This window comes from Artemia franciscana, chromosome 21 (genome assembly GCF_032884065.1).
Source record: "Artemia franciscana chromosome 21, ASM3288406v1, whole genome shotgun sequence".
NCBI classification, from domain to species: Eukaryota; Metazoa; Arthropoda; class Branchiopoda; order Anostraca; family Artemiidae; genus Artemia; species Artemia franciscana.
In genome coordinates, this window is record NC_088883.1 from 24,520,493 (window position 1) to 24,574,321 (window position 53,829).

At 33.6% G+C, this 53,829-nt stretch overlaps 2 protein-coding genes across 2 annotated transcripts; both read right to left on the minus strand.

Moving 5' to 3' along the window:
• Positions 1-27,412: 27,412 nt before the first annotated feature.
• Positions 27,413-36,186, minus strand: LOC136040713 (smad nuclear interacting protein 1-like). The gene is made up of 3 exons (XM_065725016.1): positions 36,183-36,186; positions 30,037-30,125; positions 27,413-28,123 (listed from the first exon to the last, which is right to left on the minus strand). Exons 1-3 carry the CDS (start codon positions 36,184-36,186, stop codon positions 27,413-27,415), a joined length of 804 nt encoding a protein of 267 aa, XP_065581088.1.
• A 2,277-nt stretch (positions 36,187-38,463) lies between these two features.
• LOC136040714 (smad nuclear interacting protein 1-like) lies at positions 38,464-43,736 on the minus strand (the record flags this gene model as incomplete). Its single annotated transcript, XM_065725017.1, has 3 exons — positions 43,725-43,736; positions 42,198-42,948; positions 38,464-38,492 (listed from the first exon to the last, which is right to left on the minus strand). Coding segments are annotated over exons 1-3 (792 nt in total), but the record flags the coding sequence as incomplete, so codon positions are not given.
• Between the last annotated feature and the right edge of the window lie 10,093 nt (positions 43,737-53,829).

The window sequence follows — 53,829 nt, forward strand, 5'->3', positions numbered from 1 at the left end:
TTTCTAACTGAAAGTAAGGAGCGACATTAAAACTTAAAACGAACAGAAATTACTCCGTATATGAAATGGGTTGTCCCCTCCGCAATCCCCCACTCTTTATGCTAAAGATTTTAATTATTTTAAAAAGCAAAATGGTGGTAAAGAGTCAAACTTTAGCGTAAAGAGCGAAGGATTGCGGAGGGGACAACCCATTTCATATACGGAGTAATTTCTGTTCGTTTTAAGTTTTAATGTCGCTCCTTACTTTCAGTTAGAAACACTAGTTTTTTTATGTAATTTCTGAACGTTTTGAATTAATTCATGTTTAATTTTGGCTCTCCACACATAAATTATTAAAATGAAATTTACATTTTAATTCCTTTTTTGGCTAAATGGCTTTCTCTTAGTTCTGATCAGACGATTTTGAGAAATATGGGATGGGGAAGGAGGCCTAGTTTCTGTGCAATTTTTCGGTTATACAAAAAGGCAACTATAAATTTTAATTTTTAACGAATTTTTTTATTAGTAAAAAATATACGTAACTTAAGAATTAACTTGCGTAACAAACTTTTATATTCTTAAATTTTTATTATGTATATGAGGGGGTTTGTACCCTCGTTAATACCTCGCTCTTTACACTAATGTGTCTAAGGTTATAATACGTGATGATTTTTGTTCGTGGAAATTTTGCGTGCTAATCTTTGTTCGCAAAACTTATTGCATGTGTGTTTTTCTGTTCGTGAAACTTTACATTGATTTCTGTTTGTGAAACTTATTGAATATTGATTTTTCTTATCGTGAAACTTATATATTTATTTTTCTTCTCGTGAAACTGATTTTGTTCATGGAACTTGTTTCGTGCTGATTTTTTTCGTGTAACTTGCTGCGCGCTGATTTTTTTGTTCGTGAAACCTGTTTGTGTTGATTTTTCACTTTGTTAAACTTATACATTAGTTTTTCTCCTCTTAAAACTGATTTTGTTCATGGAACTTGTTGCATCCTGATATTTGTTCGTGGAACAATATCTGATTTTTCTGCTAAATATCTTCTGATTTTTTATCCGCAGATACAATATCTGCTGATTTTTTTCGTGAAATTTTTTGCATGTTGATTTTTTCTGTTCGCGAAACTTGTAAATCAATTTTTCTCCTCATGCAATTATATTTGCTTATTTAACCTGTTGTGTGCCTATTTTTGTTCATGGAACTTCTTGCGTGCTAATTTTCGCTTATGAAATTTGTTGAATTTGGATTTTTCTCTTCGTGAAACTTTTACTTTGTAATTTTTTTCATCTTATGAAACTGAAGTAGTTACGCGATGATTTTTGCTCGTGGAAGTTGTTGCGTGCTGATTTTTTTTGTCAAACTTATCAGATGTTGGTTTTCTTTTCGTGAAGCATTACTTTGATTTTTCTTCTCGTGAAACGGGTAGTATTCATAGAACGTTTTGCGTAATTATTTTTGGTCGTGGAACTTGCTGTGTGCTGATTCCTGTTCTTGAAACTTGTTGAATGTTGATTTTTCTCTTTGTGAAACTTGTAGATTGATTTTTCTTCTCGTGGAACTGATTTTGTTCATGGAACTTGTAGCGTACTCATTTTGCCTGTGGAACGTGTTGCCTTCTGATTTTTGTCCATGAAACTTGTTGCATATTGATTTTTCTATTTGTGAAACTTGTAAATTGATTTTTCTCCTCGTTAAACTGATTTAGTTCATGGAACTTGCTGCGTGCATATTTTCATTCATGGTATTTGTTGCATGCTTATTTTTCGTCCGTAAAACTTGTTGCATGTTCGTTTTCTCGTCTTGAAACTTGTACATTGATTTTTCTCTTCGTGAAACTGATTTTATTCATGGATTTGTTGCAAGCTGATTTTTCGTCGTCATGAAACTGGTAGTTTGCTGTTTTTGTTCGTGAAACTTGTTACATGTTGGTTTTTATCTTCGTGAAACTTCTATATTTGTTTTCTCATCTTGAAACTTGTTTTGTTCATGAAACTTGTTGCATGTTGATTTTTCTCTTCGTGAAACTTATAAATTAATTTTTTCTCCTCCTGAAACTGATCTTGTTCATGGAAATTGTTGAGAGCTTATCTTTGTTCGTAGAACTCGTTTTGTGCTGATTTTGCTAATGAAACTTGTGCATGTGGATTTTTTCTCTTAGTGAAACTTATAAATTAATTTTTCTTCTCTTGAAATTGAATTGTTCTTGGAGCTTGTTGCTTGCTGTTTTTTGTTCATGAAACTTGTTACATGTTGATTTTTCTCCTCGTGAAAATTGTAAATAGATTTCTCTCTTTGTGAAACTTTCCATGAAGAAAATCAGTTTCTCGAGGAAAAACAAAACAAGTTTTGTTTTTCAAGTTTTAACTTGAACAGTTAGCAAGTTTTTTACAAGCAAAAATCAGCTCACAAAAAGTTCTGCGAACATAGACATAGACATAGACATTTTTTATTTTCATCCAAAACGTATAAATTAAACAAAGAATTTACCATTAACGGCCACTCTTAAGACAGAAGAGTCCTGACTGTGGCCGCAATTCTAACCACCATGATCTGCTAAATCATTTCCTCAAATGATTTTGAAGAAAAAAATCCTTGGGGGGGGGGGTAAAAAACTAAAGAATTAATGTTAAATACTAAATAAATAAATACTCTTTCCTCTTATCACACTTCTCTCCTTTTTAAAAAATGGAATTTAACCATTCTCTTGAATGATGCCAGACTTACTGCCGCTCTGACCAATTCTGGAAGGTCATTCCAGACGCTGACACCTATATTCCTGAGACCAAATCCTGCTCTCGTTGTATTTCTTCTCTCGTGAGTCAAATCCTCCGAATTTCGGGTAAAATAAGGGTGATAAAACGAGTTAGTTTTAAAAAAATCATGAAAGTACTCAGGGCTTACCTTATTTACACTTTGAAAAACAAAAATCGCTAGCTGGTAATCGCGTAACTCGCCTATGTTCAAAATATGGTTCTTTCTAAAACACTCCGCAGTATTCTGACAGTTTTAAAATTCTCCTATCAGTCGCAGTGCTTTGTTTTGCATTATTTGAGTTCTTTTATAATTCATCACGAAATTGCTAGCCCAAACAGAACAACCGTACGTGATGTAGGGGTGCACAATAGCACTGTATAACAATTTGACAACTGCTACCGGGAACACTTTTTTCAGCCTCCTCATCACTCCCAATCCTCTAGCTGCTTTTGCCGACACTATTTCACCATGCTTCTTTCAAGACAAATTACAATCAATATAAAATCCGAGATATTTACAAAAAAAACCTGTGTTATGCCAACACCGTTATAAAGCACATTTTCAAGAAGTTCAGGTACACCAGTTCTACTAAACACCATAAAATTTGTTTTTCTTGGATTTACTGAAAGTGATCTTAGAGCTGTAAAAACATGAAGCCGACTAAGGACGTGGTTCACTTTTTGCACAACCTCTTTTGAAGTCCGGGCAAACACTGTGATAGCTGTATCATCGGCGAAAGAGGTTAAAACTGAATCATTTAGATAAAATCGAAGAATATCCACATATACCAAGAAGAGTATCGGGCCAAGGACTGATCCTTGGGGAACACCACAATTTATAGGCATAGCTGCACTAGATATATCACTCATCACCACCTTCATTGATCTTCCACACAGATAAGACCGAAACCAACTTAATGCTGTATCTTTAATTCCAAGGTTCCGCAGTCTTTTCAGTAGAACTTCAAAATCCACAGTGTCAAACGCCTTCTTCAAATCAATAAAAATAGTTAGAGGGATCAAATTATTTTCTAACGCACTATTTACACAATCTAAAAGGTGATGAACGGCATGCACTGTAGAATGACCTTTTCTAAAACCAAACTGCGAATCTGACAAAAACCCAAGCGAATTCATGTACTCGTATCTTGCTTAAAGTTAAGGTGGGAGGTGTTAAAAGAATTTTCCAGAGGCGGGGGGAACTAAAATCTAACATTTAGTCAAAAAATGAGGCATTTTCATTAAGACGTCTCAGAAATAACTCTTAGTATGGTTTAAATTCATCTCTAATAACAATCCTCCCCCTCTGGAATTGCTTGCTATGGTTAGCCACGTATTGTCACGGTGGCGTGAATATGCATAGCATTGGCTCAAAGAAACGTTGCATTTCTAATAAAACTTCTCACAAATATCTTTTAATTTGGTTTAAATTTGTCTCTGATGACAAACCCTCTCTCTAGAATTGGTTGCTAGGGGGCCTCTGTTGCAATTGGATGTTAGGTGGTCCCCGCTCGAATTGCTCGCTAAGGTCCCATTGAAATTGGTTTCTAGGCTCTCAGTGGAATTGGATGTTCGGGGGACCCCCTGAAATTGCTTGTTAGGTGGTGGATTAGTCATTTAGTATAACGGGCTGGGATTTGACATGGAGCATCACACTCTAACAATAAAATTGGAGCTCTCCGCTGTTCAAATAAAATCAATGGTCATTTTTAGTTTAGAATTTTTTTTTAGAGAGAAAGGTTGAAAAACCCCTTAGGTGTGATAATAAGCTCCCTGATGTTGTCATCGAGGTTGTAAGTTGTGCGAGGATGTCCTCAATTGCTAGGAGTCATCAGAAGATAAGCTTCATTAAGTTTGAACGATCAATTCTAGTGTAAACGAATATTCTTGTATGAAAATGCTTGGAAAATGCCATATGTGTCATGCTAGAGGATGACGTGTGCCAGCCATTCAGTGTCACCGGCTGGAGTTACCATGGAACATCGCAATCTAGGAATCTAATGGCAAGATTCCACTGTTCATATAAAAACAATAGTCATTTTTGTTTATAAATTTATTTGTAAGAGAAAAAGAATGAAAAACCCATACAATCCTTGAAGGGGTGTCATTGTAGGGTGGTACATTGTGTCACGCTTGCATCAATTGCTAGGAGTCATCAGAAGAAACGCTAATGAAAGTTTTTCATGAAGTTTAAATGATCATTTCTAGCGTAAACGAATATTTTTGTAGAAAATGCCCGAAAAATGCTATCAGTGCCATAATGTCTGCTACAGGGTACCACACGCTAATCATTGAGTGTCACTGGCTGGGAATTCAGAAAAATAATACCAAGAAAAAATGAACAAAAAATTAAATGAAGTCACATCTCTTGTGCCACTATTTTCCTCTGTTTTGAGCAAATCTAGATCAATCTCTAAGAAAACATTTCTAAATATTTTAAGAAGTAATATTTTCCAATGTTTTGAACAAGTTTATATCATTCTCTAAGAAAATAATTCTGTAAATCTCTAAGAAGGACCCCCCCAAAAAAATAATAGGATAATATCGCTAAAAAGTGAAGAATCGCTTTGCCTGGGCTTACAATACCCTTCTAAAGAATTACTTAGCAAGCTAGCGTGCTTCAAATATAACCAAACTCTAGTAATCGATGTTCCCCTCTACGTGTCAATTATTGCAGTCATAGGAAACAGGCAATTCATTTAATTATTCTAGTATGCGCGAACAGGTATTTCTCCTTGAGTGCAATAGGTTATTTCGTATGCTAATAAAAAAAGATTACCAGCCGAATCAAAATATTAGAAAGGATTTCATAGTCCATCTGGTTAACACTCTATTCCATTGGATGGAAATGTCCTTTTGAATCCTAATGGGGACTGAAATCAGTAGAATTTCGAGGTTCCCCGAGAAAAACGCATTGAAAGAAAAATTTAATCTCAAAATGAAAATAAAACGCATTGAAAGAAAAAAAACGCATTGTAAGAAAAAATACATTGAAAGAAGAAGAAAAAGCGCTTTGACCATTGCGCAGCACCCAAGTTTGCACCATCATTACATAACAACCCACGTGTGCGCTGCCATTACTTAATATCTCATGTATGCGCCATCATTACGTAGTAACCCCATGTGCACCGCCATTACGTGACACCCAAGCGTAAGATTTCGTCATCTCCCACGGGTGCCCCCATCTTTACGTAACACTCACGTGTTTGCCGTGCTCAGTTAAAAGCGGGGGTTTTCACAGGCCTCTGAAGTCTAGCTTGTCACGCGGGATTGCGTCACCCTCAAGAAATCCATCAAGTAATTAAAGATTGCATGACTGTCAACTCCAATTACGTAATTACCACCTGCGTCTCTTAGAAAAATCACTATGACGTAACAAACACCTGCTGGCTGTCCTGGAATGATAGAATAGGGCTCTCATGGAATCCAGGAATAGGGATCTCATAAGAGTAATTATGCTCTCACTACTTTCATTTCCTTAGTGTTGCCGTGTCAAATCCAGGAAATAAATTAGCATAAGTGATTAATGAATTTTGAATACTCCTTTCGACCGTAAATATTTGAATATTACCGATCTACTGACTACCAAAGAAAACTACACTTTCGAAGAAAAGCTATTTTTTCTTGAAGTTTCTGATGCCGTATGTTCTTAACTTTTTTTTGGCTCGTTTTTACCTATTTTTCCAATTCTCAAATTTTATTCTCACTACTGCCCAAGACTACATGCTTCATACAACAGAAGCTTGCAACCGTGGAGCATTGTTTTCTATGCATAACTATATATATTTGTTTTAACTATATATATTTGGCAATGGAAGGCCTCGCCTAGTGTGTATCATATTACCCCTTGTGCTTGCCACCCAACGGTTCTATTTGCATTAGCCAAAAGGGTTAGTTTTTGGTCAGCAAAAGGCTAGCTTTTGGGCCTATGTTATTTGAGGTGAAGTTTCAAATATTGGTCATGCCAATCCTTTGATGTGGGGTGGGGTTTTACACTTTGACTGTGCAAGCTTAGCCACCGTGAGTCTGGGGAGCTTATTGTTAAGCAGTCGTCTACATAGTAACTGCACTTTTCCGAGCTTTTTTTTCCGATTCTGTGTCTTTTTTAAATTCTTTGTCCATTACTACGCACATTTATGTCTAGTTTATTGTGCTTTGGTCTATTAATGCATCTTTAATCCAAAGGAAATATATACTTCACATCTCTACTTTTTTGCAGTAAAAAAAAAAAAAAAAAAAAACCTGACAAGGTTGGATCCATAACCTTGACCTTGAGATTAAGAGTCTGGTGATACACTGACTCAGCTAGCCATTTTGTCGGCTTTACGCCTTTATTATATTTATGTGGTAAAATAAAACTGTTTCCAATAGAAATGTTTTCTTTGAAATATGTATAGACACAGTAAAAAATAATATGAGAGGTATAGGAAAAAGAAACAGGGACTGTTCCTGAAAAATAAGACAAGGATTTTGTGTTTTATCTCCCCTCCCCCTTTAAAAAGATCTTGGCCCAAAGTCCCTCTTACAGTAAAATCATTCTTTTTCTCTCTCACTTCCCATTTCCTCTCTTTTTCCCTTTCTTCCTCACTCTTTCTATAACTATTCATATCTCTCTCGCTTGCTCTGAAATTTATCAGGCTAGTAAGGGGAAGGGGGCAGGGGATAGTTATCCAGTCTCTGCAACCTCTGATTAAAGCTATACAAGAGAAATAGAGATATTCATGAAGTTAAGACGCTAAAATTAATTTTCTGCTTTTCTCACAAGGTTGGCTTTATGTGTGGATCTGATGTCCTCGATGAAATAGAAGTAACAATTTTCCCCTGGTTTTACATGATAGCTCTTCCTTTCGTATTAACAACTCTTGGTGTTCATCTTCTTTTGCCTGAACTACAAAATCTACAAGGACAGATTGTTATGAGTCACGTAACTTCACTCTTCTTACTGTTCCTTTTGTTGACGTTAAATAGATTTTTCAGTCCATGGACTCCAGACCTTTGTGTGACTATAGGTATATATTTGTTGCTTCTATTTTTCCTCTTATTTGAACCCCCCGCCCTCCAAAAATATTACCTTATGCATTATTAAATCCTCATTAAATAAATACTCAATCCAGTTTTACATAACTCAACTAAGCAGTGAAATCTATTTCATCCAGGATCTTGTTTATGCCTTTTTATTAAAGATATGCTCACCAATATTATAAAACTTACAATATTTAACCTTAAAATTGTTAGTTACATTTAATAACTAGAAACTCCCTCCCCTCTCGATGACTATTGATTTTCTTATATGCAACACTGGTAGTTCATCTCCTTCTACCTAATTAAACAAAAAAACAAGTTTTTGAACTGAAAAGAAGGAGCAATATTAAAACTTGAAAACGAATAGAAATTATTATGCAAGTGAGGGGGTTTTTCTCCATCGTCAATACCTTGCTCTTTATTCTAAAGTTTGAATTTTGCTTAATTCTTAACAATGACCCCTGAATCAAAAAGGCGGTTTAATTAGAATTAATTAAAAATAAAACTATCCAAAAGAGAAGTTTCCTTAAGAAAATCAGACCATATGAACTTAAGATCAGAAGAAATACAAACATACAAAAAGTCAAACTCAAAAGAACCAGAAATTACTATTAAACAATAAATGAAACCAAAAACGAACAGAAATAATATAAACAATCACAGAAAATTAAATATACAACATGTACTAATATAAATGAATAAATATATTTTTAAACGAGTAAAGCTTAAGTTGAATATGCAAATCAAACAGTTCGTGGTAACGAACTGTAGTAAGGAGCGACCCAGCTCAAAAGTAACCAAAACTCTAAAAAATGGAATTTTTATAACAATAGTTACATCAAAAGAATTGCATTTCAATGATAATTTTAAATATATAAGTTTATTTTTACCCATCAAAAGTTACGAGACTGAGAAAATTTGCCTTGTTTTGGAAAATAGGGGAAAACACCCCTTAAAAGTCGAAAATCACACCATCAGATTCAGCGTATCAGAGTATCCTACAGTAGAAGTTTCAAGCTCTTATCTACAAAAATGTGGAATTTTGTATTTTTTGCCACAAGACAGATCACGGATGCGTGTTTATTTGTTTTTTGTTTTTTTGTTTCTTTGTTTTTTTTTTCCCCAAGGATGATCGTATCGACCCAGTGAGCCTAGAATTTTGTGAGAGGGTTCTTTCTACCGGAAATTAAAAGTTCTAGTGCCCTTTTTGAGTGACCAAAAAATTGGAGGGCATCTAGGCCCCTCCCACGCTAATTTTTTCCCAAAGTCACTGGATCAAAATTCTGAGATAGCCATTTTATTCAGCATAGTCGAAAAATGTAATAACTATGTCTTTGGGAACGACTTACTACCCCACAGTTCCTGTGGGAGGGATTGTAAATTACAAACTTTGACAAGTGTTTACATATAGTAATGGTTATTGGGAAGTGTACAGACGCTTTCAGGGTGATTTTTTTTGGCTAGGGAAGTGGTTGAGGGGAGGGGGTTATGCGGGGGAATTTTCCATGGTGGAATTCGTCATTGGGAAAGAAAATTTCCATGAAGGGGGTGAAGGATTTTTTTAGCATTTTTTTCAAGAACAATGAAAAAATAAGTTTGGAAAAGTTTTTTTTTCAACTGAAAGTAAGGAACAGCATTAAAACTTAAAACAAACAGAAATTATTACGCATATGTGGGGTTCACGTCTTCCAAATACCTCGCTCTTTACGCTAAAGTGATTTTAGTAATGACAACTATTTATTCTACGGCCTTTGTGATTCATGGGCCATTCTTAAAGAATTGGGACAAAATTTAAGCTTTGCTGTAAAGAGCTAGGTATTGACGAGGGGGAACCTCCTTATATACGTGATAAAAACATACGAATATAAAAGTTCGTTACGTAAGTTATTTCGTAAGTTACGTATATTTTTACTAATAAAAATGTTTAAAAAATTAAAAGTTGTAGTTGCCTTTTAAATAACCAAGAAATTGGAGAGTAGCGAGACCTACTCCCTCGCTCCTTTTTTCTCAAATCGTCCGATCAAAACTATGAAAAAATATTTAGCCATAAAAAAGAATTAATACGCAAATTTCGTTTTAATTATTCATATGCGGAGAACCAAAATCAAAATATGCATTAATTCAAAAACGTTCAGAAATTAAATAAAAAAAAGAAGTTTTTTTAATTGAAAGTAAGGAGCGACATTAAAACTTAAAACGAACAAAAATTACTCCTTATGTGAAAGAGGCAATTCCCTCCTTAAATGCCTCGCTCTTTACGCTAAAGTTTTTGCTGTTTTAAACAGTAGACTTGAGAGGAAGAGTCAAACTTAAGCGTCAAGAGCGGGGCGGACTAGTTACTCTCTGATCACTTTTTATCATTAAGAACTGACAAATTACATAATTTACAATCTATATCCCGGGTGCTATGGAGAATATCTCAACCCCTAATTTATAGCAGTTTGAACTTTGGACTGTTTTGAGCAAAATTGCTATCTCAAAATTTTATCGGATGTATTTGGGGAAAAAGTCATGGGGGAGGGAGATACGCCCCGATCGCTTTTGATGACTCTTAAAAAGGTTACTAGAACCTTCAATTTCCAATCAAACCAACCATCTATGAAGTTTATACGACAACCCCTTTACATTTAACCTTATATGCTCACGGGGAACAGCTTACAACACTTGTCCCCGGGCTATGGGGGGATGTGTCGACCCCGGAGTTTCTGTTATTGGATTTTTGAACTATTTTGAACAAAATGGCTATCTCCAAATTTGTTTCGAACGGATTTGGGGAGAAAGAGGCTAAGGGGAGGGGAAGTTACGCTCGGATATATTTCGACTCTTAAAAAAGGAAACTAGAACTTTCAATTTGTAATCAAATGAGCTACCTTTGAAGTTTATACCACCACCCATTATATAAAAACCTTATATGCTTCTGGGGCATAACTTAAAACACATGCCCCGGGCTCTGGGGGGTTGTGTCAACTCCGGGGTTTCTGTTATCTGATGTTTCAACTATTTTGAAAAGTAGGTACCTCAAAATTTGTATCGGATTGGTTTAAGGAAAAAAGAGATAGTGGGGGGGGGGGCTAGTTGGCCTCTGATCTCTTTTGAATCTTAAAAAGTGAACTAGAACTTTCAATTTCCAATCAAATTAGGCCTTTTAAAGTTTATGCAAGTATCCCTTCCTTAAGACCCTTGCCTCAATGTCCTTGGGGCTTTTGTAGAAACCTTCTTAGATTTTCGGCTACTATTGAGCCACGTCGCTCCTTACTTACAGTTCGTTACCACGAACTGTTTGACCTGGATACAGTATAGCATTTTCGCAAGCAGGATGCACTTGAACTATTTTAGTTTCGTTCAGTATTTTTAGTTGTGGTATTAGAAGTAGCATTAGCATTTACAGTCGGAAGTAGTAGAAGTTGCTTATACAGGTTTTCGCATTCGCAAGGACTTGTAGTTACAGTCGCAAGTAGTTGCAGTCATAAGTAGTCACAGTTATAAGTAATCACTCCCTTGCTCTTAGCTCAGATCACTTCTTGCCCCAGGACTTTGGGGGGCTATGTCACCCCCAAACGTATTAGATACTCGACTTTTAGAAATTTGGACAAAAGGGCTGTCTTAAAATTTTGGTCCTATTTCTTTGGTGAGGACATCTAAAAAGGATATGGGAGGGTGAAGGGGCTGGTTACACTCTGATCAGTTTTTCATCTTCAACACGGCACTTGAGTTTTAATTTTCCAATCAATTGAATATACTCCGGAGCTTCTACGACCACTCCTTCCATGAAAGTGACTGTGAAAAAAAAAAATTCTTGGTAACGAACTGTAAGATGAGACGCGACTCAATAGTAATCGAAACTCTAAAAAACGGAATTTTGATACCGATAGAATTATCAAAAAAATCTGCTTATTATTCTGATTCCAAATTTATAAATAGCAAGTTTATTGTTACAAATCAAAGGCTACGAGCCGGGGAAAATTGGGTTGATTTTCCATTCAAAGAATTTCAGTGAAAATTACACCATTTTAATATCAATAAATAGATAAAAGGAATTAACTAATTATTATTCTCATTCAAAATATATAAGATTCATCAAATTTAGTGTTACCCATCAAAACCTAAGAGCCATAGAAAATTTGCCTGGTTTTCGAGAAAGGGGAGGAAACACCCTCCAAAAGTCGTGGAACCTTAATGAAAATCACACCGTCAGATTCATCGTATTGGAGAACCGTACTGTAGATGTTTCAAGCTCCTATATACAAAAATGCGAAATTTTGTATTTTTTCTTACAGAAGAGAGATCACGGATTGGTGTTTGTTATTATTTTTTATTTATTTTTCCCAAGGGGTGATCGTATCGAACCAATGGTCTTAGAAATTTGGGAGAGGACTCATTTACTGCGACATAAAGCATTCTAGTGCCTTTTTTAAGCGACCAAAAAGATTGGAGGGCAGCTAATCCCCTTCCCACGCCCCTCTTTTCTTCAAAGTCGTCCGATCAAAATTTTGATATAGCCCTTTTTTCAGTATAATTGAAAAGATCGATAATTACTTCTTTGGGAATAATATGATCCCTCAGAGCCCCTGGGGAGAGGGACATAAGTCGCAAAATCTACCCATTGTTTATGCAACATTTATTTTTCAATGACAATGGACTTGTCCGAAGGGAATTTTACAGGGGAGTAATTTTTTTCATGTTGAAGAAAGTTTCCACGAAGAGGTTTCTGGACAGGAGGAAATTTTTCATGGAATTCTCCTCCTCAATACCTTTCTTTATGCTAAATTTGAATGTTTGTCCCAATTTCTTATGTGACGACTCTAGAAACACAAGGGCCATTTAATTAGAATAAAAAGTTGAAAAAAACTTTAAAACTTTATTTTACTTAGTTAACATATAAAAAAGTGAATCTTTATTAACAGTGGTTCTTTGCTATGGGCAACACTAGAGCATTACATCTAAAATCCATATTCATCCTTTTTCTATATTTCTGTTTTCTTGGCCTTTTCTATGGAAAATCTGAAACTGGATAATAATGAAAGTACAATACCGAAGAATATGTTACAAAGGAGTGGTCATTTTACCCACTTTTTAAAAATATTTAACTTGTAACCGTATTTAAACCATCAATTAAAAGCAAGGCTAATTTTCAATTAATTTTTACACTATTCTTAAAGGAAACTGGATCTACGTTGCATGGGCAACGTGAGGTGTTGCGGCAACCTTTGTTCGGATTCGCCGAGTAAAGTGTGGCGAGAGAAACACTTTCGTTTTGTTTCCTCGCTTCGATTAAACGCTGAAGTTGTTAATCTGCAAGGATCTTGAAATAAATACTAGGTACACTAACTCGCAAAAGTTGCAAAATCCTCATTGCAACTAGCAAAAGTTACAAACCCGTCATTACTGAAAATGGTTGTAGCCTAACAGTCGGTTACTACTTACAAGTCCCCTAAATGTCTTACCACTGGAACCAAATTGGTCTTACCATCGAATACACCAGAAACAAATGATATATACACCAACTAGCAAAAGTTGCGAACCCCTCATTGCCGAAGATGATTTTGAGCTAACAGCTAACTTTTGCTTAAGACTCTCCTACATGTCTCACAATTGGTATCGGCCTGTTTTTGTTTTCAATGTGTACCATACTACTGAAGTTGTCAACCCCTATAAACTTTCACACTGGTATATCTATGAAGGAATTTTTCTACCAAAAAAATGGATTAAATATACTTTGATCAGCTCACCAAGAGACATCGACTGCCATCGAAAAAAAAATCCATCTGTCTTAGTTCAAAAGTTGCATTTTTGCCTTAGGCCAAGTTTCTAATGTCACCACTTAGAAAGAAGCAAAGTATAAACTCTAATTTCCTTAGCAATGAGATAGATTTTGAACTTTAAGAGGCACATGTGATACCATTTCTCTACCGCAATCCAAGTGCGAAAAACCGAATGATAAACTCAACTGAAATCACGAACAGAAATGGGTAGAAACAATAGATTTTTGGCCCCAGGCAAGAGTTCTACGAAACTTTCCAAAATGTAAAGTCATATTCATCAATCCGGCCAACGGTCCACATTTTCTGTAAAAACGGCTGAGGTTAGATCCTTACCACTTTTTAGGAATACGCTGAAGTCGTGTTGCTAGGAAAAAAAAAAACCTGACAAAACCAAAGTGTTGATCTCGCAACGCAACGATTATTCTTTAATTTTATCGATGAATTCTCTAATAAATAATTAGTTGTTTTATTTTTAATCAGTTCTGTAAAATCAAAGCATAATAGAATGAGTTTTTGATATGTTTTAATGAGAATTATTTTGTTTTAGGTTGCACAGTTTCTATACAAGCGATATCCAAGGTTCTTTCCCTATCTCAGTGGATTTGGTGCAAGAGCGAACCAGTTGCAGTGCAACACTGACCATAGAAAACTATCAAGCCATTCGAATACAAGCAACCTTGAACGATCTTCGCCTACAAATGAAAGAAGAGATTTTGAGGATAAATAACTTTGCAATTAACATAGCCACAAACAATGAGGCCGTTAAGGCCCGTAACCAGGGTCTGGGCCTACTTATCTCCTTTAAATCTCGTGACGTTTGGGAAGTGTCCCGTGATATTTACAATATTGTACTGTATAGTATACAAAGGTACTGTATTGTACTGTAAAATACAAAGGGGAAAAGAAAAAAAATCATGGAAAAAAGTTGGAAGAATCAAGTAAACGCTTGAATAATACAATTTTAACACGAAAAAACATACAAAAATCACTTATTTAAGCATAATCTCATAGAGCACTCTTTCAGTGGGCCCTACCCATTCAAATAAAACTGTGTCAGATTGCTAATGCTAAAAAACACCCATTCCCCAACATTTCTTCAACCCGCAATTCTTTCTCCTATTCCACTCCACAAATTGTGTTTCTCATGTCCCTTAATTTCACACTTCCCTAGAAAATGAGCCATATTTTCTTTCCACTCTCTACCTTTGGGATAATGTAAGGATCACTTTTTGCTCTAACCCTTCCGAACTATCTTCTACCTTCTCCAAGTTCTATAAGATTACATCTACAAGAAAGTACCCATTTAATATCATTTCTAAAGAGGCCGGCTCTAAAATATACCTCCTCCTCCCATTTCTGTTTCACCCTAGAGTGACTTAAAAAGCTTTTACCCCAAGATAAGCTTTTCAAAGAAAAATGAAGAACTAAATTATATTATAATATAACATTATAATATTATAATAAAGAATAAAAGAAGTGAGCGTAAATAAAGTCAAATAGTTTTTTAAGCGTAAGACTACCGCAATTTACCACCAATAACTAAATAAAACCCAAAAGGAATAAAAATTACAATAAATAACCAAGTGAAACTAAAAGCGGGGAGGAACTTAGATGAGTAGGGCTGTCGCCCCTCGTGTTTTCTGAACACCAGAATATAACTTTTGCTTTGTTGAAAACGATCCTTATTTTGAGCTGAATGTTTCTATTTCTCATAATATATATACATACACACACACACACATATATATATATATATATATATATATATATATATATATATATATATATATATATATATATATATATATATATATATATATATATATATATATATACAAATAATAGAAGAATTGGTCAAAAACACAAATCTTGTCAAAAATGTAAAACATATGTACCAAGAATGTAATGACTTTCTGTTTCATTTATACTTTTTAATCTATTTTCAATTTTCCTTTTTTTAACAGTTGGTAGGTAGCAAACTGTATTAAGGATGACCAGGCTCAATAGTAACTAAAACACTCAAAAGCAGAATTTTTATACCAATATATACATCAAAAAAATTTTGATTTTATGCTGATTTAATATATATATAAGTTTTGTCAAGTTTAGATCGAAAATTGGCCTTATTTTTCAAAAAAGGGGGAAAAATCTGCACCATCAGCTTTGGCGTATCAGAGAATACTACTGTAGAAGTTTCAAGCTCATATCTACAAAAATATGAAATTTTGTGTTTTTTGCCTGAAGAAAATCACTGGTGCGTGCCTATTTGTTTATTTGTTCTTTTTCCCCAGGGGTGATCATATCGACCCAGTGGTCTTAGAATTTCACTAGAGGGCTCACTTTAGTGGAGATTAAAATTCTAGTGCCCTTTTTTAGTGACCAAAAAAATTGAGGGAAACTAGGCCCGCTCCCACGCTCGTTTCCCCCAAAGTCACCGATCAATATTTTGAGATTGCTATTTAGTTCAGCATAGTCGAAAAGGCTAGTAACTATATCCTTGAGAACGACTTAATCCTCCATAGTCTCCAAGGAAATAGCTGCAAGTCATGAATTCCCTCCATTGTTTACAGATAGTAATAGTTATTGACAAGTATACTGACTTTTTCAGGGGGGATTTTTCTAGTGGCAGGAGGCGGGGATTGTTGGTTATTTGAGAGTATCTTTGATAGAGGAATTAATTTCGGAAAAAGAGAATTTCCCTGATTTTTTTTTCTCGATTTTTCAGTTTTATTTTTAAAAAACAACGAGAAATTAAATAAAAATACAATTTTTTTAACTTAAAGTAAGGAGCAGCATTGAAACTTAAAACTATTAGAAATTATTTAGTATATGATTGCCTCCTCAATGCCTTGGTCTTTACGCTAAAGTATTTTTAGTAATTTCAGAAGAGCTATTTATTCTAAATAAACAGCCTTTGTGATTAACGGGCCATTCTTAAAGAAATGGTACAAAATTCAAACAATAGTATAAAGAATGAGGTTTTAACAAGGGGATGAACCCCCTCATATATGTAATAAAATATATGAATATATAAGTTTATTACGTAAGTTATTTTGTAACTTACGTGCATTTATTAGTAATAAAAACGCTCGTAAATAAAATCAAACGTTCTAGTGGCCTTTTTAAGCAGCCAAAAAAGTTGAAGGGCACCTAGGGCCCCCTCCCCGCCCCATTTTTGTAAGAATCAGAAGCATTGACTCATGAAAATGTAGGAATATGAAGTTTTTCTTGCATTTTTTTCATTGAAAGTTTAATTTTGTAAATCTAAGGGATAGTTTTTTTATATATTCTTCTGTTCTTTTTCAGGCTAAAATAACAAAAATAAATTGTATTTTTCTACAATCTAAAAAGTTCTGTTTACATACCAGAACAGTTTTTTCCAGATATAAAAGTTATTTTTATTATACTTACTTTAAACCCCTCCTCTATTTGTCAAATGAAATCTAGTAAATTTAAACATTCATAAATGTCTGTAAAATCTCAAAATAAATTTTTGTGAATTTTTGTAGGGCTTTCCAATGCGGGTATAAATTTTACTTTTAAGTCTGGCCAAAAAAAAACAACAAAATGATTGTGTAGCACGCTAGTAAAGTTTATGGACGTAGAATGAGCGATGACGACGAAAAGACCTTGATAGAATTAAAAAAGGTCGAAAAAACAGGACAAAGAAACCACGCCCTCTGGTCGGAGATAGAATTCTTAGCAATTAAATAAAAAAATATTTTTTCAACTGAAAGTAAGGAACCAAATTAAAACCTAAAACAAACAGAAATTATACCATATATGAGGAGGTTTGCCTCTTGTTCAATGCCTCGTTCTTCGCGCTAAAGTGTTTTGATAACTTTTAAAAAGTTTTATACTCCATCAAAATGGCCATTGTGTTTCAGATGTAATTCTTTAATAATTGGGACACAGAGTTAAATTTTAGCGTAAAGAGCAAAGTGTTGAAAGGGGGTTAACCACCCTCATATACAAAATAACTTTTTTTCGTTTTAAGTTTCAATGTTGTTCCTCACTTTTAGTTGAAAAGTGTTATTTTAAATTCAATCTTTTCTCTTCAAATACTGCCGAAAAATCTGGCTTTCCTACTTCTAAAATGTCTTTCTACGCAAAAAATCTATCAAAGTAAAGTTTGTTCGACTTAAATTAATCCCCTCTCTCCACTGGAAAATTCTCCCTGGACAATTCGATCCTCGCTGAAAATTTCCCATGAAAATTTCTTACGGACAATTCCACCTAAAAATTTCTCTTTAGTATACTTTCATTGGAAAAAGACATTAATTTCTAGTGGTTTTTAAGTAATTTCAGATATCCCCCTCTGTAAAATTTGTTTTCTGGAAATCTCCTCACCTCCAATGGAAAGTATCTCCCACAGAAATTTTTTCCATCGAAAATTTCCTGAAAATTCCCCCCTCCCATAGGAAAACCTACAATCCCAACACCACTGAAAATTTTTCCTGCAACATCTGCACATCTTAAATTTAGTCGGCAAAGACAAAGTTTTTTATTTCGCGTTTGTGCTTCTGGATTCGCTTCTTAAAGGATTTTGGCAAAAATCTTGCTATAGCATCAAGACCTAGGTTTGACGAAATCACTCCCCACCTCATTGTCATAATAATTTTGCTCGTTTTAAGTTTAATCTTATTCCTTACTTTCAAGAAAATTTTGTGTGGATCGAACTTTTCTCAGAGGAGTTTACGGTGAGAGTAGGAAATTTTTTCATGGAGTGCCACATTTCCTGCATGGTTTGAAAAATAATCAAAAATTAAATGAAAAATAAATTATTTTCAGCTGAAGGTTAGGAGCAACATTAAATTTCGAAACCAACAGAAGTTCTTCTAATATGAATATGAAGAAAATATAGCTCCCCTCCTCGATTTCGCTTGTTTTGCGTTTGACTGTTGCTGCTTCCTCTCAGTTGAAATTTTTTTTTTTGAATTTAATCAACTGAGGCAAAGATACAGTGATTTCAGACTAAAGCATATTTTAAACATTCCAAGACTTGAGTGAAATGACCTCTTAGTATCAGAAGCCGAAGTTTCTGAAAAGCAGTAAACAAAAATTAACAAGAACTTGTTCTTGTTAAATTGAAAAATTAACAAAAATTGAAAAAATTAACAATTAACAAGAACTCTCTCAACTCTACTTTTTAAAACAGTGAAAACTTTAGCTTAAAGAGCAGGGCGTTGAAGAAGGAGCAGCCCCTTTCATATACGGGGTAATTTCTGTTTGTTTTAAGTCTTAATGTCGCTCCTTACTTTCAGTTAAAAAACTAGTTTTTTTTATTTAATCTCTGAACGTTTTTTAGTTAATCCATGTTTTGATTTCGGCTCTCCACAGATGAATAATTAAAGCAAAATTTGCATATTTATTTATTTGGCTAAATGGATTTCCCATAGTTTTGATCGAATGATTTTGCGAAAAAAGGAGGGGAAGGAGACCCAGTTGCTCTCCAAGTTTTTGGGTACTTAAAAAGGCAACTAGAGCTTTTAGTTTTTACGAGCGTTTTCATTAGTAAAAGATATACGTAACTTACGAATTAGCTTGCGTAACAAACTTATATGTTCGTATGTTTTTATTACGTATATGAGAAGGTTCGCCCTCTTGTCAATGCCTCGTCAATAACTCTATGCATTAAAGCTAAAATTTTGTCCCCTGAATCACAAAGGCCGTAGAATAAATAGTTGAAATTACTAAAAATCCTTTAGCGTAAAGAGTGAGGTATTAGGAGGAGGTGAACCCTTTATATGCGTAATATTTTCTGTTCGTTTCAAGTTTTAATGCTACTCCATACTTCCAGTTGAAAAAAACTTTTTCATATTTATTTTCTCATTGTTTTTTTAAATAATGCTAGAAAATGCTGCGCCCCCTTTATGGAAATCTTCTTCCCCCCATGACAAATTCCTCCATGGAAAATTTCCCCCACATAGCCCCCTCTTATCAACTCCCCCCTCCCATCCAAAAAATCACCCTGAATACGTCTCTACATTTCCCATTAACCGTTAATATATGCAAACACTGGTCAAAATTTGCAACTTGCAGCTCTTTCCACGGGGACTGTGGGGGAGGAAGTCGTCCCCAAAGACATTGTTATAAGGTTTTTATACTATGTTGAATAAAATGGCTATCTCAAAATTTTGATCCGACTACTTTGGGAAAAAATGAACGTGGGAGGGGACCTAGGTGACCTCCGATTTTTTTGGTCACTTAAAAAGGGCACTAGAACTTTTCATTTCCGTTCGAATGAGACCTCTCTCAAAATTCTAGGACCACTGGGTCGATACGATCGCCCCTGGGAAAAAAAAAACAAAAAAAAACAAGCAAATAAACGCGCATCCATGATTTGTCTTCTTGCAAAAAATACAAAATTCCACATTTTTGTAGATAGGATCTTGGAACTTGTACAAGAGGGTTCTCTGATACGCTGAATCTGATGGTGTGATCTTAATTAAGATTCTATGACTTTTAGAGGGTGTTTCACCCTATTTTCGAAAATAGGGCAAATTTTCTCAGGCTCGTAACTTTTGATGAAAAAGACTAAATTTAATAAAACTTATATTTAAAATCAGCATTAAAATTCGATTCTTTTGATGTAACTATTGGTATCAAAATTCTGTTTTTTAGAGTTTTGGTTACTATTGAGCCGGGTCATTCCTTACTACAGTTCGTTACCACGAACTGTTTGATACTTTAATCATTACCTCTGAAATACCCCTCCTTGCAAAGTAATGCTTGCTTCAATGGCTAGACAAAAATACATCTTACTCAGTTTGATAAACATGCCAAATTCAATGTATGCACTTCACAGTATCAAGGGAATATAAAAGCTGAAGAAAAAGGTCGCTGAAAGATCAAAACATGAAATAAAAGCATACATCTTTGAAAATCCAGGTGAAACGAGTTTGAATGGATCAATCTTTCTTTTGCTTCTTCTTTTTGCTCGTTCGAAAAATGTACTAGTCTGATTCAAGTTCTTGTGAAGTGAACATTAGGAAAAATAATCCCAATTGTATAGTAAGTCCTACTTCAGCCGATTTTTGTTCTGGGGCTCATAATAGGAGAGAATTAAGTCAGGGATAATAGATACCATTAGTTTTACTTCTGAATATAATTGTTAATATTGTCAAAAATCTTGCTGTTAAAAAGTGTAAAACCTTTTTTTTTTTTACAAAATCTGTTGATGATTTATTTTAGTAAATTACTAGTAAAGCTTTAGCACCAAGAGCTAATGATTGGAGGATGACAACAAACCCCCCACCTAAATCCCTACCCCAAAATAGTGAGGGATTCAAAAACGGTGATGCTAATTGTTAATTTTGATTTTTTTTTTGCTGTGTTATTCTTCATCAGTCCTACGCTTTTAAACTTTTACGCCTTTTTTTTATTTATTTATTTATTAATACCAAATACGGTAAGCTTTCAAGCTTGTCACAGTAAACATAATAAATAAAAGTTATGACAAAACTGACAACATAATACACACATACAAATCAATGAAAATAACGACTACAACAAACACTGACAAATAATACTATAAATTATTTAAAAGTATGATTTACTTTGAAAATTTGTTTGTGCTAGTTGTGTTTTGAATCTGTTTATGTCATCTGTTAGAAATGTTTTAGGTGGAAGGTCATTCCATGGCCTGGTTCAAACCTGGTAAACTCCTCCTCCTGGATATGACCTTGCCCATGCTTGTTCCCAGGAAAATATTTGCAATACATCACTCTCTTAGTTCACAGGTATAGAAGAAAAGAAAAAAAAATCATAGCTTCATCGGGAAATAATAAAAATAGCCAGGACAAGGGTTTTAATGCGAATACAGCAAAGCAAAGTACAGCTTGTATAATCGATAAGGCGCGTTCAACTTCAAGAAGAAGATATAGCTAAAATTTAAATTACAAAAATCATAAAAGTTGTCATAACTCGTATAGTTTTGTAAGGTTTTACTAAAATCGTAAAAGATAGGCAAATTCCTGTCTCTTGATACTCTGTCCTCGGCAGAATCTAGCAAGTTTGTCTTCCTATTTTAATTTTATTTAATAAGACCATTCCTAAATGACCATTACGCAAAAAAACGAGTTGTAAATTAAATATGAGCGCATATTCAGGGGCAGTGTAAAAGTATAAACTAGATTACTAAGTCTTTATTGAGGTTTAATCAAATTTCTGATGACTTGGCTTTGTTAAACAAGAAACGATATACATAAATCTGACTACAAAGGAGACGGGGAGGCAACTTTTATGCTCCTTTAACAATAGAGAAAAAAAATCTACCTTGTTACCTTTGGTTCAATTTTGTTTATAAATTCAATGTCACTTCACTCTGTTATTTTCTATACAAGTTGATTTTATATCTGATTATTAGCCTTTGGCCACCAAATGAACTAAACACTTATTTTATAAAGAACCAAGATCAAAATAGTATTTATGTGGATACAGAGAATAAATTAATGTGGATGATAGTTTTTGTTAAGCAAGAGAAAATGGAAATTCTTTTTTCATAAATTTTTTATTAATATACAAAATAAAGATTTTAATGGAAAATATTTCAGCCATATAATTGCAGTGTTAAAAAAAAAGGCGACTATTAGTTTTGTCAGTGTAACAATAATGGCTTTTTACTAAATTGAATTAGTAAGTTGTCATAACTCTAAGGCAATTGGTATTCTGATTAAAGTTATCTTTTACAACGGTATCTTAAGTTCTATCGCCTGAAGGCAAGTGAATATATTTCTCTTTAAAGCGATTGCAAGCAGACTAAAAGCTTCATTAAAGCGACATTTAAATTTTTCATTAAAGAGAATTTTGTAAATAGTTTTTAAGGGCACCGTGTTTCGCCTTATGACTTGAAAATCAAGATCAAATTCAGGATTTATTTAAAGCGAGGATAAGGCGAGGATTGTTTGAGGCGTTTGAGGATGTTTGATTGTTTGAGGATGTTTTGTGTATGAATGGTCACAAATGAAAGAAATATTTTTGGTACTTTATCATGGGAAAAGAGAATTTTCAGCGCTATTTTTCTTCAGCGCTATTTAAAAAAAAATCGACGAGAAATTTAATAAAAAAGCAATTTTTTAACTTCAAGGAAGGATCAAAACTTAAAACTAAAAGAAATTATTACGTATATGAGGGGGTTAATCCCCTGCTGAATACTTCGCTCTTTACGCTAAAGTGTTTTTTTAGTAATTTCAAAAGAGCTATTTATTCTAATTAAACGGCCTTTTTGATTCAGGGGCCATTCTTAAAAGAATTGGGACAAAATTCAAACTATAGTGTAAAGAACAAGGTTGTGACCAGGGGATGAACCCCCTCATGTAGGAAATCAAATTTACGTATATAGACGTCTGTTACATAAGTTAATTTGTAGATTACGTGTATTTATTAGTAATAAGAAACGTCCATGAATAAAATAGAAGTTCTAGTGGTTTTCTTAAGTAGCCAAAAAATTGGAGGCCAACTAGGCCCCCTCTCCGCCCTTTTTTCTCAAAATCCTCAGGTTTCAACTTTGAGAAAGCCAATAAACTATAAAAAAGCATACAAAAAGGAGCAACATTAAAAACTAAATATAACAGAAATTATTAGGTATATGAGGGGGTTTGCCTCCTCCTCAATACCCCGCTCTTTACGCTAAAGTTTTTTTTAGTAATTTCAAAAGAGCCATTTTTTGTAATTAAACGGCCTTTGTGATTCAGTGGTCATTCTTAATGAATTGGAACAAAATTTGGACTTTAATGTAAAAAGCCAGATATTGACGAAAGGACAAACCCCCGAATTTACGTAATAGAACTTTATGAAAATAGAAGTTAATTAAATTAATTTGTATGTTGCATTTAATTATTACTAATAAAACGTTTGTAAATAAAATTAAAAGTTCTAGCGGCCTTTTCAAGTAACAAAAAGATTTGAAGGCAACTAGGCCCCTCCCCAACCCTTTTTTTTTATCAAAATCGTCCGATTAAAATTTTGAAAAAGCCATTTAGCTAAGAACATTAAAATTATTATGCAAATTGTTGTTTTAATTATTGAATTTTACTGTTGATGATGAACACTGTATATGTGTTCGAAATATCCAGTTAAATAATTTTATATCTGTTCACTGTCAATTAAAAGGTTTCATCCCTATTTTGAACTGTTTTACTTTAATTATTCATGTACAGTGAATCAAAATCAAAACCTGTATTAATTCAAAAACGTTCAGAAATTGAACAAAAAAAAGTTTTTCTAATTGAAAGTAAGGAATGACATAAAACTTAAAACGAAAAGAAATTTTTATTTTTATTAACGAAAAGAAATATATATATATATATATATATATATATATATATATATATATATATATATATATATATATATATATATATATATATATATAATGGCAGAATTGGTCAAAAACACAAATCTTGTCAAAAATGTAAAACATATGTACCAAGAAGGTAATGACTTTCTTTTTCATTTATACTTTTTTAATCTATTTTCAATTTCCCTTTTTTTAACAGTTGGTAGGTAGGAAACTGTATTAAGGATGACCAGGCTCAATAGTAACTAAAACACTCAAAAGCAGAATTTTTTATACCGATATATACAACAAAAGAATTTTGATTTTATGCTGATTTAATATATATATATATATATATATATATATATATATATATATATATATATATATATATATATATATATATATATATATATATATATATATATATGTATATATATATATATAAGTTCCGTCAAGTTTAGTCTTACCCATCAAAAGTTAAGATCCTGTGAAAATTGGCCTTATTTTTTAAAAAAGGGGAAAAAATCCTCTAAAAGCTTATCTTAAAAGCTAATCTTATTGAAAATTGCACTATCAGATTTGGTGTATCAGAGAATACTACTGTAGAGGTTTCAAGCTCATATCTACAAAAATGTGGAATTTTGTGTTTTTTGCCAGAAGAAAATCACTGGTGCGTGCTTATTTGTTTATTTGTTCTTTTTCCCCAAAGGGGTGATCATATCGACACAGTGGTCTTAGATTTTCACTAGAGGGCTCACTTTAGCGGAGATTAAAATTCTAGTGCCCTTTTTTAGTGACCAAAAAATTGAGGGAAACTAGGCTTGCTCCCACGCTCGTTTCCCCCAAAGTCAACGATCAACATTTTGAGATTGCTATTTTGTTCAGCATAGTTGAAAAGGCTAGTAACTATATCCTTGAGAACGACTTAATCCTCCATAGTCTCCAAGGAAAGGGCTGCAAGTCATGAACTCCCTCCATTGTTTCCAGATAGTAATAGTTATTGAGAAGTATACTGACGTTTTCAGGGGGGATTTTTTAGTGGCAGGAGGCGGGGATTGTTGGTTATTTGAGAGTATCTTTGATAGTGGAATTAATTTCGGAAAAAGAGAATTTCCCTGATTTTTTTTTCTCGATTTTTCAGTTTTATTTTAAAAAAACAACGAGAAATTGAATAAAAATACAATTTTTTTAACTTAAAGTAAGGAGCAGCATTGAAACTTAAAACTATTAGAAATTATTTAGTATATGATTGTCTCCTCAATACCTTGGTCTTTACGCTAAAATATTTTTAGTAATTTCAGAAGAGCTATTTATTCTAAATAAACAGCCTTTGTGATTAACGGGCCATTCTTAAAGAAATGGTACAAAATTCAAACAATAGTATAAAGAATGAGGTTTTAACAAGGGGATGAACCCCCTCATATACGTAATAAAATATATGAATATATAAGTTTATTACGTAAGTTATTTTGTAAGTTACGTGCATTTATTAGTAATAAAAACGCTCGTAAATAAAATCAAACGTTCTAGTGGCCTTTTTAAGCAGCCAAAAAAGTTGAAGGGCGCCTAGGCCCCCTCCCCGCCCCATTTTTGTAAGAGGCAGAATCAGAAGCATTGACTCATGGAAATGTAGGAATATGAAGTTTTTCTTGTATTTTTTTCATTGAAAGTTTAATTTTGTAAATCTAAGGGATAGTTTTTTTTATAAATTCTTCTGTTCTTTTTCAGGCTAAAATAACAAAAATAAATTGTATTTTTCTACAATCTAAAAAGTTCTGTTTACATACCAGAACAGTTTTTTCCAGATATAAAAGTTATTGTTATTATACTTACTTTAAACCCCTCCTCTATTTGTCAAATGAAATCTAGTAAATTTAAACATTCATAAATGTCTGTAAAATATCAAAATAAATTTTTGTAAATTTTTGTAGGGCTTTCCTATGCGGGTATAAATTTTACTTTTAAGTCTGGCCAAAAAAAAAAAAAAAAAAATGATTGTGTAGCACGCTAGTAAAGTTTAAAGTTTATGGACGTAGAATGAGCGATGACGACGAAAAGACCTTGATAGAATTAAAAAAGGTCGAAGAAAAGGACAAAGAAACCACGCCCTCTGGTCGGAGATAGAATTCTTAGCAATTAAATAAAAAAATATTTTTTCAACTGAAAGTAAGGAACCAAATTAAAACCTAAAACAAGCAGAAATTATACCATATATGAGGGGGTTTGCCTCTTCTTCAATGCCTCGTTCTTCGCGCTAAAGTGTTTTGATAACTTTTAAAAAGTTTTATATTCCACCGAAACGGCCATTGTGTTTCAGATGTAATTCTTTAATAATTGGGACACAGAGTTAAATTTTAGCGTAAAGAGCAAAGTGTTGAAAGGGGGTTAACCACCCTCATATACAAAATAACTTTTTTTCGTTTTCAGTTTCAATGTTGTTCCTCACTTTTAGTTGAAAAGTGTTATTTTAAATTCAATCTTTTCTCTCCAAATACTGCCGAAAAATCTGGCTTTCCTACTTCTAAAATGTCTTTCTACGCAAAAAATCTATCAAAGTAAAGTTTGTTCGACTTGAATTAATCCCCTCTCTCCACTGGAAAATTCTCCCTGGACAATTCGATCCTCGCTGAAAATTTCTTACGGACAATTCCACCTAAAAATTTCTCTTTAGTATACTTTCATTGGAAAAAGACATTAATTTCTAGTGGTTTTTAAGTAATTTCAGATATCCCCCTCTGTAAAATTTGTTTTCTGGAAATCTCCTCACCTCCAATGGAAAGTATCTCCCACAGAAATTTTCCCCATTGAAAATTTCCTGAGCGGGAAATTCCCCCCTCCCATAGGAAAACCTACAATCCCAACATCACTGAAAATTTTTCCTGCAACATCTGCACATCTTAAATTTAGTCGGCAAAGACAAAGTTTTTTTTCGTGTTTGTGGTTCTGGATTCGCTTCTTAAAATATTGTGGCAAAAATCTTGCTATAGCATCAAGACCTAGGTTTGACGAAATCACTCCCCACCTCATTGTCATAATAATTCTGCTCGTTTTAAGTTTAATCTTATTCCTTACTTTCAAGAAAATTTTGTGTGGATCGAACTTTTCTCAGAGGAGTTTACGGTGAGAGTAGGAAATTTTTTCATGGAGGGTGTGCCACATTTCCTGCATTGTTTGAAAAATAATCAAAAATTAAATAAAAAATAAATTATTTTCACCTTTAAGGTTAGGAGCAACATTAAATTTCGAAACCAACAGAAGTTCTTCTAATATGAATATGAAGAATATATAGCTCCCCTCCTCGATTTCGCTTGTTTTGCGTTTGACCGTTGCTGCTTCCTCTCAGTGGAAAAATTTTTTTTTTTAATTTAATCAACTGAGGCAAAGATACAGCGATTTCAGACTAAAGCATATTTTAAACATTCCAAGACTTGAGTGAAATGACCTCTTAGTATCAGAAGCCGAAGTTTCTGAAAAGCAGTAAACAAAAATTAACAAGAACTTAACAATGTAATTCAATTTTCAAAAATAGAAATAAAAATGTATATATACAGAATCAAGATATAAACTAAATTATTTTTAAATCTGATTTAAAAAGACTCAGTCTTCTTGTTAATCATCATCAAGAATGTCATCTTTGCTTTCATCATGAAGCAGAACATATTCTCTAGAACTAAAGCCAAATTTAAGCACATCTTTTTCTCGTAATTCAACATATCTTAGAGGTTCAATTGGCTTATTATTCACGAAAGTTTCATTGGAAGAGCCCAAATCAATAATATATGGCCTTACGGCTCTTTCCCGTCGTCCATCAGCCTTTTCATAAGGGACGAGACGGTACTGTAAGGCGGCATGCTGTTTTGAACAGGAGGGATGGTCTACTACGAGGTCACATACTTTTCTGTCCCGGCCAATTAAATAAGCACTTTGTCTATGCATATAAAGAGTTGGCATATTTTCATTATCTTTAAACACATAAAATCTCCAGCGTTTTTTTGGAATACGGGCTTCGGGAGGCTCACTATATTTGATGACTACACCACGAAAGGTATTCGTCTCTTCTGCAAGTTTACCAGAAAGAGCAAAATTAGGTTTTTCCTTTTCTTTTGCCGCTTTTTTCTTACGGTCACCTCTTTCATGTTCCCTGCTTTTCCTTCGTTCTTTTCTTCCTGCTTCTCTTCTCTGAGGAGGCCGAAGTTCCTCAGAAAATCTTGCCGAATTTCTGTCCCTTGCTTTACCAATTGATGATTTAGAAAGCATATCTTTCACTTGCTTCTTCTCGACAAGAGATACGACACTTTCTTTCTTCTTTTTTGTATGTTTCTAAAAAAAATAATGATTAACTAGAAAAAAGGAGAATAAAATACAGAATGTACTATATTGATCATAACTCAGAAATAACCTGAGTTCGATCTCGATTCTTTTAAATTTGTCACACTATGTGTAAAAGATGTCTCTAATAAAATTATAATGCCCAAGGCAAACGATAGTTGACTAACCGATAAAAAAAAAAAAATTGTGGATGATCTGGGTTCTCCCTTGATTCTAATGTCACACTTTTGTTCAAGAGACGGAAAACTGAAAAGGTATGAATTGGCTTGAAAATTCTATATTAATATTCATGGGAAATTTTCAGTGAGGATCGAATTGTCCAGGGAGAATTTTCCAGTGGAGAGAGGGGATTAATTTAAGGCGAACAAACTTTACTTTGATAGATTTTTTGCGTAGAAAGACATTTTAGAAGTAGGAAAGCCAGATTTTTCGGCAGTATTTGAAGAGAAAAGATTGAATTTAAAATAACACTTTTCAACTAAAAGTGAGGAACAACATTGAAACTTAAAACGAAAAAAAGTTATTATATATATATGAGGGTGGTTAACCCCCTTTCAACACTTTGCTCTTTACGCTAAAATTTAACTCTGTGTCCCAATTATTACCTTTCAGCTGACCCTTTTCTTCACGGCTGGGGGGCATTTCTTCTGGGGGAAGTGTTTGTCTCGTTCATTAATACCATTGTTATGTCTAGGAAACTTTTCCTCATCTCTCCTATACTTATCTTCTCTCTTAGGAGGGCGACGTTCCCCAGAAGACCTAGTCGAGATATCTCTGTCAATTGACTCTAAAGAAGAGAAGGATCATGACAAAGAAAGAAGTGGCCATAAAAAAAAATTGGTCGCTCAGAATCAAGAGAAACATCTAGAAAAACGATGTTTGAAATGGAGCGAGAAAGAAAATATGGCAAGAGAAAGTCTGCTTTAGGTCGTGACCGTTCTTTGGAAAACAGTAATGATTTTGAAGACAAATCCCGAACTCAACCATCATCCAAACGTCGGAAAGCCGATGATTTACTGCAAAATAAGGGAATATAACCTCGACAAGAAAGAAGAATCTCTCGTTCACCTACTTTTAAAAAACACGATGAGGGGTCTTGTGCTGGGAGAAGTAGAGAAACAAGAATCGAAAGTTGTAAAGAGCGTTTTGACTCATCACCAAGAAGATCTGAGCATTTTCGTTCATCACGAGATAAACAAAAGCTAATTCGTAAGTTACGTATATCTTTTACTAATAAAATGTTCATAAAAAATTAAAAGTTCGAGTTGCTTTCCTAAGTAACCAAAAAATTAGAGGGCAACTAGGCCTCTTCCCCCCTCCTTTTTTCTTAAAATTTTTCGATCAAAACTATGAGAAAGCCATTTAGCCAAAAAAAAAATATGCAAATTTTGTTTTAATTATTCATCTGCGGGAAGCCAAAATCAAAACATTCATTAATTCAAAAACGTTCAAAAGTTAAACAAAAAAACGAGTTTTTTTAAAACTGAAAGTAAGGAGCGACATTAAAACTTAAAAAGAGCAGAAATTACTTCGTATATGAAAGGGGCTGCTCCCTCTTCAACGCCCCGCTCTTTACGCTAAATTTTTTACTGTTTTAAAAAGTAGAGTTGAGAGAAAGAGTCAAACTTTAGCGCAAAGAGCGAGGTATTGAGGAGGGAACAGCCCCTTTCATATACGGAGTAATTTCTGTTTGTTTTAAGTTTTAATGTCGATCCAAATAAAAAAAAACTTACAAATTACAAAAACTTTTTTTTATTTAACATTCAAAAGAATCGGGGATCCTGCTTCTTTGGAATCTGGGGACCAGAAGAGGAAACTGCTGGTTGGGCTGCTCGGGTAATGAATTGTTGTTGGAATAGCATTGTTGATTCAAATTGATTTCAGGTTCTTCAATTTTTACTGACGTAAATATTCTTCTTAAACTCCGCTTCAAGCTCAAATAGTTGCTTCTCTGTGTATTGGGTGCGAAACATTTTGGAAGGGATTTCCTTCCCTAAAAAAGTCAATAAAATAAATGTCATTTACCAATAATTCTGTGTTCAAAAATTAGCAAAAATTATTAATATATATATATATATATATATATATATATATATATATATATATATATATATATATATATATATATATATATATATATATATATATATATATATATATATCATGAAAAGAGAAATCACCAATGCAACGGCACAGACAAAAAAAAAAAAGAAAGAGGAACAGAAGGAGAAAAGGAAGACTGTTCCTAAATTAGTGATTAATATAGACCAGCACTTGAATGAGGCCTTAACCCTACTCATCCATACAATCACATAGGTCAAACAGCATAACCAAACACGATCAACCATAAAGAATAATCCATGGTGAGGCAGTCATGTCGTCAATAAGTATAAGTCGTCATTTACCAAACAACAGAAAAAATAATAAAGACAAATAATTCAGAGGCAACAACCCAACACAAGGGCTCATCAGGAGAATACACTGGCCTATAGGGTTTCGCCACTTTAAATTCTCTTCCCAGTCAAGTGTTGTGGCTACCACATCCATGGCATCCCCGTGTCAGGTATCACCCCCAAAATACATGCCTATTAAAAAAAACATTAAATGTAAAACAACCAAGTAACATCAAAACAAGCCTATCCTGTTAATATATCCCTCTTTTTAGCAACAATAGGTAAACTAAATATGATAAAATTTACCAAATCACAAATATTAACACATTGCAAAAAAAAAATTAATGAACTAAACAATTATAGAATTCATCTTTACCATGTGGCTATTTTTAAAAAAAAATCCGCTCTATTAGAAACACAATTCAAAATAAATGGCACTGCATCATCATTTGTCGAACCTCCGAAATTAGTTGAAAATTTCTTTAAGTATTTCCAGATAATTCTTTTGATATTTATTTAAAAGTTCGTTATAATGAAAACTAAATTTTTTAAATTGCCAAGTTAATTTATTTGCAGAAAAACCTCTTGACATCAATTTTTGGCTTAAGATTTTACATCTATTTTTAAAATCAATATAATTACTACAAATCCTTGCATAACGAAGAAACTGTGAGAAAAACGCAGAATATGTGATATTTGAGTGTATATTACTTTCAGGGAATGGGAAAACTAATCACAAATCAAACTCATCCGTTTTATTATACATTTTAAAACTTAATTTATTATTATCACAAATATTAACATTTAAATCTAAGAAATGATCCTCATGACTAGGTTCAAGAGTAAGCTCTGATGGATATATATTTTTAGAAATATAAATGAAATCCTTACAATTTAAGACCAAAATATCATCTAAATATCTTTTATTATTTGACAAAACATGTTTTAAATTATTTGGATTATTCTTATCCATCATATATTTATATTCTAGTTGACTTAAAAACAAGTCAGCAATAAATGGGCTGGTATCCCCCCCCCACGGGAATTCCCACGATTTGCTTGTACAAATCACCACCAAATTTTATATATATATATATATATATATTCCTGGACTCATTCGAACGGAAATTAAAAGTTTTAGTGCTCTTTTTTTACCAAAGTCACCGGATCAAAACTTTGAGATAGCCATGTTATTTAGCATAGTCAAAATATCTAATAGCCATTTCTTTGAGGACAACTTAATCCTCCAAAATCCTTGGTGAAAGGGCTAAAAATTATGATTTTTGCCCATTGTTTACACATGTTATTTTGTCATTGGTAATCATGCAGACGTTTTCCGGGGATTTTTTGGTGGGGGGGAGTCGGAGGAATAGGGTTACATCGGATTTTTTTCCATGGTGGATTTTATCGTGAGAATTTTTCTATGAAGGGCAAAAAACAGTTTTTCTATGAACAGCACAAAATAGATAAAAAACACGCAAATATGATTAACGAACGAAATTCTTGGAATCCTGCAAATTTGAAGATCTTATTCCCAAGTCTTTACGATTCAAAATTCTATGACTTTTAGGGGGTTTTTTCTCCTTTTTTGAAAAATAAGGCCAATTTTCGGAAGCTATTAACTTTTGATGGTAACACTAAACTTGATGAAACTTATATATTTAAAATCAGCATAAAATCCAAATTATGTTGATCTAAGTATTGATATTAAAATTCTGTTTTTGAGTGTTTTGGTTACTATTGAGCCTGTTAGCTCCTTAATATAGTTCGTTACTACGAATTGTTAGAAAAAAAGGAAAATTGAAAATAGACTATGTCAACTTTTCTTTGTCAACTCTATAGCATGTTTTTCTTTTTGTAGTATGTGCACCTTTTCTGCGTTTTTGACCTGGCCTTTGCCAATTCTGTCATCTGGAATAATCGTTCCACCCTCGTCCTTATCCCTTGAATATCTTCTACCTTTTTTGCCTCTTCATTTCTGATTTTAAATTTTTAGCTAAAAGAAAAGTTTTCTTTTCGTTATTCAGAATATAGACTGCGATTGCTGCTTATCAGTGTTGTCTAAAAGTATTTAAACAGCTCATGTCCTGCTTAATCTTTTCTGTAAGATTGAGAGGTAGCAAAGGTTTGTAAAAATCAAAACTGTGTCAGGTTGCCTCACTATAGCCATTGCAGCCATTATCCAATGGTAACGGTAAAAAAAAATCAGCCATTACCTAACGCAAAAAGCAAAAGAATGTGTAGAAATTCAAGCACTATGTTATAGACAACCCCTTCATTTTATGGTTTTCAATATGATCTATAGGAATGAAAGGTTATTACAGCCTGTCAAACAGAGCAATTTCTTAGACAATGACATGGATTCACTAATATCGTACCTTTGGAGGAGGGTGCCAGATGCTGCAAACTTCTAAGATCAGGCTCAAAAACATTAGTTTATTGTACCTGTATAAATGCGTTTTTTATGGGTAAATGTTGTATAGTTTATTCATATGTTTTTCTTGCGATTTATACCCACTACCAAGTCTCAGTTGATTTAATAAAAAAAAAAAAATTTCAACTGAGAAGAAGCAGCAACAGTCAAACGCAAAACAAACAAAATCAAGGAGAGGAGCTGTTTCTTCATATTCATATTAGAAGAACTTCTGTTGGTTTCGAAATTTAATGTTACTCCTAACTTTCAGCTGAAAATAGTTTGCTTTTTATTTATTTTTTGATTATTTTTTAAACAATGCAGGAAAATGTGGCACGCCCTCCATGCAAAAAATTTCCTAATCTCACGGTAAACTCCTCTGTGAAAATTTCGATCAACACAAAATAAGATCTCTAACCCCAACCCCAAAAAAAATTTCATCCAAACAATTTACTCCTTTCTGAAATTCCCCTTACGTAAAATTTCTTGCGAGCGATTCACACTAAAAAATATATTTTTCTAACAAACTTGATTTGAAAAAGCCTTATATTTCTAATCGTTTTTAGGTCACTCCAGAAATCTCCATTCCGTGAATTTTTTTTCTTGAAACTGAAACCTGCTGAAAATTTCACTGAGCTATTCGACCCCCCTCCAATATATCCACATGGAAAACTGAGTTAGTAGAGGTCCTTTCGAGTCCTCTCCCATTTTAAAATGCATACTTGTATTTTTACAGAGAAGATTATAGTCATGTTTGACAGCAGACAAATATACAAAACAGAAATCTAACCTTAGAAGTCCAGGATACTTTTCCACTTCAAGAACAAACCATAACTAATTCCTTTTCAATCACTTACTGACCAACTCTTTGAACGGTCGTTGCATTTTTTCCCTTATCACTGAATAATTATGATCCCAAAATTTCATTAATATTTATAAAGATTCATAATTAGGACAATTGTGTATATTATTATCCTAATAATCATAAGGCAACGATTTATTCAAAGTAACCAATTAAGAAGAAAACAAATGACATTTTCTGTGCACTCAAAACATACGTGAAAACGAAATAATTTTAAACTTTTTGCATTGGTGAGACGGAAAAGAGAATCTTTAAGAAAAAAAAAACTTACTAATTATGCAAAATTCTTAGATTTGCGGAAAAATTACCGAAAATGGTAAGATGTTTAGAATAAAGTATTAGTGCAATGCCCCCTCAATGTGTCCCTGCTGCTGATGGATTGAGTTCTACGAATTCGGGCAAAGACCAAAAGTGCTAAAACTTGGAAATTATCTTTGAAACGAAGAAAACTAAATGACCTGAGCCAATAAAATCATGACTATAAAGGAGAGAAGGTGCTCCTTCAACCTCTTTCAAGACCAGGCTCCAGTGCCTAACGAGTCTTTTGAATTTCTTATAGTGATAAAGCTAATAATGTAACTTGTATTCTTCAAAAATCTTGCCCACAAGGAAGCATACTCTCTTCTTTTTAAGGCCTATTAATGAGGAGGATTAGCCTCGTTCAGTTTCCTACAGGGTTCACAATACAAGCGTATGCTGATGGTATTTGTGTAAAAATGTCTTCTAAAGATACGAATTCCTTAGATCCTAAATATAAAAAAGGTATTTACGCTATTAGAAAATCGGCAGATAAAAATAAATCGAAACCTGATGTTAATAAATGTGAAGCTATCATCGTTATGGAGGAAAGAGAAATTTAACAAATTAATCTTCAGTTTTTAAGTCGCAATATACCAATAAGTGATAAAATAAGATACTTGGGCTGAATTTTGGAGAGGAAATTACTTTGGAATGAACATGTTGAAAGTAAAGTAAAAGTCGTCAGACAATATTCAATCAAATTGTTATGTGCCACCATAACCACTTTGGGTCTTAATCCATTTGTCATAAGAGAGTTATATAAAGCTGCTATTGAATCCACCATATTATAGGCAATACCTGTATGGTTGTCAGCACTGAAAAAAAATTGTAAAAAGGTCATGATCTGTTCAAAGAACTTCTATGGATTTAATTTCCAGCGTCTTTTTTATCTGCTAAAACTGATACAATAAGGGCTACAGCAGGATCCCATCCTATCGACTTTAGAGCCAAAGAGAAAACTCTCACCAGATATCAAAAGAGAGGAAGGCCTGAATAACCATAAATTAAATGTACATACATATTATACTGACTCACAAGCACATTATGTACTCGGTGATTCCTTTTTACCTCTAATACTATAAATAAAATTTGGAAAACTTTACACTAAAACCTTTATATTATATGGTATAAGTTATTCAGCCAAGCTGATAAGCCCTGAACCTTCAGTTTTTAATGATCATATTGACCTTCTTCAAGTTGCAAAACTTCTCCTAATTATTTTAAATTATAATATTATTATTTTAATATCAATGTTATTTGGTTTATTAAAGAGACTCGGTATTCCATTTTAGCCTACTCGAACCTATCAGAGACTAGATATTGTCTAGTTTTGTGTTTAAAAGGAGTAAGGCTAGCAGCCCCCATGTCTTCTCAAGACCAGATAATAATTTGCGGTTTAAACATGGATTGTCAGTTTTATATACAAATAAATTCTGATATTTATTTATTAAAGTCTTAACACTTCCTTATTTGTTAAAGTAAAAACGTGAAAATATTTAAAATGTATTTTGTTTAAGTCTGATTATGTTCTGGTCTGAGAAGGCGTGGGGGTTTTCAGGCCTACTCCTGTGAATTTTTGCCCATTTTGACTTTGAATCGGTTATTTTTTGTAATATTAGTTAGTATTGGGTTTAATTTATTTATTTATTTGTGGCAGTTTATGCTTAAGAAATTATTCAATTTCTTTTTTACTCATTTTAGCTTAATGGAGCTCTTTACTCTTCTTTGACAAGCTTGCTTTGTGAAAAAAGTTTTTAAAATCCATTTCTGTTTGTTTTTTATTAATATAGCCTTTTTGTGGGTAGAAATATTTAAATCTTTTTTTTCTTTTAGATTGCATAGTTTTTTTACTTGGAAGATAATTTGTCTTTATTTTGGTTTTATGAAGCCCTTTCCTTTAAAAAAAACAACATATTTTTTGGATAATTTTTTTTTTATTAATTTTTACCAAAAAAGTCCTACGTGAATGTCGTAAAGAATTTTATTTTTTGGGGTATGTCGTTGAGGAATTTTAGGTCCCCTATCCTTCATCTTCCATATTAATCCCTTAAAGAGAGGGAATAATGAGGCCACCATTCTTACCCATTTTTGCCTGGCTGCTTATTACTTAGGCAGCCCAATAGTGCTGCCTAAGTAATGAGCGATGTTTTTTTTTTTTTTTTTTTTTTTTTTTTTTTTTTTTTTTTTTTTTTTGTAGGACCAGGGAACTTCATAAAGAAGGAGCTGTCGTAGAAACTTTGAAAGGGGCTCGTTCAATTGGAAATTTTAAAGACTAGTGCCCCTTTTAATAGTCAAAAGTAATTGGAGAATATCCAGCCCCCTCTTAACAGAACCCCCATATATCTGGACCCCCGTGATGACCATCTTTTCCCGATCTGAAATATTTTAAATTTTAAAAATTTTAAAATATTTCTTTTTGTGGGTAGAAATATTTAAATCTTTTTTTTCTTTTAGATTGCATAGTTTTTTTACTTGGAAGATAATTTGTCTTTATTTTGGTTTTATGAAGCCCTTTCCTTTAAAAAAAACAACATATTTTTTGGATAATTTTTTTTTATTAATTTTAGCCCAATAGGGCTGCCTAAGTAATGAGCGATGTGTTTTTTTTTTTTTTTGTTTTTTTTTGTAGGACCAGGGAACTTCATAAAAAAGGAGCTGTCGTAGAAACTTTGAAAGGGGCTCGTTCAATTGGAAATTTTAAAGACTAGTGCCCCTTTTAATAGTCAAAAGTAATTGGAGAGTATCCAGCCCCCTCTTTGCGCAAAAGATTGACTTTTTCTTCCAATTCCTTAAGAACTACTTTGAAACTCAAAAGTCATTTAATTAGTATCTGAAGGTTTTTAAAAGTACTAAAAAAAATGAAATAAGGGAAGGGGTAACCCTCCTAATATATGAAATGCTTTTCAATTATATTAAATTTTAATGCAGCTCATTACGCTCAGTTTATCAAATAAAAAACAGTTTTTTCAAGTGAAAAGAAGCAGCAACAGTCAAAATCAAAACGAACAAAAATTGAGGAGGGGAGGTGTTTCTTCATATATGGAATACTTTCTGTTGGTTTCGAAATTTAATGTTACTCCTTACTTTCAGCTGAAAAAAGCTAGATTTTTTAAAATTTCTGATCGTTTTTCAAACAATGCAGGTAAATGTGGCTTACCCTCCATGAAAAATTCCATACCCTCACAGAACACTCCTCCGTGGGAAGTTCATTCCACATAAAATAATAACCCTATTCCATGTAAAACCTTATCCCCCACTTACGTAAAATTTCTTGCGGATGGTTTAGCCTAAAAAATTGTATTTAGCAAACTTTGATTTTAAATAGCCTTAAATTTCTAATCGTTTTTTAGGTCACTCTGGAAATCTCCTTTCTCTTTATGTCACTCTGGAAATCTCTGGAAATTTTCCGCTAAAAATTTTCCCGAATCATTCCCCCACAACATATGCACTTGTAAAATTGAGTTGACAAAGCGAAAGTAAGGCAAATAAAATTTTTTTTTGCTCCCAATGGAATACTCTTTCCGCGGAAACTAACCCCCGAGCACAAAATATCCCCTTCGAAAATGTTTGAATAAATCTCAATAATAAATACGATACACAGGCAATGGGCAAATTTCGTATCTTAAAGCCATTTCCCATGGGCTCTGGGGGTCTTGCTACTTTTAAAGGTATAATCTTTTTTCTACTAATTTGAAAAAAAATCTAAAAATTCTGATCAAACTACCCTGAGAAAAAAAAATCATGGGATTTGGGGTAGTTGCCCTCCAATTGTTTAATGACTCAAAAACGGCATTAGAAGTTTTAGTTTACTTTCAAATGGACCCTCTTCAGATCTTCTACAACCATTTGTTGAATACGATCATCCCTAGGTAATACAAACAGGATAAAACAAATAACCACGAATTCTTGATCGTTCTTCTGGCAAATAATCCAAAATCCCACATGTCAAACAGTACGTGGTAACGAACTGTAGTAAAGAGCGACCAGGCTCAATAGCAACCGAAACTCTAAAAACAGAATTTTGATAACAATAGTTACATCAAAAGATTTACATTTTAATATGGATTATAAATATATAAGTTTCATCAAATTTAGTCTTACCCATCACAAGTTACGAGCCTGAGAAAATTTGGCTTATTTAAGAAAATAGAATCATGGAATCCTATTTTCCCTAAAAATCATAGAATCTTAGCAAAAATCACACCATCAGATTTATTGCATCAGAAAACCCTATTGTAGAAGTTTCAAGCTCCTATATACAAAAATGTGGAATTTTGTATTTTTTGCCAGAAGGGTGATCGTATTGACCCAGTGGTCCTAGAAAGTCGCGTGAGGGCTCATTCTAACGGAAATTAAAAGCTCTAGTAATTTCTACTCTTTTTAAATTACGAAGTAATTTCTGCTCTTTTTAAGTTTTAATGTCGCTCCTTACTTTCAGTTTTAAAAAAACTCGTTTTTTTGTTTAACTTTTGAACGTTTTTGAATTAATGCATGTTTTGATTTTGGCTTCCCGCAGATGAATAATTAAAACAAAATTTGCATATTTTTTTTTGGCTAAATGGCTTTCTCATAGTTTTGATCGAAAAATTTTGAGAAAAAAGGAGTGGGGAAGAGGCCTAGTTGCCCTCTAATTTTTGGTTACTTAGGAAAGCAACTCGAACTTTTAATTTTTTACGAACGTTTTTATTAGTAAAATATATACGTAACTTACGAATTAGCTTTTGTAACGAACTTCTGTATTCGTATATTTTTAATATGTATATGAAGGGGCTTACCCCCTTGTCAGTACCTCGCTCTTTACACTAAAGCTTAAATTTTGTCCCAATTCCTTAATAATGATCCCTGAATCACAAAGGTCGTAGAATAAGTAGTTGAAATTACTAAAAATACTTAAGCGTAAAGAGCTAGGTATTAGGAGGAGGTGAACCCCTCATATGCGTAATAATTTCCGTTGGTTTTAAGCTTTAATGCTACTCCTTACTTCCAGTTGTAAAAACTTTTTTCATTTTTTTTTTTGATAATGCTAGAAAATCCTGCACTCCGTTCATGGAAATTTTCTTCCCCCATGACATATTCCTCCAAAGAAAGATCCTCCAACATAGCCCCCCCTCAACCCCCTCCAATAAAAAAATCCCACTGAAAACGTCTGCACACTTTCCAATGACCATTACTATGTGTAAGCACTGGTCAAAGTTTGTAATTTGTAGCCCCTCCCACGGGGACTGTGGGGGAGTAAGTCGTCACCAAAGACATAGTTAGAAGGTTTTTCAACTATGTTGAATAAAATGGCTATCTCAGAATTTTGATTCGGTGACTTTGGGAAAACAATTAGTGTGGGAGGGGCCTAGGTACCCCTCCAATTTTTTGGTCACTTAAAAAGGACACTAGAACTTTTCATTTTCGTTAGAATGAGCCCCCTGGCAAAATTCTAGGACCACTGGGTCGACACGATTACCCCTGGGAAAAAAAAATAAATAAACACGCATCCGTGATCTGCCTTCTGGCAAAATTACAAAATTCCACATTTTTGTAGATAGGAGCTTGAAACTTCTAAAGTAGGGTTCTCTGATACGCTGAATATGATGGTGTGATTTTTGTTAAGATTTTATGACTTTTATGGGGTGTTTCTCCCTATTTTCTAAAATAAAGCAAATTTTCTCAGGCTCTTAACTTTTGATGAGTAAGACTAAACTTGATGTAGCCTGTATATTTAAAATCAGCATTAAAATGCGATTCTTTTGATATAGATGCATTTTTTTGTATTTTGGAATTTTGTATTTTTTGCCAGAAGGGTGATCATTTGACCCAGTGGTCCTAGAAAGTCGCGTGAGGGCTCATTCTAACGGAAATTAAAAGCTCTAGTAATTTCTGCTCTTTTTAAATTACGAAGAATTTCTAGTGCCTTTTGAAATTAAAAGCTCTAGTGCCCTTTTTAAGTGACCAAAAAAATTGGAGGACACCGAGGCCCGATCCCGCTCTCATTTTTTTCCCCAAGTCACCGGAAAAAATTCCAAGATAGCCATTTTATTATTAGGCCAGATAGGCCTGAATAACCTAACCTGAATAACCATAAATTAAATGTACATACATATTATACTGACTCACAAGCACATTATGTACTCGGTGATTCCTTTTTACCTCTAATACTAAAAATCTTAACCATGGCAAATATTCAGGAGGACTTCCACATCTTTGCAAGAGACCGGTCTAAATGGAGGTGCCACGTAACATCACTCTCGACGCTAGAAGCATTTCGGCAGGAGCGTTAAGTCAAGTAAGTCTACAAGTTCTACAAGAAAAATTGTTTCAAATCTGATATAATTTTCTGTCTTAAAACAGTTGATGATAAAGTTTGTCTCAAAGACTATGGGTAGTTTATGAGAGTAAAAATTGGTGCTACTGTAGACAAAAAAAAAAGGTCGATGCCATCTTGCGATTTGCAATACTTGGCATTTTTTTCTAAAAATTAGAGTAATTGCTGTAATTCGTAAAATAAAGATAGTACTAAGTGTCTGATCTCAGGTCCTAACATGAAATAGAAAACTTGAAAAATTATCAAGTATTGTCAAACGCTAAATGCTATTGACACTTTCTTTGTCGGCACTAGCGGTGGTTTTCACTTTTACAAGTTATTCATATGTTTCGGTTTGTCTGATAGAAAATAAAGAGTGAAACTAAAACTTAAAATAATCATTTTGCCCGAAAAAATTCAAAATTAACCAAAAGAACAACACCTAATATAGGCAGAAAGAGTCATTTAGAAATTAAATAACAAGTGACATTAAACTTAAAACGAACAGAAATTACTCCGTATATGAAATGGGTTGTCCCCTCCTCAACGCCTCACTCTTTACGCTAAAGTTTGACTCTTTGCCACAATTTTACTTTTTAAAACAATTAAAAGCTTTAGTGTAAAAGGCGAGGCGTTGAGGAGGGGACAACCCATTTCATATATGGAGTAATTTCTGTTCGTTTTATGTTTTAATATCGCTCCTTACTTACAGTTAAAAAAACTAGTTTTCTTATATTTAATTTCTGAACGTTTTTGAATTAATGCATGTTTGATTTTGGCCCTCCACACATATATTATTAAAATAAAATTTGTATATTAATTTCTTTTTGGCTAAATGGCTTTTTCTTAGTTTTGATCAGACGATTTTGAGAAATAAGGGGTGGGGAAGGAGGCATAGTTACCCTCCAATTTTTCGGTTACATAAAAAGGCTCAATAACTTTTAATTTTTAACGAACGTTTCTATTAGTAAAAAATATACGAAACTTAAGAATTAACTTAAGTAACAAACTTTTATATTCTTAAATTTTTATTATATATATAAGGGGGTTTATACCGTCGTTAATGCCTCACTCTTTACACTAAATCGTAAGTTTTGTCTCAATTCTTTAAGAATGACCCCTGAATCAGAAAGGCCGAAGAGTAAATAGTTGAAATTACTAAAAATACTTTAGCATAAAAAGCGAGGTATTCATCTCCTCCTAAATACCTCGCTCTTTATGCTAAAGTATTTTTAGAACCCCTCATATGCGTAATAATCTCTGTGCGTTTTAAGTTTCAATGCTACTCCTTACTGTGGAGTAAGGAGTAGGGAGTAGGAGTAGTGGAGTTACTGTGGAGGGTGTGCCACATTTTCTGCATTGTTTGAAAAATAATCAAAAATTAAATAAAAAATAAATTATTTGCAGCTGAAGGTTAGGAGCAACATTAGATTTCGAAACCAACAGAAGTTCTTCTAATATGAATATGAAGAATATATAGCTCCCCTCATCGATTTCGCTTGTTTTGCGTTTTACTGTTGCTGCTTCCTCTCAGTTGAAATTTTTTTTTTTTGAATTTAATCAACTGAGGCAAAGATACAGTGATTTCAGACTAAAGCATATTTTAAACATTCCAAGACTTGAGTCAAATGACCTCTTAGTATCAGAAGCCGAAGTTTCTGAAAAGCAGTAAACAAAAATTAACAAGAACTTAACAATGTAATTCAATTTTCAAAAATAGAAATAAAAATGTATATACACAGAATCAAGATATAAACTAAATTATTTTTAAATCTGATTTAAAAAGACTCGGTCTTCTTGGTAATCATCATCAAGAATGTCATCTTTGCTTTCATCATGAAGCAGAACATATTCTCTAGAACTAAAGCCAAATTTAAGCACATCTTTTTCCCGTAATTCAACATATCTTTGAGGTTCAATTGGCTTATTATTCACGAAAGTTTCATTGGAAGAGCCCAAATCAATAATATATGGCCTTACGGCTCTTGCCCGTCGTCCATCAGCTTTTTCATAAGGGACAAGACGGTACTGTAAGGCGGCATGCTGTTTTGAACAGGAGGGATGGTCTACTGCGAGGTCACATACTTTTCTGTCCCGGCCAATTAAATAAGCACTTTGTCTATGCATATAAAGAGTTGGCATATTTTCATTATCTTTAAACACATAAAATCTCCAGCGTTTTTTTGGAATACGGGCTTCGGGAGGCTCACTATATCTAATGACTACACCACGAAAAGTATTCGTCTCTTCTGCAAGTTTACCAGAAAGAGCAAAATTAGGTTTTTCCTTTTCTTTTGCCGCTTTTTTCTTATCACTCTTTCTTTCGTATTCTTGAGCTTCATTTCCACTATCCCATTTTGTACGTTCAAGACTTAAAGGCTCTTTTTTTATAATAATTCCGCTTGGTATGTCTTGTTGTCTTTCATGGCTTCGCCTACTAGAGGGTCTTACGCTATTTCTATCGTATTTACGGTCACCTCTTTCATGTTCCATTTTTCCTCTTTGCTTCTTCTCGACAGGAGATACGACACTTTCTTTCTTCTTTTTTGTATGTTTCTAAAAAAAATAATGGTTAACTAGAAAAAAGGAGAATAAAATACAGAATGTACTATATTGATCATAACTCAGAAATAACCAGATTTCGATCTCGATTCTTTTAAATTTGTCACACTATGTGTAAAAGATGTCTCTAATAAAATTATAATGCCCAAGCCAAACGATAGTTGACTAACCGATAAAAAAAAAAAAATTGTGGATGATCTGGGTTCTCCCTTGATTCTAATGTCACACTTTTGTTCAAGAGGCGGAAAACTGAAAAGGCATGAATTGGCTTGAAAATTCTATATTAAACCTAATTTATTCTTAAGTATATTATTCAAAAACTGTGTGTTTATATCTTTTGGTAGATTAACCATACAAAAAGTTTCCCCCTTTTCTGATTGTGAAAAATCTACCTTTGATCTCCACTCTGATTGGTCAATCACACAGTCGTGCCTGAAAGTTGAACGTAGCCCAACTTACCAAACTACGCACAGGATATAATTATTGGCATTGTGGTCTGGAGTAGTCTGTTTTTATCCACAACTTTGACTAGACTATGGCTTGGGCACAACTTTCGGTAACAAGAGTTTTAGCAAGACTACATCCTTTCCTTGACTAACAAAGAAGAGTTCACTAGTAAAACAAAGTTCAATCACAATTAAACGAAAGCCCCTGAGCGGGAAAACATGTGTCGACACTCTATAAAGGCATAAGAACTTCCCCAAAAATTTCTGACGAAGAAGATAAATGATATTACAAGACTGAGATATTTTTAGAAGATGAAAGGGTACCTTATAAGACATCTAGACGTATGTTTATACATTGGATGGCTCATACTGTAAATGACTTTTAAATAGTGCGTGTTTCTAGTTTAAAATTATGCTAACAGAAAATTGTAAAAGATTAAGTAAAAACACCTCAAATAAATTAAAAAAGATATGAGGAGAAATACGAAATGTGGCAGAGAAGTAATGAGATTGGCGACATTGCAAGCGATCTGGCAACCTTGCGCTGTTATCCTACAGAGAGCAAGCGAAACACAACCTTTCCATGGCTTAGTTCGAGTTTTTACTCCGCCTGTTAACTATGTGAATTTTGAGACTGCGATTAGCGAAGTTGTGTTTCGTGGTGCGTCGCGCAAAACGGAACATTGGAATTTGGAGTAATGTTGTGCCTGGAGAATCACCAACGGTAACGTTAATAAAGTTAGAACAGTCATATGGGAATCATTCTTCCTCCCAAGCTCAAGTTTTCCGCTGGGATAAAATATTTTTGGAAGGTGGAGAAAATGTTGAATATGAACAACGTTTAGGTGGGCCTTCGACTTAGGACGACAACATTGAACGTGTCCTAGTTCCTGTGAGATCAGATTTTCGTTTAACAGTGAAAATATTGAATGTGCAATTACTTCCAACGGATTTATGATTTTTTTTTATAAAGACATCCTTCAAAGGCTCATGGGATCCAGTTGAATGGAAGCTTTGTACAATCCTGTTCCCATCTTGGTCTCAATATGGTTTTCCACACTTTATCAACAAGAGTCGAAATCCTGCACAGGAATCTCAAGCCTATTACCTCCGACTGATTATATATTCATGCCTGCAAAGATTATGCTACTTCGGGGAGGCCCAATTCATGAATTGCCAATTCATAATAGGTAACTTAGCTAGGAATAGGCTTTTAAGCTCGCCAAAACAAACCAAACCCAGAATAATTGTCCATTCGTCCGAATCCAGTGCTACTGCTGTCTCGTTTACTAGGCTATAATTTCCTCCAGGGGTGCCATTCCTCAAAGTCACGTCCAGCGCTGTTAACGGTCACAGCTTCGGTTAGAAAAACTCGTGAAAGTTCCAACCTGATGCCATTATGTGGCCACGCAAGCAGAATTTCCTGTCGGGGATAGGGATGGAGAAGTGAATTCATGACGGATCAGAGACCCCAAACCATCTCACGACACCGGAACAGCTCCAATCTTTTATACCCATCCTAATCCTTGTTAGGGCATTCATAAAGATGATAGGTTGGCTGATATTGTGTTTTTTGCCCTCGGTCGAAATTAACGGTCGAATAAAAAGCCACGAACAAAATATCACGCTTTACGCCATGAAGATGATAGGCTGCCAAAAATTGTGCTTTCTAGCCATCAGACAGAATTAATGGTCGAACAGTTTATGCCATAGAAGACAAAAGCTCACGCTTTACGTCATAAAGATGATAGGTTGGCGAAAATTGTGTTTTGAACAAAGGGGCTTCGGCACAAAAATGTTTTGCATCGATAGTCCATATATCGAAATTAACAATTGAACGAGAAGCCGGACGTTCAGGAAATTTACCGTAAAATAATTTAGTCAAGTTTTTTTTTTGCAATGGATTTTTCTGTCATTACCTAGACAGTCATGGGATTCATTTTTGTCCTAGTTAAATTATATTAAAAACTGCAAATTTACCCAATTATCTCACATCATGTACCAACTGTCCTCCTCCGTCCCAATCTATCCAAAGTCTCTTTGTTTGCACTCTCCCAGGAAGTTCCCATTGTCGTCAAATTTTTCCTTACGACATCCTCGTGCCCTATTTGAGGACGACCCGTTTTTCGTTTTACCCTTGACGTTAGGCGAACAATCCCTGGGCAATCTGTCATCCTGCATCCGTAAAACGTCTCCTAGCCATTTCATCCTTTGTCTTATTATAGCCTTAGAAAGCTGGATTGAACCACATTTTTCATACAGCTTACTATTTGAGATTCAGTCAGTCAGTCGGGCACCCATAAAAATTTGTAGGCAATTTCTCTGGAAAACATCTAGCAACCCTTCTTCTGTTTTTGGAGTGCCCATGCCTCAAAACTGTACTTGACCGCTGCCATCACTTTAAGTTCCAATATTATAATCTTGGTTCGCAGACTCATCTTCAAAAACTGCAAACATGAGAAAATTTGCGTGATTTTCTAAAGGGGAGGCCTCCCTTCCAAAAAAAAGTAAATAACACCTCAATGAAAATCAAACCATCAGTTTCAGCATATTAGAGAACCACTAATTGTTTCAGGTCGCTACCTCCAAAAATGTAGGATTTTATATTTTGTGCCAGGAACAAAATCACAGATGTGTGTTGATTTTTTACTTTGCTGGGGGGGGGGGGGGGTTCCTAGGGGTGATGGTTTTGAACCAATGGTCCAAGAAGATAGACAGAGGGTTCGTTCAAATGGAAATTAACAAAGTTCCTGTAACGTATGAAATATCCGGTAATTACGCTTTTGGGGATTTCATCCATCCCCCTCCACAGCTCTCAGAACAATGATTGTAAGTTTGGCTATTAGTTTACTATTTACATATAGTATATGTTACTGAGAGGGTTGTTTGTTTGACTTTTACTTTCCAAAAAGATAAAGGGCATCCAGGTTGGTCTTTCAAAAAAGGTTGAGGGACGTGTTGAACTAAGTCAAAATATATTATTTGTATACGGGCTGTCAAAAGGGCGTAACTCAGGAATGACTGAGCATACTAAAAGATAATATTTGTACTCTGCTGCCTCCGCTACAACTTCTAAAAACATAGTGCTACATTAAAAATATTGAACGAAAATTTAAACTAAATCAAAAGACTCTATATACATGCGCATTGTCGCAAGATAGCATCTGAAACTTGGATTTGAACATTAAGGCCGTGATTAAGTGAACTTGAAAACATCGAGCTTCAAAATTGAAGTTAGGTTAGTCTTCTGTCTTTTAATTCTCTAGAGACCGTTGGTTGTCAAAACTTCAAATAGCACCAATTATCAAGTCTTATGAGAGCTTTTGATAGACAGCTTCCTTTGGCGAGATAGCACTATATTTGGCTGCGTCTTGCAAAGCTTGGTTACCGACCAAGGGAGAAGAGAAAATGAGCAAAAGAGCACTATCATTCTCAAGTACAATATGCCCATGTATATGAAACTGTGACGGTATGCATAGAGTGCATTTTTAAATTTATTTATTTTTCCACTTTTTTTTCCCTAGGGATAGGCTATTTAAAATACCTCAGTTGATTAATTCACTAAACACCAGACTTAGTTGAAAGCTTTCTTCGAGGATTCTCAGAAAACCAAAGTTTTCTTACAAATTAAATTGAAAAAAAATAACTGAAAGTAAGGAGTGACATTAAAACTTAAAACGAACAGAAATTACTTATATGAAAGGGACTGCTTCCTCGTGAACGCCCCGCTCTTTACGCTAAAGTTTTTTACTGTTTTAAAAATAGAGTTAAGAGAAAGAGTCGGACTTTAGCGTGAAGAGCGGGGCGTTGATGAGGAAGCAGCCCCTTTCACATATGACGTAATTTCTGTTCGTTTTATGTTTAAATGTCACTCCTTACTTTAAGTTAAAAACACTTGTTTTTATTTAATTTAATTTTTGAACGTTTTTGAATCAATGCATGTTTTGATTTATGCTCTCCGCAGATGAATAATTAAAACGAAATTTGCCTATTTTTTTTTGGCTAAATGGTTTTCTCATAGTTTTGATCGAACGATTTTGAGAAAAAAAAAGAAGCGGGGATGGAGGTCTAGTTGCCCTCCGAGTTTTTGGTTACTTAAAAAGGCAAATAGAACTTAATTTTTTTTATGAATGTTTTTATTAGTAAAATTATTAGAAAAAATAAATGTTATTAGTTAAAGATATACGCAACTTACAAATTATCTTACATAACGAGCTTCTGTATTCTCATATTTTTATTACATATATGAGGGGGTTCACCCCCTCGTCAGGAGGATCTTTCCTTGGAGGAATATGTCATGGGGGAAGAAAATTCCCATGAACGGAGTGCAGGATTTTCTAGCATTATCAAAAAAAAAAATGAAAAAAGTTTTTACAACTGGAAGTAAGGAGTAGCATTAAAGCTTAAAACGAACGGAAATTATTACGCATATGAGGGGTTCACCTCCTCCTAATACCTAGCTCTTTACGCTAAATATTTTTAGTAGTTTCAACTACTTATTCTACGACCTTTGTGATTCAGGGGTCATTCTTAAGGAATTGGGACAAAATTTAAGCTTTAGTGTAAAGAGCGAGGTACTGACAAGGGGGTAAGCCCCTTCATATACGTAATAAAAATATACGAATACATAAGTTCGTTACAAAAGCTAATTCGTAAGTTACGTATATCTTTTACTAATAAAAACGTTCGTAAAAAATTAAAAGTTCGAGTTACTTTCCTAAGTAACCAAAAAATTAGAGGGCAACTAGGCCTCTTCCCCCCTCCTTTTTTCTCAAAATTTTTCTATCAAAACTATTAGAAAGCCATTTAGCAAAAAAAAAATGCAAATTTTGTTTTAATTATTCATCTGCGGGAAGCCAAAATCAAAACATGCATTAATTCAAAAACGTTCAAAAGTTAAACAAAAAAACGAGTTTTTCGATATATATATATATATATATATATATATATATATATATCCTGGAATTTCATATAAGGACTCATTCGAACGGAAATTAAAAGTTTTAGTGCTCTTTTTTTACCAAAGTCACCGGATCAAAACTTTGAGATAGCCATTTTATTTAGCATAGTCAAAATATCTAATAACCATTTCTTTGAGGACAACTTAATCCTCCAAAATCCTTGGTGGAAGGGCTAAAAATTATGATTTTTGCCTATTGTTTACACATGTTATTTTGTCATTGGTAATCATGCAGACGTTTTCCGGGGATTTTTTTGGTGGGGGCGGGGGGAGTCGGAAGAATAGGGTTACGTCGGATTCTTTTCCATGGTGGATTTTATCGTGAGAATTTGTCTATGAAGGGCAAAAAACAGTTTTTCTATGAACAGCACAAAATAGATAAAAAACACGCGAATATGATTAACGAACGAAATTCTTGGAATCCTGCAAATTTGAAGATCTTATTCCCAAGTCTTTACGATTCAAAATTCTATGACTTTTAGGGGGTTTTTTCTCCTTTTTTGAAAAATAAGGCCAATTTTCGGAAGCTCTTAACTTTTGATGGTAACACTAAACTTGATGAAACTTATATATTTAAAATCAGCATAAAATCCAAATTCTGTTGATCTATGTATTGATATTAAAATTCTGTTTTTGAGTGTTTTGGTTACTATTGAGCCTGTTAGCTCCTTAATATAGCTCGTTACTACGAATTGTTAGAAAAAAAGGAAAATTGAAAATAGACTATGTCAACTTTTCTTTGTCAACTCTATAGCATGTTTTTCTTTTTGTAGTATGTGCACCTTTTCTGCGTTTTTGACCTGGCCTTTGCCAATTCTGTCATCTGGAATAATCGTTCCACCCTCGTCCTTATCCCTTGAAAATCTTCTACCTTTTCTGCCTCTTCATTTCTGATTTTAAATTTTTAGCTAAAAGAAAAGTTTTCTTTTCGTTATTCAGAATATAGACTGCGATTGCTGTTTATCAGTGTTAGTTTCAAAAACTGGAATATTCAAAATTTGTCTAAAAGTATTTTAACAACTCATGTCCTGCTTAATCTTTTCTGTAAGATTGAGAGGTAGCAAAGGTTTGTAAAAATCAAAACTGTGGCAGGTTGCCTTGCTATAGCCATTGCAGCCATTATCTAATGGTAATGGTAAAAAAAATCAGTCATTACCTAACGCAAAAAGGAAAAGAATGTATAGAAATTCAAGTACTATGTTATAGACAACCCCTTCATTTTATGGTTTTCAATATGATCTATAGGAATGAAAGGTTATTACAGCCTGTCAAACAGAGCAATTTCTTAGACATTGACATGGATTCACTAATATCGTACCTTTAGAGGAGGGTGCCAGATGCTGCAAACTTCTAAGATCAGGCTCAAAAACATTAGCTTATTGTACCTGTATAAATGCGTTTTTTATGGGTAAATGTTGTATAGTTTATTCACATTTTTTTTTTGTGATTTATACCCACTACCAAGTCTCAGTTGATTAAATTAAGAAAAAAAAAATTCAACTGAGAAGAAGCAGCAACAGTCAAACGCAAAACAAACAAAATCAAGGAGAGGAGCTGTTTCTTCATATTCATATTAGAAGAACTTATGTTGGTTTCGAAATTTAAAGTTACTCCTAACTTTCAGCTGAAAATAATCTGCTTTTTATTTATTTTTTGATTATTTTTCAAACAATGCAGGAAAATGTGGCACGCCCTCCATGAAAAAATTTCCTAACCTCACGGTAAACTCCTCTGTGAAAATTTGGATCACCACAAAATAAGATCTCTAACCCCAACCCCACATAAAATTTCATCCAAACAATTTACTCCTTTCTGAAATTCCCCTTACGTAAAATTTCTTGCGAGCGATTCACACTAAAAAAGATATTTTCCTAACAAACTTGATTTGTTACATTTCTAATCGTTCTTAGGTCACTCCAGAAATCCCCATTCCGTGAATTTTTTTTCTTGAAACTGAAACCTGCTGAAAATTTCACTGAGCTATTCGACCGCCCTCCAATATATCCACATGGAAAACTGAGTTAGTAGAGGTCCTTTCGAGTCCTCTCCCATTTTAAAATGCATACTTGTATTTTTACAGAGAAGATTATATTCATGTTTGACAGCAGACAAATATACAAAACAGAAATCTAACCTTAGAAGTCCAGGATACTTTTCCACTTCAAGAACAAACCATAACTAATTCCTTTTCAATCACTTACTGACCAACTCTTTGAACGGTCGTTGCATTTTTTCCCTTATCACCGAATAATTATGATCCCAAAATTTCATTAATATTTATAAAGATTCATAATTAGGACAATTGTGTATATTATTATCCTAATAATCATAAGGCAGCGATTTATTCAAAGTAACCAATTAAGAAGAAGACAAATGACATTTTTTGTGCACTCAAAACATACGTGAAAACGAAATTATTTTAAACTTTTTGTATTGGTGAGACGGAAAAGAGAATCTTTAAGAAAAAAAAAACTTACTAATTATGCAAAATTCTTAGATTTGCGGAAAAATTACCGAAAATGGTAAGATGTTTTGAATAAAGTATTAGTGCAATGCCCCCTCAATGTGTCCCTGCTGCTGATGGATTGAGTTCTACGAATTCGGGCAAAGACCAAAAGTGCTAAAACTTGGAAATTATCTTTGAAACGAAGAAAACTAAATGACCTGAGCCAATAAAATCATGACTATAAAGGAGAGAAGGTGCTCCTTCAACCTCCTTCAAGACCAGGCTCCAGTGCCTAACGAGTCTTTTGAATTTCTTATAGTGATAAAGCTAATAATGTAACTTGTATTCTTCAAAAATCGTGCCCACAAGGAAGCATACTCTCTTCTTTTTAAGGCCTATTAATGAGGACGATTAGCCTCGTTCAGTTTCCTACAGGGTTCACAATACAAGCGTATGCTGATGGTATTTGTGTAAAAATGTCTTCTAAAGATACGAATTCCTTAGATCCTAAATATAAAAAAGGTATTTACGCTATTAGAAAATCGGCAGATAAAAATAAATTGAAACCTGATGTTAATAAATGTGAAGCTATCATCGTTATGGAGGAAAGAGAAATTTAACAAATTAATCTTCAGTTTTTAAGTCGCAATATACCAATAAGTGATAAAATAAGATACTTGGGCTGAATTTTGGAGAGGAAATTACTTTGGAATGAACATGTTGAAAGTAAAGTAAAAGTCGTCAGACAATATTCAATCAAATTGTTATGTGCCACCATAACCACTTTGGGTCTTAATCCATTTGTCATAAGAGAGTTATATAAAGCTGCTATTGAATCCACCATATTATAGGCAATACCTGTATGGTTGTCAGCACTGAAAAAAAATTGTAAAAAGGTCATGATCTGTTCAAAGAACTTCTATGGATTTAATTTCCAGCGTCTTTTTTATCTGCTAAAACTGATACAATAAGGGCTACAGCAGGATCCCATCCTATCGACATTAGAGCCAAAGAGAAAACTCTCACCAGATATCAAAAGAGAGGAAGGCCTGAATAACCTAACCTGAATAACCATAAATTAAATGTACATACATATTATACTGACTCACAAGCACATTATGTACTCGGTGATTCCTTTTTACCTCTAATACTATAAATAAAATTTGGAAAACTTTACACTAAAACCTTTATATTATATGGTATAAGTTATTCAGCCAAGCTGATAAGCCCTGAACCTTCAGTTTTTAATGATCATATTGACCTTCTTCAAGTTGCAAAACTTCTCCTAATTATTTTAAATTATAATGTTATAATTTTAATATTAATGTTATTTGGTTTATTAAAGAGACTCGGTATTCCATTTTAGCCTACTCGAACCTATCAGAGACTAGATATTGTCTAGTTTTGTGTTTAAAAGGAGTAAGGCTAGCAGCCCCCATGTCTTCTCAAGACCAGATAATAATTTGCGGTTTAAACATGGATTGTCAGTTTTATATACAAATAAATTCTGATATTTATTTATTAAAGTCTTAACACTTCCTTTTTTGTTAAAGTAAAAACGTGAAAATATTTAAAATGTATTTTGTTTAAGTCTGATTATGTTCTGGTCTGAGAAGACGTGGGGGTTTTCAGGCCTACTCCTGTGAATTTTTGCCCGTTTTGACTTTGAATCGGTTATTTTTTGTAATATTAGTTAGTATTGGGTTTAATTTATTTATTTATTTGTGGCAGTTTATGCTTAAGAAATTATTCAATTTCTTTTTTACTCATTTTAGCTTAATGGAGCTCTTTACTCTTCTTTGACAAGCTTGCTTTGTGAAAAAAGTTTTTAAAATCCATTTCTGTTTGTTTTTTATTAATATAGCCTTTTTGTGGGTAGAAATATTTAAATCTTTTTTTTCTTTTAGATTGCATAGTTTTTTTACTTGGAAGATAATTTGCCTTTATTTTGGTTTTATGAAGCCCTTTCCTTTATGAAAAACAACATATTTTTTGGATAATTTTTTTTTTATTAATTTTTACCAAAAAAGTCCTACGTGAATGTCGTAAAGAATTTTATTTTTTGGGGTATGTCGTTGAGGAATTTTAGGTCCCCTAGCCTTCATCTTCCATATTAATCCCTTAAAGAGAGGGAATAATGAGGCCACCATTCTCACCCATTTTTGCCTGGCTGCTCATTACTTAGGCAGCCCAATAGTGCTGCCTAAGTAATGAGCGATGTGTTTTTTTTTTTTTTTTTTTTTTTTTTTTTTTTTGTAGGACCAGGGAATTTCATAAAGAAGGAGCTGTCGTAGAAACTTTGAAAGGGGCTCGTTCAATTGGAAATTTTAAAGACTAGTGCCCCTTTTAATAGTCAAAAGTAATTGGAGAATATCCAGCCCCCTCTTTGCGCAAAAGATTGACTTTTTCTTCCAATTCCTTAAGAACTACTTTGAAACTCAAAAGTCATTTAATTAGTATCTGAAGGTTTTTAAAAGTACTAAAAAAATGAAATAAGGGAGGGGGTAGCCCTCCTAATATATAAAATGCTTTTCAATTATATTAAATTTTAATGCAGCTCATTACGCTCAGTTTATCAAATAAAAAACAGTTTTTTCAAGTGAAAAGAAGCAGCAACAGTCAAAATCAAAACGAACAAAAATTGAGGAGGGGAGGTGTTTCTTCGTATATAGAATACTTTCTGTTGGTTTCGAAATTTAATGTTACTCCTTACTTTCAGCTGAAAAAAGCTAGATTTTTTAAAATTTCTGATCGTTTTTCAAACAATGCAGGTAAATGTGGCTTACCCTCCATGAAAAATTCCATACCCTCACAGAACACTCCTCCGTGGGAAGTTCATTCCACATAAAATAATAACCCTATTCCATGTAAAACCTTATCCCCCACTTACGTAAAATTTCTTGCGGATGGTTTAGCCTAAAAAATTGTATTTAGCAAACTTTGATTTTAAATAGCCTTAAATTTCTAATCGTTTTTTAGGTCACTCTGGAAATCTCCTTTCTCTTTATGTCACTCTGGAAATC

Excerpts from the sequence above, each read along its gene's own strand:
- LOC136040713 (XM_065725016.1), bottom strand. Across the intron at positions 28,124-30,036 it reads AGTTTAAGAAGAATATTTAC|AAACATACAAAAAAGAAGAA; the intron begins GTCAGTAAAAAT and ends TATTTTTTTTAG.